This window comes from Salmo salar, chromosome ssa19 (genome assembly GCF_905237065.1).
Source record: "Salmo salar chromosome ssa19, Ssal_v3.1, whole genome shotgun sequence".
NCBI classification, from domain to species: domain Eukaryota; kingdom Metazoa; phylum Chordata; class Actinopteri; order Salmoniformes; family Salmonidae; genus Salmo; species Salmo salar.
The window spans coordinates 44,325,723-44,397,811 of NC_059460.1; the positions used below are offsets into that span (position 1 = coordinate 44,325,723).

At 41.2% G+C, this 72,089-nt stretch overlaps 1 protein-coding gene and 2 long non-coding RNA genes across 4 annotated transcripts in view; 2 read left to right on the forward strand and 1 right to left on the reverse strand.

The window, feature by feature from the left end:
• Positions 1 to 2,710: 2,710 nt before the first annotated feature.
• Positions 2,711 to 9,655, reverse strand: LOC106578878 (uncharacterized). Its single transcript, XR_001322536.2, has 4 exons — positions 9,441 to 9,655; positions 8,477 to 8,550; positions 4,609 to 4,905; positions 2,711 to 3,809 (listed from the first exon to the last, which is right to left on the reverse strand). It is a non-coding gene; the product is annotated as an uncharacterized lncRNA (long non-coding RNA).
• Positions 9,656 to 22,039: 12,384 nt separating this feature from the next.
• LOC106578879 (uncharacterized) lies at positions 22,040 to 30,114 on the forward strand. Its single transcript, XR_001322537.2, has 4 exons — positions 22,040 to 22,166; positions 22,676 to 22,749; positions 25,870 to 25,984; positions 26,916 to 30,114. It is a non-coding gene; the product is annotated as an uncharacterized lncRNA (long non-coding RNA).
• An 18,937-nt stretch (positions 30,115 to 49,051) lies between these two features.
• The window catches only part of mmp25b (matrix metallopeptidase 25b), a 27,094-nt gene continuing 4,056 nt past the window's right edge, over positions 49,052 to 72,089 (forward strand). The window contains 8 exon segments of one of the 2 annotated variants that reach the window (NM_001165402.1): positions 49,052 to 49,073; positions 49,222 to 49,351; positions 53,113 to 53,245; positions 53,680 to 53,824; positions 54,104 to 54,414; positions 54,548 to 54,727; positions 57,952 to 58,051; positions 59,137 to 59,219. In NM_001165402.1, coding sequence (NP_001158874.1) covers positions 49,241 to 49,351; positions 53,113 to 53,245; positions 53,680 to 53,824; positions 54,104 to 54,414; positions 54,548 to 54,727; positions 57,952 to 58,051; positions 59,137 to 59,219 — 1,063 coding nt within the window. In that variant the 5' untranslated portion in view covers positions 49,052 to 49,073; positions 49,222 to 49,240. 2 annotated transcript variants of the gene reach the window in all.

Here is a 72,089-nt window from a genome sequence, read left to right on the forward strand (position 1 = left end):
TCGAAGATGGATACTTAGCAATTTCGACGCACGCCTCAGAGCATGTTATGAAACGTAACATTACTATTGGCCTGACACTGATGATTTACAGGCCACGTCAGGCCCGTAAATAGGGTTGAAAAATTCCCAGATTAAAAAAAACGAATTCTGTTTGTAGGTTTTCCAGGGATCTTCCAAATGGGATTTCTGGAAAACTTGGAAAGTGAATAAAGATTTTGCAGCTCTACCTCAAGTATTTGTTTTTATTTGTCACATGCGCCGAATACAACAGGTTTAGACCTTACAGTGAAATGCTTACTTACTTACATGCAAGTCACATTATGCAGGCTTACAAAGTGATGTGTTATTCTTATTGGAATCCAGCCAGAGATAGGATATCCAACAGTTGGAAATTCTATTCACCCTCAACTTGCATTCATAATGACTGCCACGGCTCAGAACAGTGTGAGGAGACTACCTAAGTCATTTAAACTGGAACAACCATTTCAGTAAGGGTGCAAAAAAACCTAAATGATTAGTTTAAACATGTTTTATTTATCTTTGCGCAGCATAAGATGAATCAATAAATCACTTGATGTACTTGCAAAAACACAGATATTAAAAACAGTTCACAAACATGGACATGCAGTAGAGCATGCATAATGTTGTTGATTTGACTTCTCATTTAGTTTGGAGTCAGTTTAAGTAATAATTACTTTTCATTGAACTTACTAGAAGTATTTGAGTTAAAATTGCAGATGGTCTTACAGTGTTAAACCAACACTCCCCCAAAATACTGTGTTTGGGAATAAAACTAAAAAGTGTAGCAGCGTCATCTCTAATAGTGTTAAAGTCTGAATTTACAACACCCATGGTGTTAGGGAACCAATGCTCTAGGGGTGTTAGTTTGTCAACACTTTGAACAGTGTTTGTTTAATAACACTATTTTGATGGGTCACATATACACATTAAGTGTTACATTTAACACTGTAGATGTAAAAATAATATTGATCTCAAAAATGCTATGTAGGGTTAAAGTTAGGGTTAGGTTTTGTGACTTTGTTGTTGTGCCAGCTAGTGACCACTCTGCAGAGCTTCCTCCAGTACATGAGTCATCCAAATAAATGTCTACCTGCGAGCTACTGTATGTACTGTGATGTCTGAAATATACATGATTGGTGTAGATAATAATTAAATACAAGATAATTAGCTCTATATGATAGAAGTAACATTATAATAAGACTGGTTATTTCCAAAAGTGTATTTGTACATAAATCAATAGCGATATTCATAACAAAATTCCCATGCAGAATATTACATGAATTTTACAAAACAAGCTTAGTGGTAAATCACTGCTTTTGTGAGTTTTGCAGAATAATACAACACATCAAATGATACCGTGCCTTCAGAAAGTATTCACACCCCTTGACTTTGTCCACATTTTGTTGTGTTAAAGCCTGAAATAAATTCAACTGAGATGTTTGGGTCACTGGTCTACACACAATAGCCCATAATGTCAAAGTGGAATTATGTTTTTCAAAAGATTTACAAATGAATTAAAAATGAAAATCTGAAATGTCTTGAGTGAAAAAGTATTCAACCCCTTTGATATGGCAAGTCTAAATAAGTTCTGGCGTAAACATTTGTTTAACAAGTCACATAATAAATTGCATGGACTCACTCTGTGTGCAATAATAGTGTTTTAACATGATTTTATAAATGACTACTTTATCTCTGTACCCCACACATACAATTATTGGTAAGGTCCTTTGGACGAGCAGGGAATTTCAAACACAGATTCAAGCACAAAGACCAGGGAGGTTTTCCAAATGCCTTGTAAAGGGAACCTATTGGTAGATGGGTAAAACAAAGCAAAAAGCAGACATTGAATATCCCTTTGAACATGGTGGAGTTACTAATTTCACTTTGAGTGGTGTATCAAAACATCCAGTCACTACAAAGATACAGGCGTCCTTCCTAACTCAGTTGTCAGACAGGAAGGAAACTGCTCATGGATTTCACAATGAAGCTAATGGTGACTTTAAAACAGTTACAGAGTTTAATGGCTGTGATAGGAGAACACTGAGGATGGATCAAACACATTGTAGTTACTCTACAATACTAAGCTTGACTAGTTTGATGGGGCGGCAGGAAGCCTAGTGGTTAGAGTGTTGGGCCATTAACCAAAAGGTTCTTGGATTGAATCCCCGAGCTGACAAGGTAAAAATCTGTCGTTCTGCACCTGAACAAGGCAGTTAACCCACTGTTCCCGAGTAGGCTGTCATTGTAAATAAGAATTTGTTCTTAACTGACCTGCCTAGTTAAATAAAGGTAAATAAATAATAGTTGACAGAATGAAAAGGAAGCCTGTACAGAATAAAACATATTCCAAAACATGCATCATGTTGAAACAAGGCACTATAGTAGTACTGAAAAAAAACATGTCAAAGCAATTACGTTTTTTGTCCTGAATACAAAGTGTTAATTTTTTAGGCAAATCCAATACACCAGACACTGGGAGATGAATTCACCTTTCAGCTGGACAATAACACAAGGCCAAATCTACACTGGAGTTGCTTACTAAGAAGACAGTGAATCTATGGCAAGACCTGAAAATGGTTCTCTAGCAATGATCAACAGCAAATTTGGCAGAGCTTGAAGAATTTTGAAGAGAATAATGGGAAAATGTTGAACAGTCCAGGTGTGGAAAGCTCTTAGAGACTTACCCAGACAGAGTCACAGCTGTAATCACTGTCAAAGGTGCTTCTACAACGTATTGACTTAGGGGTGTGACTACTTATGTAAATGACATATTTCTGTATTTCATTTGCAGTAAATTAGTAAACATTTCTGAAAACATGTTTTCGCTTTGTCATTATGGGGTATAGTGTGTAAATGGGTGAGAAAATAAATCGATTTAATCCATTTTGAATTCAGTAAGTTAAGGGGTATGAATACTTTCTGAAGGCACTGTGCAGACCAAAACCAACTGCCTTTTTAAACAAGCTTAGTAAAGGTTATGACAATGCAGTTTAGGCAGACCGACCTGTTATCTTCCAGCTTTGGTGTTGAATATAAAGATGAATATTGTCCTTTAAGGCTTTTTAATATTTGTGTAGCATTATTTATATTGATTAATTCACATTCTCAGTTATTGTATGGTAGTGAACAGGCTATGTGTAACAATGCATTAGTCACTATAAATGTACATTGTTCTGTAGTGGTATTTACACTAGTCAAGTCAGTGAATAACTCTTATTAGTGATTTGAAACAGAAACTAATTCCACTAACTTTGGTGCAAAAAATATTTTTGAAAACAACTACTAACAAGCCACACACACGTTATTTTATCCTTGTGGGGAACTAACATTTATTTACATTCAAAGTCATATTTTCCCTAACCCTTACCCTAACCCAAACCTAACTCCTAACCCTAATTGTAACCCTAAACCTAAGCTTAAAATAGCCTGTGTCTTCATGGGGATGTGGGAAATTTCCCCACAAGGATAGAATAATTAACACGCACATACACACACACACACACACACACACACACACACACACACACACACACACACACACACGCTCACACACCCACGGCTCCTCCATGAACTGAAATGTTATGCAGGCTCCAGGTTTAGGACCTCTCTGGTAGCTTCAGGGCTCTTGTCAATGTTGTCATTTTTCTCAAGGATCTTAAGTCGACCCATCAATCTTCTGCCGTAACCAGAAGCGATGAGAAACAGTAGAAGACCCAGAACAGTGATGATAATGACGATTATGTGACCTGATGGTCCCTGTTTTAACAGCTCTGCTTTCTCATTTCCCACTGAGAAAATAAAGAGAAGTTAGCGCAAATGTTAAAGTATCAAGCCCCATATGGAATTCATACACGGAGTCTACAAAACATTAGGAACACATTACATTACATTACATTACATTACATTAGGAATATTATTATTATTATTACATTACAATACATTAGGAACACCTTCCTAATATTGAGTTGCACCCTCTTTTGCCCTCAGAACTGCCTACATTTGTCGGGGCTTGGACTCTACATGGTGTCGAAAGGGTTCCACAGGGATGCTGGCCCATCTTGACTCCAATGCTTCCCACAGTTGTGTCAAATTGGCTGGATGTCCTTTGGGTGGTGGACCATTCTTGATACATACGGGAAACTTTTGAGCGTGAAAATCCCAGAAGCTTTGCAGTTCTTGACACACTCAAACCGGTGCTCCTGGCAGTTACTACCATACCTCGTTCAAATGCACAGACATTTTTTGTCTTGCCCATTCATCCTCTGAATGGTACATATACACATGCCATGTCTCATTTATCTCAAGGTTAAATAAATAAAAATCCTTTAACCTGTCTCCTCCCCTTCATCTACACTGATTGAAGTGGATTTAACAAGTGACATCAACAAGGGATCATAGCTTTCACCTGGATTTCCCTGGTCAGTCTGTCATGGAAAGAGCAGGTGTTCCTAATGTTTTGTACACTCAGTGTATATGAATACTGTATTATCACATTTAATTTGAATTACTGGACCTTTTCCTGGTCATATCACATGAACCCATTTAACCTATGTAACACTGGTCACTGTATTTTAACATTGTACTCACATGTAACTGTAACATTCAATGTGCCTTTTCCTGCGCCACAGTTTGTGTTAATGAAAAAAGTGTAGTTTCCCTCATCAGCTTTGGAAACATTTTTGATCTCAAAAAAGTAGGTTTTGGTTGTTGTCGTAATGTTACAATCTGTTGTACAAATTTGTGTTTTTGATTTATGCTTCCATAAATAGAGTTCAGTTTTACATCCCGTCTTATTCTGATCTGCATCACGGTAATCCACTCTACATGTCAGGTTGTGGTTCCGTCCTGCTACAACCGATTGACTTTCACACGTTACGTTAACCCCTGGAAAACAAACAAGGACATGAATGAATGGACAAGCAACATAATATCAGATATCAATGAATGAAAGGATATCAATAGATAGTATTGGGTATCAAACTATATCAAGGAATGAACATGCAACATAATATCATAGCATTGGTCCACTACAATTTTACAATATGATAAACGTGTTAATATACTGTACATACAATGACAAACGTGTGCATTCACATTCATATGTACATTATCATTCAGTGGTGTCCTGAAATGATTAACACCCTTCATAAAGATGAGCAATAATGACTGTACACTCTTAGAAGTAAAGCTGCCTGGAAGAACCTTTTGGTTTGCCACACCAGCGGAACCTTTGCAGGTCCTTGAGTTACCCCTCTGAAAAGGGTCTCAGAAGAACCTCTGTGTAAAAGTTCAAACCCGAAACTTTTTGTAATGTGAGGGGTTAAGGGGTTTGGGGGGGATTTCAACCTTTTTATTAATGTATTGTAGAGGTGAGAGACTGTCAGATTAGAGGTGTGGCTTATTGGAGGCATGTCTTTTAGCTAGTTCTTTATGGCCACCCGTTAGCGTAAATGTCATTCCGGTTCATCATTTTCATAATATTGAGTAGTGATGGACATTCCGGCTCTTTTCAATGTGCCGGCTATTTTGGCTCCCAATCGGCTCTTTAAAAACACTATGTTTTGTATTTTTTTTCAAGTCAAACAGGTAGCGATATTTTGACTATGATCTGTGTTAAAACAATTTTAATTAAGTTATTAAATGAAAGCATACTCTACTTTAACCTCAATGTATTTAAAAATGCATTGGTTTGTTATGAAAAAGAATGCTATTAAACATTTGTATTTAATAGTATAACTTTTTAAAGTATATTAACATTGTGCATATAAATCTAACCATTCAAAAAGAATACAATCTGAACAGCATAATAGAATATTGCACCATATCAAAGAAAAATAAAGAACAATGTGCAAAACTGCAGCATCCCACTTAAAACATTAAACTGGTCCCTCTTTTCTCTCTCTTCTTTATTGCCATGTTATAACCAGCAGCACACAGTGACGCTGACGATATTTTGCTTTTGTGAGAGATTTGCATTCAGAAATGCAAGCTGACTCACTTGAGGGGCTGATGCGGTTTCTTCTCTCAGTAATTATTTGTCCCTATTTTCGAGAAGACCCTCTCAGTGGTAACGTATGTGGTCACTATGCAGAGTCTCTCTGTCATGACTTCAGTAAGCCGTGGGTAGACAGAGGCCTTGTTCTTCCACCAGCTCAGAGGATCTGCAGATCTTTGGAGGGGTTCCTCCAAATATGATCGGACCTCCATTATGGCATCTGCTGAGGGATTCCTTCGTGCTGCATCCCCAGTTGCTCTCTCGTCAAACAGCATCCAAACAGCAGACGTTTGTGGCACTACTGCTGGTGCTTCTGCTCCATCTGATCCCTTTTCTTCCTGTTGCCTGAGCCAGCTGACTACTGGGGCTGTCCCTTCCTGCTGCTGAGGTTATTCTTTGAAGAGCCTCATCATTCGCTCTGGCATCACTGAAGGCTAACTTCTTAAACCTGGGGTCAAGTGCAGCGGTTTCTGATCGCACGTGATTATATTCCATTCTGTGGAACTTTCTGTCCATTGATGAACATAGAGTGTCCATCAACTCTGTCACATGTCCTGTGGTTACATTTGCTTCTCTCTGGCGGCTGGCTGTGATTTGCTGCAGACCCTTATACAGGAGTATCATTTTTGAGGCTGTCACATAGCTGAAAAGAGAGAACAGTAACTTATTAGTTCAGGTTCATGTTTTGTCTACTGATACTACATTCTCATCTACTGCTCATATACATGTAATACTGGATTAAATGATGTAGTAATAACTGCTTACTGTACCTCTCTCCTGATGTCCACAGTGACCTGCTCAAAGGGTTCCAGGACTCTGCACACCTCCTCCACCACCTCCCATTCCTCTTGGGTCAGAGCATCAACAGGTGCATTGACAATGGCCAGGGTAGAGATGATGGCATCCTTAGACTCAAGAAACCACTTCAACATATAAAATGTTGAATTCCACCTTGTAGTGCAGTCTTGTTTAGGCCTCAGCTCAGGCATCCCCATCTGGCATTGTGTAGACTTTAGTTTTTCAGCACCTACTGTGCTCCTGTGGAAGTATTCCACAGCTGCTTTCACTTTGTCCACAGTGGGCTTCATCACCTTCAGAGCATCTCTTACAATCAGGTTGATTGTGTGGGGAAGACATGGATGATGGGTCCATTTAAAAATGTTCATAGCTTTGGTTATGTTAGCTGCATTGTCACTAACACAACAGACCACTTTTATTTTGTAACTATCACCCGTGATAAACCTGAGTGCACAATGGTAAATAGCATCCAGTGGTTTTAATGTGTTTGCCGATGCATGCATATAGATAATATCACCATAATGTAAAACGGACATAAAAGTAGCCTGCACAATTTGTTTTCTATTTACGGAGGACAGACAAGCCCTGTTTCTGTAAAGGAACCCTATCTTGAATTTGAGCTTTTTTTCCCAATTCAGTAACATGTTTTTTAAAAGAAAGCCTATCATCTAACCATACCCCTAAGTACTTGTTGAGAGTGGCCATTCTCAAACTTCTGCCATTAAGAATAATGGAGGCCACTGTGTTCTTGGGGACCTTCAATACTGCAGAAATGTTTTAGTACCCTTCCCCAGATCTGTACCTTGACAAAATCCTGTCTCAGAGCTCTATGGACAATTCCTTCGACCTCATGGCTTGATTTTTGCTCAGACATGCACTGTCAACTGTGGGACTTTATATAGACAGGTGTGCGCCTTTCCAAATCATGTCAAATCAATTGAATTTACCACAGGTGCATTCCATTCAAATCTCAAGGATGATCAATGGAAACAGGATGCACCTGAGCTTAATTTCAAGTCTCATAGCAAAGGGTCTGAGTACTTATGTAAATAAGGTATTTCTGATATTATTTTTAATACATTTGCAAAAATGTCTATAAAAACCTGTCTTTGCTTTGTTGTTATGTGGTATTGTGTGTAGATTGCTGAGTATTTTTTATTTATTTAAGTCATTTTAGAATAAGGTTAAAACGTGACAATGTGGAAAAAGTGAAGGGGTCTGAATACTTTCTGAATGCACTGTAGCTTAGTAACCCCCCCCCCACACACACACCTTATTCAATGCACAAAAATGTAAGAGGGGAATCCTACCCCAATGCATACGCTGAGTGTTAATAATAATACAAAATCGTGTCATCTGGTTTGCTTAAATAAGGAATGTGAAATGATTTAAACTTTTACTTTTGATACTGAAGTATATTTTAAACCAAATACTTTTAATCAAGTAGTATTTTACTATGTGACATTCACTTTTACTTAGTCATTTTCTATTAAAAGGCATCTTTACTTGTATGACAATTGGGTACGCAAAGATCCTACCCTCAAGACATGCTAACCCCTCACCAATACCAATAACAGGGGAGGTCTTGGAGCTATGATCTTTGACCCTCTATAACTATCTCACTCATAACAACCATAATAATGTATAAAGTGTGCAGTTTACCTTGTATTATTGACTGGACATTAGAAGTGACCAAACCGAGACACAGAAACAGCAGAAGCATTTTGCCAGGTGTCCTAAAGCACAAAGAACAAATACCACAAAACATGAATAGCTTTTACATTAACCTACATTAACCTACATCAGATAAACCCTGAACTGTGTGAGTGTGTTTGTCTCATAAAGCATATTGCTTCAATCAATTCATTCCAGTTCAGAATAAATAGGATTATTTGTATTTTAACAGCAACAGTTCCAACCTAGACATCAACAAGAAAGGAGGACCAAGGTGCTCTAAATATAATTAATTGAAATGCCTTTATTTGTATGGCATGTTCAATGGAAACAAAGTTTTAAAAATCCAACGCGTTTTCACTGCACGGCCTTCGTCAGTGGGTACAAAGAAATAATAATACAATGTCCTCTTTTGAACAGCTTTTTCCAGTCAGTCCTAACTTGAAGAGGGAGTGGTCACAAAATGTATTGGACAACACCTAGTAAGCAATACCATACACATTAAAAAGTGAAAAACTGTAGATATGTTCTCAAAATTAAACTCCAAGCTATAAGCTTCAGAACACCTTGAAATAGTTTGGCGGTTTAAAATGGGTATGAGAGGTTCTGATTTGCAACCTGGGGCTCCCCCCGCCCCGAAACCCCTCTCCCCTACACGCAACCTGCAAAGACTTAACTTTTACACACTACACCAAAAGGATTTTCACATTTATGCATTTCTCTCTCCACAGCCATAGTAGGCCTACCGAAGAAACACCCAGAGTTCAGCTGAATTCACCATCTAACACAGACTGTCATCAGCGCTGAGGAAAACAAAATAACCTTCTGAGATTGAGACCCTGAGAGTAATCATGAAATGTCCATCAAGGTGATGTGACTAACAAATCCTGACGCACACGCGTCTTAAGGGCAGACACACAATGATCTAAGTAGGTAAGTATACTGTACTTACAAGCTTACAGCCTCTGAATGTTCTGCCATCAAATAAAGTTGTATAGTGCAGAGTCCCAGAAAATAACTGGGAGAAGAGTGGGTGGAGACAGTGGATATCCCCTTTCAAAACCTCTAACCTACTTGATGCAATCTGTGGAGAAGGCGTGCAACACTTTCTCTCTGTTCTGGAGAGATCCCCACAGTCCTAATGTGGGCACTAAGGGAGTACAAAGCCGAAATAGATTTTACTTTCACCAAGGTCTTTTTTCCCTGGACTTTTTCTTAGGCTAAGCTAGATTTTCCTGACAGGAAAGAACCCCAGACTACACTACTAGAATGCAATGTTTACATTTGTAACGGTCATCGTACGTAGTGGACCAACGCGCAGCGGGTTGAGTGCTCATAGTGACTTTATTGAACACTAGACAGACAGACCAACCGAAAGAACCCCCTACACACACAGCTATGCAACAACAACTTCCCACAAAGGGACAGGTGAAAACAGGACTACTTAAGTAGACCCTGAGAGTAATCATGAGATGTCCGTCAAGGTGACATGACTAACAAATCCTGACACACACGTGTCTTAAGGGCAGACACACACACACACACACTGATCTAAGTAGGTAAGTATACTGTACTTACAAGCTTACAGCCTCTGAATGTTCTGCCATCAAATAAAGTTGTGTTGCGAGCGAGCGAGCGAGCGAGCGAGATTGCAGGCTACACACACAGCTATGCAACAACAACTTCCCACAAAGGGATAGGTGAAAACAGGGCTACTTAAGTATGACTCTCAATCAGCAACAACGATGTACAGCTGTTCCTGATTGAGAGCCATACCAGGCCAACAAAGAAATACACAACATAGACAGAGCATAGAAATATGAAATATAGAACATAACCCAAAAACCCCAGAATACTCTAACCAAACACCCCTCTACATAAACACATATACTAACACACCCCGAACCACATAAAACAAATACCCCCCTGCCACGTCCTGACCAAACTACAATAACAAATAACCCCTTTACTGGTCAGAACGTGACAACATTGCTTTACTTTTGTCATATCAGAGGTGTATGATTTGATGTGGAGGATTTTCCACACATTTTCTCAATTCTCGATTCTATAGCATTCGAGAGAGAGTGAGATATTCCCAGTCTGATTTCAGATTGAATTCAAATCAGACTCAAAACATGGTTAAAACTATAATTGTTGTATCATGAGTGGTCAGCCCTTATATCCATAGTTGATCTAGGATTTTGAGAGTGGTTCAATTTCTCCATCCCCATTCCTCAGCTGTTTACCAAATCAGTGGCTGCTTTGTTATTGTCCGAACTACAGATTACCCCTTTTAAAAAACAACTTGGTCTTCCTTGTTTGAACATGAACAAAACACAACACAACTTAAATGTGTTTTGTACCACTTTGAAGAGCTAGCTACACTAAATAGCCTGAATCAGGAGTTGTTCCTGTACAGGTATAACTCATGGCCATGATTATACACTCACCAGACAGTTTATTAGGTACACCCATCTAGTACCTGATCGGACCCCTCTTTGCCTCCAGAACAGCCTGAATTCTTTGGGGCATGGATACTACAAGTCAAAAACGTTCCTCAGGGATATTGGTTCATCTGTTGCAGATTGGGTGGCAGTGAAACCATGCCCCCAATAATTCAGACAGTTCTGGAGGCAAAGAGGGGTCCAATCCAGTACTAGATAGGTGTACCGTTGACACCAGGCAGGTTGGGTCCATGGATTCATGCTGTTTATGCCAATTCCTGATTGCCATTAGCATGACACAAGAGGAACCTGGATTCGTTAAACCAGGCAATGTTTTTCCACTCCTAAATTGTTTAGTGTTGATTGTGTGCCCATTGGTGCCACTTCTTCTTGTTTTTAGCTGATAGAAGTGGAACCCATTGTGGTCATCTGCTGCAATAGCCCATCTGTGACAACGGTCGATGAATTGTGCGTAGCACACAATTGGTACGCTCTGCACACCACTGTTGTACTGTGCCGTTATTTGTCTGTTTGTGGGCCGCCTGTTAGCTTGCACGATTCTTGCCATTCTCCTTCGGCCTCTCATCAACTAACTGTTTTCACCCACAGGACTGCTGCTGACTGGATGTTTTTTGTTTGTAGCACCATTCTCGGGAAACCCTAGACCAGGGGACTCCAACCTTTCCTAGCATGACACCCTAGACCAGGGCTCTCCAACCTTTTTTAGCAAGACACTCTAGACCAGGGCTCTCCAACCTTTTTTAGCATGAGAGCTCCTTGAAAAAAATGAAACATGTTGCTAGTTACTTATTTTTTTCTACATTTCAAATAGGAACATTGTTCTCTTTTCCTCTCCCCTGCAACTCTTCCCTGGGTCCTTACTGTACAAGAGAAAGTAGCGCACTGTTTTCTGTCAATATACCTGGTCAAATATTGGTTAATAAACAACTAAGGGGGACCTATTAAATATGTTTTTTCTCTCCCCCCGCCCAATTATATTTTCTCAGTTTTATTCTTCCTGGTTTTAGATTTTGTTTTGTTTTGCACTCTCAAAATTACAATTGTTCATTGAGAAACAACATAATTAGATGCTCTGAGTCTATGTAAATGCTTAAATCACATCAGAACACAATTTATTTCGGTCTGGAATTGTCATTTGTGAGTGTAATTCCCCTTTAATTGTGCATCTGTCCCTTTAATTGCGTGTCCAGCGAGTGAGGAATGGGCCGTCTAATGTGCTGCTCTAGAAGGTTCTGTACTGCTGCTGCTCATTTCATGGCAAAGTTTCTCATTTACTCATCAATTACTCATTTATATCTCCTGATTAGGATGCAAGGACTGTCCTGTTGACCTTGAATTTTGTATTGTTGTTATTATTTCTTTATTCATGTTCAAAATCCCATGTGCAGCCTGAGCCATTCTCTGCTGTAATACTAGTGTGGATGCTTTGGAACTGAAAGTAGCCGATTCTCTTGTTATGGTTGTTATGTACATTACATCAGTCGGGATACAAGTGCAGGTTACACGTCGATTTTGTTAATGTAAACCAGGGGTTCTTAAACTTTTTCAGCCTGGGACCCAAATTATAAAATTGTGTGTTTTCCTAGGACCCAATCTCATGATATGTATATATTGGTACTTTTCATTATTCTTATGCCTAAAACAAATGCATCATAGACAAATAACTGTCATGCCCACACCTGCTCCCCATCGTTATACACACCTGGACTTCATCCTCACCCTCTTTACTCTCCCTTTATTTAGCCCTCAGTAGTATCAGTCATTAGGTAGTATTGTTTTCACTCACATTTTGAACGCGGCTCATGTTTGTTCATCTGTATCGGTTCATTATTAAACTCACCTTCTTCTACCTGACTTCCGGCGTAAACGTTACAATGAAATACCCACGTAAACAGCAATTCGTGTTTAATTTTCCCCATAAAAACACAATTCCATTTCCGTCTAGGTTGGAACTGCTGCAGTTAAAATAGAATAAATCATTTTCATTCTGAACTGGAATAAACTGACTGATCACATCACAAAGATGTAGCCCAGAAAACACACATCCAGTCCTAATGAGAGGCGTGTGACTGGTTGAAGTTCTCAACAAGCAGGTCTATTCTGTGATAAGTTGTTAACAGCGCAAACCTGAGGTAATGCTCAGCATTGAGTCTCTGTTTTTTAAGTACGCCAGAGTTGAGAACCCTGACTCATATAGGTATGTGGTGCCAACCTGGAACAGAACATTTATTGCTTTCTCAGCCAGGCAGGAGAACACTTCCAGCTGCAGATAAACCCATAACTGTGTGAGTGTGTTTGTCTCATAAAGCATATTGCTTCAATCAATTCATTCCAGTTCAGAATAAATAGGATTATTTGTATTTTAACAGCAACAGTTCCAACCTAGACATCAACAAGAAAGGAGGACCAAGGTGCTCTAAATATAATTAATTGAAATGCCTTTATTTGTATGGCATGTTCAATGGAAACAAAGTTTTAAAAATCCAACGCGTTTTCACTGCACGGCCTTCGTCAGTGGGTACAAAGAAATAATAATACAATGTCCTCTTTTGAACAGCTTTTTCCAGTCAGTCCTAACTTGAAGAGGGAGTGGTCACAAAATGTATTGGACAACACCTAGTAAGCAATACCATACACATTAAAAAGTGAAAAACTGTAGATATGTTCTCAAAAAATTAAACTCCAAGCTATAAGCTTCAGAACACCTTGAAAGGTAGTTCTAACCTTAAATGTGACTGGGCAAAGAGCCAAGAATAGGAAAGCAATCTATTCCATAGTACACTAGAACACAGCAAACATAGACAACAACAGTCTAAACATAGCTGAGGGCAATAGAGCAAAATGTCCATTAGATGACAGCAAATGGACCTATCACGACCCTACAGGAAAGGTGAGAAATCCATGTCTTCATTTAAACCAGAGTACTTAGTGGCCTGTAGTTTGTAAATCCCAAAACTTTCCCTTTGGTTTAGCTGTTTAAGACGGTCCCCTTTTCTAATTGAGGCCAGAACATGATCAATACCCATAGCTTGTAGGGAGGCAGTGTTGGCATGATGTAAGGACTTGTAGTGCCTTGCCATGGGGTAGTCTTCATTGCCTACTCGTATGGTGTACTTGTGTTCCGCTAAGCGGTCTTGAAGCCATCTCTTTGTCCGCCAATGTAGAACACCTTGCACTGTGGACATTCCAATCTGTAGATGACATGAGTGGTTTTGTAGTTAATGACATGCTTGACGAAATATTCCATTTTAGAAGCTGTGTAAACAAAATACTTTTTCTGTGCAATGTTTCTGCAATGGTTGCACTGGTTGCATTTAAGAGAGCTGTTTTTAACAATAATTTCTGTTTTTTTGTCATGCTGTGGATGTTTGGTCAGGACGTGTCATTTTAATTTGTTCGTTTTGAGACACTCATTAATAAGCACATCCCCGCCCAAAACACATTGTGATGCTCCTCGTTATTTTTCAAAGTTTTGTATTTAACCAAGAGAGAGAAACTCTACGCTGTTTTTGCATTTCATGACAATTGAGCTCAGACAGAACATGTGGCTAGCTTGAGTCCATTCAATGACAGCGGTGTGTGTTGGCGAGTGGGAATGACAAGTCAATGGCTGACAGGGCATCATCTACCGCTGAACGACAGCACTGCAGCGTGTGGGTCGCGGAATGATCAAGAAAGTTGCAGAAAAAATATATCTGGTAAACCGCGTAGCAAACGGGCATCTCCCACCCACTCACTACGCTGCCATACGGAGCAGAGACACTACTGCTACATGCCCCAAAGAGCTCACTGAACAGAGAGTGCAGGTGCACTTGGCCAAATCAATTTCAGTTATTCATGAAATAATTATACATTTACTCTGATACTTCAATAAAAGGATGATTTAAACACTAAACAGTACTGGACCCAGAAATGATCCTTGCTGGACACCTTTGGTAATATCCAGGAAACCTGATTTAACACCATTAGTAGATACACATTGAGTTCTGTCAATTAATTTTAAAACCAGTTCCATGCTGCCTGGTCTAGGCTAATTGAGGAAAGGCTATGAATTAGCAGTGAGGGATCAACCGTATTGAAAGCCTCTGACTGGTCAATGAAGATGGCTGCACAATGTTGCCTTTTATCCATACAATTAACCACATCATTTATAATTAGGGATGCAGCAGAGATAGTGCTATGGCCTGGTCTATAACCCGACTGATGTACATTTAGCATACATTTCAAAGATAAGGAAGATCTTAGCTGAGAATGAATCAATCACATTTTTTGGCTAGGCAAGATTATTTAGGTCACAAGGGTCACCACCTCTGTGAAGGGGGAGAACATGGGCCTCCTCCAAACCTTGGGGAGAGTACCAGATATAATCGTCAGGTTAAGAATATGGGTTAATGATTCAGGGGGACAGAGAGCTGAAGCAAAAATGGATCAAGGATATTAGCCCCAGTGGTCAATTAAACCACTGTTTCTCTCAAATAAAAACCTGCCGAAATAAAATTGTGATTTAAAAGCATCACTTAGACAATTCTTCTCAGTTATGATGCCAGAGTGAGACATAACTTGCGTGGCAGGGAAGAAGAGGAATTTGTCCTCATTGCATTTACTGTTTTCAAAAATGTAGATGGATCGTCAGCAGAGTCAAAGATAGAGATTAAAAGGTAGATTGAAGAAACCTAAATCGAGATAGTGTCTATATTTTCATAAAGATTGCCAGTCCACTACAGTAATTTTTTCTTGCTTTTGCCCCAGCCCCAATTTCTCATTTGAATGAGGTCAGATAGCTCTGAAGAAAACCAAGGTTAATATCGTGCTCTGATTCTGAATTGTTTAAAAGGGCCTGTTTATCTGCCAGAGGAATAAGTATGGTGGACACATTTCTATCGGTTAAATCAGAGTAGAACATGTCAAGCTCCCTGTTGCTCTAAAATTATTTATGGGTATTCAAAGTCAAAAAATATTCTACAGTTTTCCCATCAAGAAAATATTTTTTTTGTAGCTTATTATGTATAATAGCTTAGATGTCATCAGGCTTTTGGCAAGTCATGATGAGGTTAAATCATGTCCTCTGTTTATCTCGCTCCTCTGTCTCTTTCCTCTCCTGTGTCACCTCTCCTCTGTCTCTCCTCTAAAGCACATGGACATTGCGACCCTCCTGATTGAGTTCAACATGTGTGAACAACACAGTCACAGACAAGTGGCCCTTCACCCCTCTCCACAAGGGACAGACCACACTTGACCTGGCCACGCACACATCCTTCGTCTGCTAGTGTTAATTGACAGTAGATAGCAGGAAGATTTCAGAGGAAGTGTTACCATCAGGATTGCCTGATTCTCAAAATAAACAAGAGACCTCATGTTTTAGGCTCAAAATGTTAGACATGGTGAATGTAGACATGCATTTTATTTTTCTAGTTGTTTCTGACTTACAATGACATACTCTGCTCGCTATAATTCCCATTCAATATATTTTTACACACATGCCGGTGGAAACCCCTTATCACCCAGTACCCCTCCCTCTGACCATATCCTCCTCCTTCCTGGTATCCATGCCCTGTTGATGGACTCTATGCCTCCAGGCACAGAGAACAGGAACCACCAGCATAGATGGTCAAACTGATTAAGTTGTTTTATCTATTTTTTTTATACCATGATGTCATTGTCACACATGTTGAGCATTAAAACAATTTTATCCTGGAAATCAGTATGATTTGAATTCATTCTGAAATCCGACGGGAATATCTCGCTCTCTCTCGAATGCTATAGATTCTAGATCCTAGAAATGAGAAAATGTATGGAAAATCATCCACATCAAATCATACACCTCTGTTCTGACAAAAGTAAAGTGATATAAACATTGCATTTTACTAGTGTAGATTGGGGCTCTTTCACCTCTGGAAACTCTACAGTACTTGAGTCTGGTTTTCTTTCACCTCTGGGAATCTAGCTTAGCGTAAGGAAAATTTGCCTAAAATCAATGTAGGCTTTGTCCTCCCTCAGTGCTGATATTAGGACTGCCAGGGATCTGTCCAGAACAGACAGACAGACAGAGAGAGAGAAAGAGAGAGAGAGAGAGAGAGAGAGAGAGAGAGAGAGAGAGAGAGAGAGAGAGAGAGAGAGAGAGAGAGAGAGAGAGTGACAGAGAGACAGAGAGAGAGAGACAGAGAGACAGAGACAGAGAGAGAGAGGGAGACAGAGAGAGGGGGGGAGAGAGAGAGTGAGGGAGAGAGAGAGGGAGAGAGAGAGGGAGAGAGAGACAGAGAGAGAGACAGAGACAGAGAGAGAGAGAGAACAGTCAGATGATATGTGATGTTTTGTGTGGAAAGTTGTTTTGTCTTGTTATGTCTGTAGATTTATATTGAAAAACAATAAAAATGTAACTGAATATAATTTATTGATTCAAATAAGTAGCTAGGGAATTTGAGAGTTGGTGAGCTAAGTGCAAGACAGTATCATTTTGTCATTTTGTTATAATTGTAATGCATGACTTGATGTCAGGTCGTCTACCCAACACTTAACATTCCCACGATCACCTCAACACACAAATTGTTTCCCGCTGGAAAAATAATTTATTTCATCCAATTAATGAGACATTGCCTTATTGTCCTGGACTTGGTTCCTAAGGGGTGCGTGGGTTATCTAAAATTCACTCATTTGAGAAATTGAATGACTCTGTACTTCTAGGACAATGAGGATGATTTATATCACTTATTTTCCTCTTTTCCAATACTGCATCAGAATAAAAATCACCTCCTCCGTTGAGGCCTGTCCTGAGCTCGGACACACAAAGCATCCATTCAATAATCTATTGTTCCACATTAGTAATCCAATTACACAATCTGGCAGCTGCCGTGAACATAGATGACCCTTTATTTTATTACTTAGCCACATTTAACACATTCACTGCTTTTTTAATTAAACAACCCAGATATTTGGGATTAAGTAAGACGCAAGGTTGGTATTTGTTATCGATAAGTGAAAAATCATTTCAGTCAGGGATTTGACAAATCCCTGACTGACATGGCCCATTGTTTAGCTCCGGTATGTATATGAGTAGTCAAAGGATCAAATCGCCCTCTAGTGGCCTCATGGGTGGAATGTGATTCACGATTTTTCATAATTTAATAATTAATCAACATATATTTTTTTAAACAGACGAAAATGCGGTGTTTCTATGTCAAAAAGTTTTGTTATATTTCAGTCTTCTGTGATGTATAAAAAGTGTAATATTGGGACGCAAACTCAAAATGGAATACATTTCAACTCTATATCTGACATGGTACAGGCTTAGTTTTACCAAGAAACACTATGTGTGACTAGGGCTGTGGTGGTCACAGTCTTTCGTCAGCCGTTGATTGTCAAGAAAAAACTGTCGGTCTCACGGAAATTGACCATTAATTATCATAAACACATTTAGCATCTCCTGGCTTCCACACACAGCCTACAAGCCTTTTTAAAAAGTCTATTAATCGATATAATATAGCCTACACCTCCACAATAAATCCATTATTTATTTTAGACATGTCTAAAGAAGTATGATATGAAGAAAATGTAGTCTATTTCAGAAGAAAATAATAGCATACTCTAAGTTGTCCTTATGTTAGGTCCTGATGTGGCTATGCCATATGGCTGTGGGCTACACTAGTTCATTTAGCAGAACAGATTTGCTTATAATTCCGTGGCATTATTTTATATAATTTTATAGTATGAAGAATAAAATTTGACAAAGCTTAATAAAATATTTCTATTTTCTCCAAATGATTTCAGGGAGTGCGCACATGGGGCTATTCTGTGTTGAGCGGTTAACAAAGAAATAGTTACTCCTATATGCTTAATTTAGAGTTATTAATGTAACTTTAGTTGTTCTACAAATGTTGGGCTACATGGTTAGATTTTAATACATTGTAAGGCTGCATGAGGAGACTCTAATGACGAGGAGCCCATCAGCTTTCTATAGGTTAGGCCTACTATATTTATTTCTCAACCTTCCTAATATTAAGTACGTTGCTTCTCTCTAAAACAGGAGTATAGCCTACCTGGCTGCATGAAAATTAACCATGGGGGAAAAGCGTCCTCCACTCACTATTTAAGTGCATAGATGATACAGTTGAACTCGGAAGTTTACATACACATTAGCCAAATACATTTAAACTACATTTTTCACAATCCCTGGCATTTAATCCTAGTAAAAATTCTGTCTTAAGTCAGTTAGGATCACCACTTTATTTTAAGAATGTGAAATGTCAGAATAATAGTAGAGAGAAAGATTTATTTAATCTTTTATTTCTTTCATCACATTCTCAGTGGGTCAGAAGTTTACATACACTCAATTAGTATTTGGTAGCATTGCCTTTAAATTGTTTAACTTGGGTCAAACGTTTCGGGTAGCCTTCCACAAGCTTCCCACAATAAGTTGGGTGAATTTTGGCCCATTCCTCCTGACAGAGCTGGTGTAACTGAGTCAGGTTGGTAGGCCTCCTTGCTCGCACATGCTTTTTCAGATCTGCCCACAAAATGTCTATAGGCTTGAGGTCAGGGCTTTGTGATGGCCACTCCAATACCTTGACTTTGTTGTCCTTAAGCCATTTTGCAACAACTTTGGAAGTATGCTTGGGGTCATTGTCCATTTGGAAGACCCATTTGTGACCAAGCTTTAACTTCCTGACTGATGTCTTGAGATGTTGCTTCAATATATCCACATCATTTTCGTTCCTCATGATGCCATCTATTTTGTGAAGTGCACCAATCCCTCCTGCAGCAAAGTACCCCCACAACATGATGCTGCCACCCCTGTGCTTCACGGTTGGGATGGTGTTCTTCGGCTTGCAAGCCTCCCCCTTTTTCCTCCAAACATAATGATGGTCATTATGGCCAAACAGTTCTATTTCTATTTCATCAGACCAGAGGACATTTCTCCAAAAAGTATGATCTTTGTCCCCATGTGCCGTTGCAAACCGTAGTCTGGCTTTTTTATGACGGTTTTGGAGCAGTGGCTTCTTCCTTGCTGAGCGGCCTTTCAGGTTATGTCGATATAGGACTCGTTTTACTGTGGATATAGATACTTTTGTACCGGTTTCCTCCAGCAGCTTCACAAGGTCCTTTGCTGTTGTTCTGGGATTGATTTCCACTTTTTGCACCACGGAACACGTCTCCTTCCTGAGCGGTATGATGGCTGTGTGGTCCCATGGTGTGTATACTTGCGTACTATTGTATGTAGACATGAACGTGGTACCTTCAGGCATTTGGAAATTGCTCCCAAGGATGAACCAGACTTGTGGAGGTCTACAATTTTTTTCTGAGGTCTTGGCTGATTTCTTTTGATTTTCCCATGATGTCAAGCAAAGAGGCAGTGAGTTTGAAGGTTGGCCTTGAAATACATCCACAGGTACATCTCCAATTGACTCAAATGATGTCAATTAGCCTATCAGAAGCTTCTAAAGCCATGACATCATTTTCTGGAATTTTCCAAGCTGTTTAAAGGCACAGTCAACTTAGTGTATGTAAACTTCCGACCCACTGGAATTGTGATACATTGAATTATAAGTGAAATAATTTGTCTGTAAACAATTGTTGGAAAAATGACTTGTGTCATGCACAAAGTAGATGTCCTAACTGACTTGCCAAAACTATAGTGTGTTAACAAGACATTTGTGGAGTGGTTGAAAAATGAGTTTTAATGACTCCAACCTAAGTGTATGTAAACTCCCGACTTCAACTGTATGTATTTTTTCCGCTGCCTGTTTTGATAGAGGTGCATGATCATGGTCCGTTCTAAATCGAAACAAATGTCACACATATTTTATTTAGATTAAATCAAGAATAGTCTGATGGGTGACAATATTAGCCTATCACTTGTGAATTATTTATCACTTGTGAATAATGCCCAGCATAAGAAACAATGCCTTTTTTTTGTGACTTGTTCGAATCATAATCGCACACCTTACATTTACATTTACATTTACGTCATTTAGCAGACGCTCTTATCCAGAGCGACTTACAAATTGGTGCATTCACCTTATGATATCCAGTGGAACAACCACTTTACAATAGTACATCTATATATTTTTATTTTATTTTTTTGGGGGGGGTTAGAAGGATTACTTTATCCAACCTCATGTAGCCTAGCCCATAGGCCTATATTAAGACATCACAACTAATAACTTCTTAAAATTAGGCACATTTATTCGCTTTACAAGGGCTATAGAGCCTAACTGGCATATATAAGCAGTGCTTGATTTTCAAGTTTGGGGAAGATCATTTTCACCATAATAATAAACCTTTATAATAAAGCATTACATGCATAATCGCATTTGCGGGATAATGGTGTTTTCCACTAATGGAACATTCCTGCTTATAATGTGAAGAAATAGCCTAATAGTTTATCAACATTTTAAGCTAAATGTTCTGATCTGAAACGTTTTTTTGATGCTTGTGGTTGTATTCATTTGGGATCTAACGCATCCCACAACTGTTCCAGACTATGTTTGGGGTATTTATTGCTCGCATAGAATAGAATAGGTCGACTTTCGTACTATGGGGGATAGTAGATTGACATAGGCTAGTGATTTTGCTGTTCGTTAGGCCTACTCATCTTGTTGCCTGACTAAAAGTAAATGTGGATAGTTTTTCCAATATCTTCAATACGCACCTCGGAATTGGATAAGGACGCGTGCATTTAGGTCCAGAACAGACAGACAGACAGACAGAGAGAGAGAGAGAGAGAGAGAGAGAGAGAGAGACAGAGAGAGAGAGATATGAATATAGTAGGGTAGTAAACTCTTTAGTAATATTTTGGACACTTGGATTCTCTGCCTCTGACCTTATTACAGGGGCTGGGTCATTGGCTTACTAGTGCTCTTCCATGCCATCCCTAGGAGGGGTGCGTCATGTCTTGCCAGGCTTTTCTTGCTATACTCGACTTGAGTGGGTTGAGTCACTGACGTGATCGTCCTGTCCTGTTTTGCCTTGGTGAAAGTAAAATCTATTTCGGCTTTGTACTCCCTTAGTGCCCATATTAGGACTGTGGGGATCTGTCCAGAACAGAGAGAGAAAGAGAAAGTGTTGCATGCCTTCTCAACAGTTGGCATCAGGTAGGTTAGAGGTTGTGAAAGGGGGTATTCACTGTCTCCACCCAATCTCTTCTCCCACAGTTATTTTCTGGGACTCTGCACTATACAACTTTATTTGATGGCAGAACATTCAGAGGCTGTAAGCTTGTAAGTACAGTATACTTACCTACTTAGATCAGTGTGTGTGTGTGTGTGTGTGTGTGTGTGTGTGTGTGTGTGTGTGTGTGTGTGTGTGTGTGTGTGTGTGTGTGTGTGTGTGTGTGTGTGTGTGTGTGTGTGTGTGTGTGTGTGTCAGAGTGTATGTGTGCCCTTAAGATGCCCTATTTTCCTCAATGTCTATTTTAATGCTTAAGTGTGTACATTACTGTATTTATACTTTGGATATTGTCTTTCAACAGGAAAAGTAATAAAAAAACAGCTTGAATGGGACTTTAAAACTATTCAGATTCACCCAGAATTTATCCTGACCTGTTCTTAAATATCACTACAACTCCACAGTTGCCATGACTACAGATCAGGGCTGGAGTTAATTCCAGTCCCTTCAAGACATAGACTGTATGATTCAAGCACTAGGCCTATGTCCAATCTGATGTAGGTTAATGTAGGTTAATGTAAAAGCTATTCATGTTTTGTGGTATTTGTTCTTTGTGCTTTAGGACACATGGCAAAATGCTTCTGCTGTTACTGTGTCTCGGTTTGGTAACTTCTAATGTCCAGTCAGGAATGAAAGGTACATTTAAACTGCACACTTTATACAATGTTATGGTTGTTATGAGTGAGAAAGTTACAGAGGGTCAAAGATCATAGCCCCAAGACATGCTAACCTCCCCTGTTATTGGTGTTGCTGAGGGGTTCATCATCGTGGTAGCAAACACATTATTGTAGAAGTGTTTAGAAACATATGCTGTTGTTATTTATAATAAAAGTGTCTCCAAAATGACACAACACAATATTTACCATTCATTTCTATGAGCAAAAAATGACTGAAACACAACCAAAACTAACAACAGATGCATCCAACAAGTTTGTAGAGTCACAAGCTTGATGTAGTCATTGCGTGCAAGGAATATGGGACCAACCACTAAACTTCACATTCCTTAAATAAGCAAACGGCACGATTTTGTATTATATATATTTTTTACTGCAAGCCAGGGTCACACTCCAACACTCAGCATATGCATTGGGTAGAATTACCCTCTTACATTTTTGTGCATTAAACAAGGGGGGGGGGGGGTTCTACTAAGCTACAGTGCATTCGGTAAGTATTTGCTATGAGACTCAAAATTAAGCTCAGGTGCATCCTGATTCCATTGATCATCCTTGAGATGTTTCTACAACTTGATTGGAGTGCACCTGTGGTAAATTCTATTGATTGGACATGATTTGGAAAGGCACACACCTGTCTATATAAAGTCCCACAGTTAACAGTGCATGTCAGAGCAAAAACCAAGCCATGAGGTCGAAGGAATTGTCCATAGAGCTCAGAGACAGAATTGTATCAAGGCACAGATATGGGGAAGGGTACCAAAAAATGTCTGCAGTATTGAAGGTCCCCAAGAAAACAGTGGCCTCCATCATTCTTAATTGGAAGAATTTTGAACCAGCCTTCATTCTTCATAGAGCTGGCTGCCCGGCCAAACTGAGCAATCGGGGGAGAAGGGCCTTGGTCAGGGAGGTGACCAAGAAACTGATGGTCACTCTTACATAGCTCTAGAGTTCCTCTGTGGAGATGGGAGAATCTCCAGAAGGACAACCATCTCTGCCGCACTCCATCAATGAGGACTTTATGGTAGAGTGGCCAGATGGAAGCCACTCCTCAGTAAAAGGCACATGACAGCCCGTTTGGAGTTTTCCAAAAGGCACCAGAAGGACTCCAAGACCATGAGATACAAGATTCCCTGGTCTGATGAAACCAAGATTGAACTCTTGGCCTGAATGCCAAGCATCACATCTGGAGGAAACCTAGCACCATCCCTATGGTGAAGCATGATGGTGGCAGCAACATGCTGTGGGGATGTTTTTCAGCTAGTCAGGATCAAGGGAAAGATGAATGGTGCAAAGTACAGACAGATCCTTGATGAACACCTGCTCCAGAGTGTTCAGGATCTCAGACTGGGGTGAAGGTTCACCTTCCAACAAGACAATGACCCTACACACACAGTCAAGACAACACAGGAAGGGCTTCGGGTCAAGTCTCTAAATGTGGCCCAGCAAGAGCCTGGACTTGAACCTGATTGAAAATCTGTGGAGAGACCTGAAAATGGCTGTGCAGCGACAAAACCCCATCCAACCTGACAGAGCTTGAGAGGACCTGCAGAATGGGAGAAACTCCCAAATACAGGTGTGCCAAGCTTGTAGCATCATACTCAAGACTGTAATCGCTGCCAAAGGTGTTTCAACAAAGTACTGAGTAAAGGGTCTGAATACTTATGCAAATGTGATATTTCAGTTTTTGATGTTTAATACATTTGCACAATTGGATTAATATTCTGAAAAACTCACAAGCAGTGTTTTACCACTAAGCTTTTTTTGTAATATTGATGTAATATTCTGCATGGTAATTCTGTTATGAATAATGATGGGCAAAGCTCATAGAAACTTACCCAGAAAGACACAGCTGTAATCACTGCCCAAGGGGCTTCTACAAAGTATTGACTCAGGGGTGTGAATACTTATGTAAATTCAATATTTCTGTATAAAATCTTCAATACATTTATTGAAATGTCTAATAACATGTGTTCTATTTATCGTTATGAGCTATTATGTGTAAAAAATATAGTTAATAAATTTTCCTTTTAGAGTAACACAAAAAAATGTGGAATAAGTCAAGGGGTATGAATAGTTTTTGGAAGGCACTGTACATGTTAATTGTTTGCTCAAGTATGATCACAAGCCTTACAACACTTGTCTGAAGGTAGCCCAGTACCACTGCTTGTCACGACTTCCACCAAAGTTGGTCCCTCTCTTTGTTCGGGCTGCGTGCGGCGATCGAAGTCACCAACCTTCTAGCCATCGCTGATCCTGTTTTCATTTTCTTTTGGTTTTGTCTTGTATCACACCTGATTCCAATCCCATTCATTACATGTTGTGTATTTAACCCTCTGTTCCCCCTCATTGTCCGTGATTGTTTGTTTGTAAGCTATGTGCAAGATATGTTCTGGTGTGCGACGGGTTTTCTGAGTTTTTGAGCACTTACTAAACTGCTCCGTTTTATACCAAGTTCGATCTCCTGCGCCTGACTTCCCTGCCACCAGCACACACCCTTACACTGCTCTAATATCCATAAACACTCAATATTATAAAATGATGAACCGGAATTACATTTACGCTAACGGGTGGCCATAAAGAACTAACTAAAAGCCACGCCTCCAATAAGCCACGCCTCTAATCTGACAGTCTGTCACCTCTACAATACATTAATAAAAAGTTTCAAAATTGAACCCCTCACATTACAAAAAGTTTCCAGTTTAAACTTTTACACAGAGGTTCTTATGAGACCCTTTTCAGAGGGGTAACTCAAGGACCTGCAAAGGTTCCGTTGGTGTGGCAAACCAAAAGGTTCTTCCAGGCAGCTTTACTTCTAAGAGTGTACAGTCATTATTGCTCATCTTTATGAAGGGTGTTAATCATACATATGAATGTGAATGTACACGTTTGTCATTGTATGTACAGTATATGAACACGTTTATCATAATGTAAAATTGTAGTGGACCAATGCTATGATATTATGTTGCATGTTGATTCCTTGATATAGTTTGATACCCAATATTATCCATTGATATCCTTTCATTCATTGGTATCTGATATTATGTTGCTTGTTTATTTATTCATGTCCTTGTTTGTTTTCCAGGGATTGACGTAACGTGTGAAAGTCAATCGGTTGTAGCAGGACGGAACCACAACCTGACATGTAGAGTGGATTGCCGTGATGCAGATCAGAATAAGACGGGATGTAAAACTGAACGGTATTTCTGGAAGCATAAATCAAAAATTCCAATATGAATTTGTACAACAGATTGTAAGATTACAATAACAACCAAAACCTACTTTTTTGAGATCAAAATTTTTTCCAAAGCTGATGAGGGAAACTACACTTTTTTCATTAACACAAACTGTGGCGCAGGAAAAGGCAAATTGAATGTTAAAGTTACATGTGAGTACAATGTTAAAATACAGTGACCAGTGTTACATAGGTTAAATGGGTTCATGTGATATGACCAGGAAAAGGTCCAGTAATTCAAATTAAATGTGATAATACAGTATTCATATACACTGAGTGTACAAAACATTAGGAACACCTGCTCTTTCCATGACAGACTGACCAGGTGAATCCAGGTGAAAGCTATGATCCCTTGTTGATGTCACTTGTTAAATCCACTTCAATTAGCGTAGATGAAGGGGAGGAGACAGGTTAAAGAAGGAGTTTTATTTATTTAGCCTTGTGATAAATGAGACATGGCTTGTGTATGTGTACCATTCAGCGGGTGAATGGGCAAGACACAAGATTTAAGTGCATTTGAACGAGGTATGGTAGTAGGTGCCAGGTGCACAGGTTTGAGTGTGTCAAGAACTGCAACGCAGCTGGGTCTTTCACGCTCAACAGATTCCTCTGGGTATCAGGAATGGTCCACCACCCAAAGGACAACCAGCCAACTTGACACAACTGTGGAAAGCATTGGAGTCAAGATGGGCCATTATCACTGTGGAATGCTTTCAAAACCTTGTAGGATCCATGCCCCGATGAATTAAGGCTGTTCTGAGGGCAAAAGGGGGTGCAACTCAATATTTGGGAGATGTTCCTAATGTGTTGTACACTCAGTGTATAAATCCCATATGGGGCTTGATACTGCAACGTTTGTGAGTATTCAGAGTGCTAACCTCTCTTTATTTTCTCAGTGAGAAATGAAAAACAAGCGTTTCTGGGATCGTCAGGTCACCTATCGTCATTATCATCACTGTTCTGGGTCTTCTACTGTTTCTCATCTCTTCTGGCTATGGCAGAAGATTGATGGGTCGACTTAAGTTCCTTGAGAAAAATGACAACATTGACAAGAGCCCTGAAGCTACCAGAGAGGCCCTAAACCTGGAGCCTGCATAACATTCAGTTCATGGAGGAGCCGTGTGTGTGAGAGCGTGTGTGTGTGCGTGTTAAGTATTCTATCCTTGTGGGGACATATCCCACGTCCCCATGAAGACACAGGCTATTTTAAGCTTAGGTTTAGGGTTACAATTAGGGTTAGGAGTTAGGTTTGGGTTAGTGTTAGGGTAAGGGTTAGGGAAAATATGACTTTGAATGTAAATAAATGTTAGTTCCCCACAAGGATAAAATAACGTGTGTGTGGCTTGTTAATAGTTGTTTTCAAAAATATTTTTTGCACCAAAGTTAGTGGAATTAGTTTCTGTTTCAAATCACTAATAAGAGTTATTCACTGACTTGACTAGTGTAAATACCACTACAGTACAATGTACATTTATAGTGACTAATGCATTGTTACACATAGCCTGTTCACTACCATACAATAACTGAGAATGTGAATTAATCAATATAAATAATGCTACACAAATATTAAAAAGCCTTAAAGGACAATATTCATCTTTATATTCAACACCAAAGTTGGAAGATAACAGGTCGGTCTGCCTAAACTGCATTGTCATAACCTTTACTAAGCTTGTTTAAAAAGGCAGTTGGTTTTGGTCTGCACAGTGCCTTCAGAAAGTATTCATACCCCTTAACTTACTGAATTCAAAATGGATTAAATCGATTTATTTTCTCACCCATCTACACACTATACCCCATAATGACAAAGTGAAAACATGTTTTCAGAAATGTTTACTAATTTACTGCAAATGAAAAACAGAAATATGTCATTTACATAAGTAGTCACACCCCTAAGTCAATACTTTGTAGAAGCACCTTTGACAGTGATTACAGCTGTGACTCTGTCTGGGTAAGTCTCTAAGAGCTTTCCACACCTGGACTGTTCAACATTTGCCCATTATTCTCTTCAAAATTCTTCAAGCTCTGCCAAATTTGCTGTTGATCATTGCTAGAGAACCATTTTCAGGTCTTGCCATAGATTCACTGTCTTCTTGGTAAGCAACTCCAGTGTAGATTTGGCCTTGTGTTATTGTCCAGCTGAAAGGTGAATTCATCTCCCAGTGTCTGGTGTATTGGATTAGCCTAAAAAATAACACTTTCTATTCAGGACAAAAGCTTAACTGCTTTGCCATATAACTATAGTTCCTTGTTTCAAACATGATGCATGTTTTGGAATATGTTTTATTCTGTACAGGCTTCCTTCTTTTCACTCTGTCAATTATTATTATTTATTTACCTTTATATAACTAGGCAGGTCAGTTAAGAACAAATTCTTATTTACAATGACAGCCTACTCGGGAACAGTGGGTTAACTGCCTTGTTCAGGTGCAGAACGACAGATTTTTACCTTGTCAGCTCGGTGATTCGATCCACAAACCTTTTGGTTAATGGCCCAACACTCTAACCACTAGGCAACATGCCGCCCCATCAAACTAGTCAATTAGGTTAGTATTGTGTAGTAATTACAATGTGTTTGATCCATCCTCAATGTTTTCCTATCACAACCATTAAACTCTGTAACTGTTTTAAAGTCACCAGTAGCTTCATTGTGAAATCCATGAGTGGTTTCCTTCCTGTCTAACAACTGAGTTAGGAAGGACGCCTGTATCTTTGTAGTGACTGGATGTATTGATACACCACCCAAAGTGAAATTAGTAACTCCACCATGCTCAAAGGGATATTCAATGTCTGCTTTTTGCTTTGTTTTACCCATCTACCAATAGGTGCCCTTTACAAGGCATTTGGAAAACCTCCCTGGTCTTTGTGCTTGAATCTGTGTTTGAAATTCCCTGCTCGTCCAAAGGACCTTACCAATAATTGTATGTGTGGGGTACAGAGATAAAGTAGTCATTTATAAAATCATGTTAAAACACTATTATTGCACACAGAGTGAGTCCATGCAATGTATTATGTGATTTGTTAAGCAAATGTTTACTCCTGAACTTATTTAGACTTGCCATATCAAAGGGGTTGAATACTTTTTCACTCAAGACATTTCAGATTTTCATTTTTAATTCATTTGTAAATCTTTTGAAAAACATAATTCCACTTTGACATTATGGGCTATTGTGTGTAGACCAGTGACCCAAACATCTCAGTTGAATTTATTTCAGGCTTTACCACAACAAAATGTGGACAAAGTCAAGGGGTGTGAATACTTTCTGAAGGCACGGTATCATTTGATGTGTTGTATTATTCTGCAAAACTCACACAAGCAGTGATTTACCACTAAGCTTGTTTTGTAATATAGATGTAATATTCTGCATGGGAATTTTGTTATGAATATGGCTATTGATTTATGTACAAATACACTTTAGGAAATAACCAGTCTTATTATAATGTTACTTCTATCATATAGAGCTAATTATCTTGTATTTAATTATTATCTACACCAATCATGTATATTTCAGACATCACAGTACATACAGTAACTCGCAGGTAGACATTTATTTGGATGACTCATGTACTGGAGGCAGCTCTACAGAGTGGTCACTAGCTGGCACAACAACAAAGTCATAAAACCTAACCCTAACTTTAACCCTACATAGCATTTTTGAGATCAATATTATTTTTACATCTACAGTGTTAAATGTAACACTTAATGTGTATATGCGACCCATCAAAATAGTGTTATTAAACAAACACTGTTCAAAGTGTTGACAAACTAACACCCCTAGAGCGTTGGTTCCCTAACTCCATGGGTGTTGCAAATTCAGACTTTAACACTATTAGAGATGACGCTGCTACACTTTTTAGTTTTATTCCCAAACACAGTATTTTGGGGGAGTGTTGGTTTAACACTGTATGACCATCTGCATTTTTAACTCAAATACTTCTAGTAAGTTCAATGAAAAGTAATTATTACTAAAACTGACTCCAAACTAAATGAGAAGTCAAATCAACGACATTATGCATGCTCTACTGCATGTCCATGTTTGTGAATTGTTTTTAATATCTGTGTTTTTGCAAGAACATCAAGTGATTTATTGATTAATCTTATGCTGCACAAAGATAAATAAAAAATGTCTAATCATTTAGTTTTTTTGCACCCTTGGTTGGTTGTTCCAGTTTAAATGGCTTAGGTAGTCTCCTCACACTGTTCTGAACCGTGCCAGTCGTTATTTATTCACCTTTATTTAACTAGGCAAGTCAGTTAAGAAAAACATATTATTTTCAATGACTGCCTAGGAACAGTGGGTTAACTGCCTTGCTCAGAAGGACATTTGTACCTTGTCAGCTCAGGAATTTGAACTTGCAACCTTTCGGTTACTAGCCCAACACTCTAACCACTAGGCTACCCTGCCGCCCCAATGCAGGTTGCGGGTGAATATAAATTCCAACTGTTGGATATCCTACCTCTGGCTGGATTCCAATAGGAATAACACATCACTTTGTGAGCCTGCATAATGTGACTTGCAGGTAAGTAAGTAAGGTCTAAACCTCTTGTATTCGGTGCATGTGACAAATAAAACATGTATTTGAGGTAGGGTTGCAAAATCTTGATACATTTTCCAAGTTTCCCAGAAATCCCATTTGGAATATTCCTGAAAACCCTACAAACAGAATTCGTTTTTTTATCTGGAAATTTTTCAACCCTATTTACGGGCCTGACGTGGCCTGTAAATCATCAGTGTCAGGCCAATAGTAATGTTACGTTTCATAACATGCTCTGAGGCGTGCGTCGAAATTGCTAAGTATCCATCTTCGAAGCAGTTTGCCGATGCGTGTTTCACTTTATCAGAAGCTTCGTTTGATCACATGCTTTTTCAAACTGTGTGTTACAAAATGCGATATCTCACATAAAACTGGGCTTCACTGAGTTCGTTTAATGCAGGACTACCATTTTATGACTATGTTTCACACACACACACACACACACACACACACACACACACACACACACACACACACACACACACACACACACACACACACACAACATATATCCTATTTAAACCTTTACAGTTAAAATCCTTTATTTTCATCCCCTCATCTTTACAGTCAGGACCAGTGTACGGAGTCATAGTGACAGAGAAATGTCAGTGTGGAGGCAGCAACAGAACAGATGCTATGGCCCTGAGGTCATTTCCTGTCTTGTTGTGTGTAAGGTAGTTGTTGTGAAATTGTTAGATTACTTGTTAGATATTACTGCACGGTCGGAACTAGAAGCACAAGCATTTCGCTATGGTCACATTAACATCTGCTAACCATGTGTATGTGACCAATACAATTTGATTTGGTTAGGATAAGGAACGGGGCAGGTTAGGATAATTACATTTAGGTAAAAGGCTTAGCTGCAATGATTTTTAAAAAACTGACTTGCCTAGTTAATTAAATAAAGGTTTAAAAAAAAGTTCTATAATATTTTTAATAACCTTGCTTGCCCATGCTGTAGGTCATGTAACTCTTTGTTACATGCAAAACGTTTTGTGGATTTCACCAGAGAGATGTTGCTCTCCGGTTTTATAATGAAACAAATGTGTGGTTGAATTTATTCTGTGTCTGTGTCTTCTTATTGTCTCGGCCTTAAGCCTATATATCACGGTGTCAAGGCCTATGAACTAATTATGGAGTAAACAACGCAATCAAAACACATAAGGTGCATTCGGAAAGTATTCAGACCACTTGACCTTTTCTACATTTTGTGACGTTACAGCCTAATTCTAAAATTGATTAAATCATTCCCCCCCCTCATCAATCTACACATAATTACAAAGCGAAAACAGGTTTTTCGAAATTGTTGCACATTTTTTCCTAAATAAAAAAACTGAAATATCACATTTACATAAGTATCCAAACCCTTTAAGTCAACTTGGAACATGGGTATTATTTGACTGGCATTCCACCCGCAAATTGATTTTGTGTGTGTGTGTGTGTGTGTGTGTGTGTGTGTGTGTGTGTGTACCGAGGACAGACAAGTTGGTGGCCTGTATCCAGCTTAAATAATGGGGTTGGACCAGAGTTGTGTGTGGTCAGTGGTTCTTCTTCACTTCTTGGTTGTGGAGTCCTCTGGTCCCTACGCCCTGTGTGTGTGTCAGGTGGGACCAGGTGTGTCCCTATGCCCGGGCCACCTGCAGCATGTCAGAATGACACTGGCTTTAGTCCTACAGTCACACACAGGAAAGGTAGATATGGTAATATAGTTATGGTAATATAGTTATGGTAATATAGTTATGGTACTATAGTTATGGTAATATAGGTATGGTACTATAGTTATGGTAATATAGTTATGGTACTATAGTTATGGTATTATAGTTATGTTACTGTAGTTATGGTAATATAGTTATGGTACCATAGTTATGGTAATATAGTTATGTTACTGTAGTTATGGTAATATAGTTATGGTACCATAGTTATGGTAATATAGTTATGGTACCATAGTTATGGTAATATAGTTATGGTAATATAGTTATGGTACTATAGTTATGGTACTATAGTTATGGTAATATAGTTATGGTACTATAGTTATGGTACTATAGTTACGGTAATATAGTTATGGTAATATAGTTATAGTCATATTGTTATGGTACTGTAGTTATGGTACTATAGTTATGGTAATATAGTTATGGTACTATAGTTACGGTACTATAGTTACAGTAATATAGTTATGGTAATATAGTTACAGTAATATAGTTATGGTAATATAGTTACGGTAATATAGTTGGACACTTTTGTTAGCTGATACTTTTTCCTCAACATAAATAATAAACAAACAAAAAAACATAAAACTGGGCTTCACTGAGTTCGTTTAATGCAGGACGACCATTTTATGACTGTTTCACAAACACACACACACACACACACACACACACACACACACACACACACACACACACACACACACACACACACACACCACGTATCCTATTTAAACCTTTACAGTTCAAATCTTTTATTTGTATCCCCTCATCTTTACAGTTTACTTACGGGGCGGAAGGTAGCTTAGTGGTTAGAGCGTTGGGCCAGTATCCAAAAGGTTGCTAGATCAATTCCCTGAGCTGAAAAGGTAAATATCTCTCGTTCTGCCCCTGAACAAGGCAGTTAACCCACTCTTCCTAGGCCATCGTTGTAAATAAGAATTTCTTTGTAACTGACTTGCCTAGTTAAATAAAGGTAAAATAAAAAATAAAAAAATAGTCAGGACCAGTGTATGGAGTCATAGTGACAGAGAAATGTCAGTGTGGAGGCTGCAACAGAACAGATGCTGTGACCCTGAGGTCATTTCCTATCTGAGGGGACAAATCATCAGTGTCCTAACACACCTGCAGCTGTATTGGTTAAATTGCATCGATACATAGAGATGGCTGAATGTTATGGTACAATTGATTGCATACAAGGCTCATAGTTTGTGTTTTGCGATAACACCCAGGATGAAAATGAGGGAGAGGGCATGGAGACCAGCATAAACGGTCCACGCGGAGACCCCCATCGGGGACCTTCAACACGTAATTACATCATTATATTCTGACCCATAAGATCTGAGGTTCGGGGCAAGGTTAGGGTTAAAATAAGCATAGCTGACAAATGCACCCAAATGTATATTTCTCTTGTGTATTTTCTATTTGTCTCTCTCTTTTAAATCCCCATTTTGGGTAACACGTGTCATAGTAATAATCAACTAGATTGGTGTGGTACAGACTCATTGGTGGGACTCGGGTTTGTGCAGATTCCCAGATTATGCGACGTTCAGAATGAGACTGCAGAGGAAATTGATTAATTAGCGACTGTTGTAAAATTGATATTCTGATATTCTTTGAGTTAATTTGGGAAATAGAAACTCAATAAAACCAACTTTCCCATGGTGCCCCAGGTTAATGAGTTTATAATTGCCTGATTCATTTAATCACGCAATTGTAAACCGTTAATCATTCGATGAGCAGCAGTCGTCACATTAACCTGTCAAGGTATAGGGGGCAGTATTTTCGATTTTGGATGAAAAATGTGCCCAGAGTAAACTGCCTAATACTCGGGCCCAGAGTCAAATATTTGCGTATTATTAGTAGATTTGGATAGAAAACACTCTGAAGTTTCTAAAACTGTTTGAATGATGTCTGTGAGTATAACAGAACTCATATGGCAGGCAAAAACCTGAGAGAAATCCAACCAGGAAGTGGGAAATCTGATGCTTGTAGTCTTTTCAAGTCATTGCCTATCCAACACACAGTGACTTAGGGTTAATTTTCCACTAGATCTAGCTTCCACTAGATGTCAACAATCTTTAGAACCTAGTTTCAGGCTTTTGCGGTGAACACAGAGTGAACAAGAAGGCCGGGAAGTTGGTGACTCAGAAAATGACATGAGTTTTGTGGTGCGCGTTCACGTGAGGGGTAGCTGTGTTCCATAACATTTTTCAAGACATTGGAATCATCCGGTTGGAATATTATTTATCCAGAGCGACTTACAAATTGGTGCATTCACCTTATGATATCCAGTGGAACAACCACTTTACAATAGTACATCTAAATATTTTTTTTTGTTGGGGGGGGTAGGGGGGGTAGAAGGATTACTTTATCCTATCCCAGGTATTCCTTAAAGAGGTGGGGTTTCAGGTGTCTCCGGAAGGTGGTGATTGATTCCGCTGTCCTGGCGTCGTGAGGGAGCTTGTTCCACCATTGGGGTGCCAGAGCAGCGAACAGTTTTGACTGGGCTGAGCGGGAACTGTGCTTCCGCAGAGGTAGGGAGGCGAGCAGGCCAGAGGTGGATGAACGCAGTGCCCTTCTTTGGGTGTAGGGACTGATCAGAGCCTGAAGGTACGGAGGTGCCGTTTCCCTCACAGCTCTGTAGGCAAGCACCATGGTCTTGTAGCAGATGCGAGCTTCAACTGGAAGCCAGTGGAGTGTGCGGAGGAGCGGGGTGATGTGAGAGAACTTGGGAAGGTTGAACACCAGACGGGCTGCGGCGTTCTGGATGAGTTGTAGGGGTTTAATGGCACAGGCAGGGAGCCCTGCCAGCAGCGAGTTGCAATAATCCAGACGGGAGATGACAAGTGCCTGGATTAGGACCTGCGCCGCTTCCTGTGTAAGGCAGGGTCGTACTCTGCGAATGTTGTAGAGCGTGAACCTACAGGATCGGGCCACCGCCTTGATGTTAGCGGAGAACGACAGGGTGTTGTCCAGGGTCACGCCAAGGCTCTTAGCACTCTGGGAGGAGGACACAATGGAGTTGTCAACCGTGATGGCGAGATCATGGAACGGGCAGTCCTTCCCCGGGAGGAAGAGCAGCTCCGTCTTGCTGAGGTTCAGCTTGAGGTGGTGATCTGTCATCCACACTGATATGTCTGCCAGACATGCAGAGATGCAATTCGCCACCTGGTTATCAGAAGGGGGAAAGGAGAAGATTAATTGTGTATTGTCTGCGTAGCAATGATAGGAGAGACCATGTGAGGATATGACAGAGCCAAGTGACTTGGTGTATAGCGAGAATAGGAGAGGGCCTAGAACTGAGCCCTGGGGGACACCAGTGGTGAGAGCACATGGTGCGGAGATGGATTCTCGCCACGCCACCTGGTAGGAGCGACCTGTCAGGTAGGACGCAATCCAAGAGTGAGCCGCGCCGGAGATGCCCAACTCGGAGAGGGTGGAGAGGAGGATCTGATGGTTCATAGTATCATAGGCAGCAGATAGGTCTAGAAGGATGAGAGCAGAGGAGCGAGAGTTAGCTTTAGCAGTGCGGAGAGCCTCCGTGACACAGAGAAGAGCAGTCTCAGTTGAATGACCAGTCTTGAAACCTGACTGATTTGGATCAAGATGGTCATTCTGAGAGAGATAGCAAGAGAGCTGGCCAAGGACGGCACGCTCAAGAGTTTTGGAGAGAAAAGAAAGAAGGGATACTGGTCTGTAGTTGTTGACATCGGAGGGATCGAGTGTAGGTTTTTTGAGAAGGAGTGCAACTCTCGCTCTCTTGAAGACGGAAGGGACATAGCCAGCGGTCAAGGATGAGTTGATGAGCGAGGTGAGGTATGGGAGAAGGTCTTTGGAAATGGTCTGGAGAAGAGAGGAGGGGACGGGGTCAAGCGGGCAGTTTGTTGGGCGGCCGGCACAAGTCGCAAGATTTCATCTGGAGAGAGAGGGGAGAAAGAGGTCAAAGCATAGGGTGGGGCAATGTGAGCAGGACCAGCGGTGTCGTTTGACTTAACAAACGAGGATCGGATGTCGTCAACCTTCTTTTCAAAATGGTTGGCGAAGTCATTCGCAGAGAGGGAGGAGGGGGGGAGGGGGAGGAGGATTCAGGAGGGAGGAGAAGGTGGCAAAGAGCTTCCTAGGGTTAGAGGCAGATGCTTGGAATTTAGAGTGGTAGAAAGTGGCTTTAGCAGCAGAAACAGAGGAAGAAATGTAGAGAGGAGGGAGTGAAAAGATGCCAGGTCCGCAGGAGGCTAGTTTTCCTCCATTTCCGCTCGGCTGCCCGGAGCCCTGTTCTGTGAGCTCGCAATGAGTCTTCAAGCCACGGAGCAGGAGGGGAGGACCGAGCCGGCCGGGAGGATAGGGGACATAGAGAGTCAAAGGATGCAGAAAGGGAGGAGAGGAGGATTGAGGAAGCAGAATCAGGAGATTGGTTGGAGAAGAATTGAGCAGAGGGAAGAGATGATAGGATGGAAGAGGAGAGAGTAGCAGGAGAGAGAGAGCGAAGGTTGCGACGGCGCAATACCATCTGAGTAGGGGCAGAGTGAGTAGTGTTGGAGGAGAGCGAGAGGGAAAAGGATACAAGGTAGTGGTCGGGGACTTGGAGGGGAGTTGCAGTGAGATTAGTATAATAACAGCATCTAGTAAAGATGAGGTCAAGCGTATTGCCTGCCTTGTGAGTAGGGGGGGGGACGGTGAGAGGGTGAGGTCAAAAGAGGAGAGGAGTGGAAAGAAGGAGGCAGAGAGAAATGAGTCAAAGGTAGACGTAGGGAGGTTAAAGTCACCCAGAACTGTGAGGGGTGAGCCATCCTCAGGAAAGGAACTTATCAAGGCATCAAGCTCATTGATGAACTCTCCAAGGGAACCTGGAGGGTGATAAATGATAAGGATGTTAAGCTTGAATGGGCTAGTGACTGTGACAGCATGGAATTCAAAGGAGGAGATAGACAGATGGGTCAGGGGAGACAGAGGGAATGTCCACTTGGGAGAGATGAGGATTCCAGTGCCACCACCCCACTGACCAGATGCTCTCGGGGTATGCGAGAACACGTGGTCAGACGAGGAGAGAGCAGTAGGAGTAGCAGTGTTTTCTGTGGTAATCCATGTTTCTGTCAGCGCCAAGAAGTCGAGGGACTGGAGGGTAGCATAGGCTGAGATGAACTCTGCCTTGTTGGCCGTAGACCGGCAGTTCCAGAGGCTGCCGGAGACCTGGAACTCCACGTGGGTCGTGCGCGCTGGGAACACCACGTTAGAGTGGCAGCGGCCACGAGGTGGGAAGCGTTTGTGTGGCCTGTGCAGAGAAGAGAGCAACAGGGATAGACAGACACATAGTTGACAGGCTACAGGAGAGGCTACGCTAATGCAAAGGAGATTGGAATGAAAATTAACTAAACAACTGGGGAAGCGAGAGAGCAGGGCCTCCCTCACTAACCATTCACTGAAACACTCACTCACTGAAACACTCAAATATAACTTTTCCAACTTCCACTTTAGAAATTATAATTGATGTAAACTACAGTGGTTCAATGTTTCCAGGAATAGGCTCAAACTTAGTTTATTCAGCTAGATAACTTGGTACAGTATTCTTCCGTGAAACCCACCCAGTGCACCGTATCCTATGACGCTGTAGCTAACTAGCATGCTAGCATCCAATAACACACGGTTAGCACCAATACTTGGTTACAACAAACTACCAATGGATCATTCGTGTCCGTGTCTAGTTCCTTTCATAAAGCAGAAGTAATTAAACGTTGGCTAGCTAACACAACGTCAGTCCTGCTAGCTACACAAGTGGACTACACATCTCGAAAGTTCAGAAAGTTAAGCTTACTTTGCCAAAATCTTATTGACTAAAAATGATACAGTACTGCTAGCTGGTAGAGTTGGCTAGCTAGCAATGGCTGCGTTTACCTTTATCTTTGATACAAAGACAACTATGTAGCTAGCTAACATTACACTAATCAAAACAGTTCTGTTGTAATGTATTTAGTTTCTACAGTACTGCTAGTTGGTAAAGTTGGCTAGCTAGCAGTGGCAGTGGCTGTGGTGGCTGTGGTGTTGTGGTGTTGACGCCGTTTGGAAAACGGCATTGCTGCGTCGCTGCGAACGAATACAGCTGGCTAGCTAACTTTGTTAGTTTCTCAAAGCTACACCTTTATCCTTGATACAAAGACAGAAAAGACAACTATGTAGCTAGCTAGCTAGCTAATCAAATCAAATCGTTCCATTGTAATGTAATGAAATATTACCGCGGAGCGAAGTACAGCACTACTACTCACTCCAGCATCCGGAATGCTTACTGAACGTGGAGCGAAGTACAGCACTACTACTCACTCCAGCATCCGGAATGCTTACTGAACGCGCAAACAACAAGGAGGTATTAGGACATAAATTATGGACTTTACCGAACAAAACTACATTTATTGTGGACCTGGGATTCCTGGAAGTGCCTTCTGATGAAGATCATGAAAGGTAAGTGAATATTTATAATGCTATTTACGATTTTAGATGACTCCAAAATGGCGGGTATCTGTATTGCTTGATGTATTTTTCTGAGCTCAGATTATTGCAAAGTGTGCTTTCCCTGTGAAGCTTTTTTGAAATCTGTCACATCGGTTGCATAAAGGAGATGTTCATCTATAATTCTTTGAATAACAGTTTAATATTTTATCAACGTTTATGATGAGTATTTTTGTAAATTGTTGTGCTGATTCACCGGCAGTATTGGAGGCAAAATCACGCGGCAATGTAAAATGCTGTTTTTGGATATAAATATGAACTTTATCGAACAAAGCATACATGTATTGTCTAGCATTGAGTCCTAGGAGTGTCATCTGATGAAGATCGTCAAAGGTTAGTGCTTAATTTTAGCTGAATTTATGGTGTTTGTGACCCCTCTCCTGCTTGGAAAATGGCTGTGTGGTTTTTCTTGTGTTGTAGCTGTCCTAACATAATCTAACTTTATGCTTTCGCCGTAAAGCCTTTTTGAAATAGGACAATGTGGTTGGATTAAGGAGAGGTTTATCTTTAAAATGGTGTAAAATAGTTGTATGTTTGAGAACTTTTGAATTATGACATTTTGTTGTTTTGAATTTGGCGCTCTGATTTTTCACTGGCTGTTGAATAGTGTGAACCGTGGGTGGGACGATAGCATCCCACCCAGCCCTGAGAAGTTAACCGATACGTCACGACAATGGGTATAGAACGTAACGTCTGGATGGTTCTGTCCCTAGTTTTAGTCACATCAATTGGTGGTGAGAAGTTATTAAACATGTACTTTTTTTCTCTTTCCTTTTCAAGTCAATATGTTTTTAGGTTTTGTGTTACATAAGAGTGTTCATTGTTCCAGAGGAGGGACCGATGTATATTGACTAATTGATTTGAGAATGTTTTAGTATGTTTAGAACTGAAGAAGGGCATTAGGAGTAGTGACTAGTGTGTTATGGGTTAGATGGAATGATATAGGTGCAAATGTATCTGTAGCAGGAGGTAAGGTGTTTGAGACAGAATCTTTACATAGGCCTGTTAACTTCTTCGGGATAGCCCCCTTTTTTTCAATTTTTGCCTAAAATGACATACCCAAATCTAACAGCCTGTAGTGACTAGTGTGTTGTGGGTTAGATGGAATGATATAGGTGCAAATGTATCTGTAGCAGGAAGCGAGGTGTTTGAGACAGAATGTTTACATAGGGCTGTTAAGTGGGATAGAACGTGACTGCAGTGGAGATCTGTGGGGGCTCATAAATTAAGGTTATGGTGATAGAGGAGTATCATTCCCATAGACTATGTATATTGTTACAGGAGATAGCTCATAGGAGAGGGAGGACAGCTTACTGAGCACAGTATAGGGACTATTACGACGTTAAATTGAACATTATACATACCCAGATCATGGTGAGAGTAGAAGAGATAGTGGTGGCATTTCAGACACTATGGTAAACTTTCAATAAACTTGTGACTCAGAGTTTTGTTGCGTTGGATATTCTTCCAACTCATTAATCTCTTTCCCAATTTCTAACAGCCAGCGAACACTTGACATATTACATGCAGGAGTTATTCTCACGGCAGTCGCTGTAGGGACCGTAATTGAAGGAGGCTATAGTCATGGGCCATGTTAGTAGTAGCAGGGGTTACGTTAGTAGCATTGTTGGGATATCAGGTTATGAGGACTCGTCCCACATGGATTGGTATCTGGTAACTGGGAGACCGATGGGAGTACAGGGGAGGCTGTTATTCAAATTCCACAAATTAGTGATCTTGCCATAACAGGAGAGTCTAGGTTGTCAGGAAATGACCCATGTGTTGCAGTGTGTATATCCTCAGGGGAAAGCAGAGATAACCAAGGGCACAGGCTGAATTCTGGAGATTGTGTGTACATCAAGATGCACCAGGCGGGGATGTTGGGACAGCGTTGGTCTGGTCCACACACAGTACTCCTTACAGCACCTGCAGCGGTAAAGATTGTCATGTCTCTCCTCGGTGGGTGCATAGTTCTCACGTGAAGTGAGGTCCAGCTGCATAATGGGTGAGCTTGAAGACACCATGACAGAGGAAATGGAGCGAAAGAGAGAGAGAGACTAGATTCCACTGTGAGACATGCAGATGGGTTGGGTCTGGGAGCTACTTTAAACATCATAGTTGGATTGGGGTTAGCGGCTTTATTGGGAAATGCATCATATGAAAGAGGATAGATTTTGGGGTAATTGTACTCTTAACGACATGCTGAAGGCGTTGATGTGAAAGCATATACAGTGCTGAGTTACCTCAAGAGGATGTAGGGTTGTGGCAATGGAGGAGATGGGGAACAAAGTGAAAATGACATGACTTGGGAACACCTCTCGGAACCTGGGGCAGGAAGGGGAAGACTGGGCGAAAGCATGAGGAGGCTTTTTAGAGCTTTCATTTTTGTGGAATCCAGCAGAAAATTATCCTGGAGGCATAGTCAGGTGAAGAGAAAGTGGGAATTTTCATGCATATATAATTATGCATAGCTTATCACATTGTTCATACTGTTACAATATGTTTTGTGTGTCTTTTTGTTGCTTTTCAAGTATTTTCAGGTCTTTCAAGCTAGTACTCTCTTAGGAACCAGAAGGAGAAAGTGGAGAAACAAAAAGCCGCTCCAGCTGACATGGAACAAGACAGCAAGACTCAGCAGGAATGGCATTTTGTTGTGTTATGAGAGATGGAAATAAGATTGCGTATGGTGTGATCATAGAACAGAGGCCATAAGTCTCTGAGTTTGTAATCCTCACGGTGAATGTTTTGTTATCATTGTTTTTTCATTTATAATCAAGTTTTATCTTTTAGTTTTTTTAAATTCATGTTTGTTATCATTGTTTGTTCATTTATAAGTAATTTCCAAGTTTATGTAAATTGAACATTAGGAAGCTATTGTTCCAGACGGGGGACTGTTAGATTCGGGGTGAAACTTGGAACATTGTTATACTCAGAAGCATAGTATATAAAGGAGTGAAAGAGACTGGTTTTAACATCAGAAGTTAATAGTTATCCGTAGGAGCCAGATGGCTTTGGAATGTGTTGGATGGACGGGATGAAGTCACAGGATTGCTCTAGGGGAAGCAGATGGACATCTGTGGATTAGGCGAAGGAGGGGTTGAGGTCAGGTCAGATCCCCTGAAGGAATAAATTATGGTTTATTACCCTATTACTCTCTTCCTGTCGAACAATAAAATGTAAGGATTGGAGAGAAGGACGAGTGCCTAAATGGGAGTATATATACTTGTGATGGTTGAAACATGTTTTTGTCTGAATCCAGCTGTATTGACCCTTTGGGAAGAATTAAACTTGTTGGGGATAGGGTCTAGTTTCCTGAATTTCTGCCTGACTGACATGCCCAAAGTAAACTGCCTGTTACTCAGCCAGGATATGCAAATAATTGGTAGAATTGGATAGAAAACACTTTGAAGTTTCTAAAACGGTTAAAATAATGTCTGAGATTATAACAGAATTGATATGGCAGGCAAAAATTCGAAGAAAAAACAACCGGAAAATGCATTTTCTTTTTAGGTCCCAGGCTCTTACAATGGAAAACTATGGGTCCTATGTAATTCCGTCTCCCAGATTGCAATTCCTATGGCTTCCACTAGATGTCAACAGTTAAAACCCTGTGGATTGATGAGGAATTAAAAAATGGTATGGTTGAGAGGGATGAGGCCAAAAGAATTGCAAATAAGTTTGGCTGCACAACCGACTGGCAAACATATTACAATTTGAGAAATAAACGGACTAAACTGAAATTACACTATGAAACAAGGATAAATTACATAAAGAACGATAGTAAAAAGCTTTGAAGCACCTTAAATGAAATTTTGGGAAAAAATGCAAACTCAGCTCCATCATTCATTGAATCAGATGGCTCATCACAAAACCAACTGTTATTGCCAACTACTTTAATGAATTTTTTGATTGGCAAGATTAACAAATTTAGGCATGACATGCCAACAACAAACGCTGACATTACACATCCAAGTATATCTGACCAATTTATGAAAGACAGGCATTGTAATTTTGAATTCCATGTGAGTGTGGAAGAGGTGAAAAAATGATTGTTGTCTATCAACAATGACAATGTCAAAGATAATGCGGTGTTGAAGGGAGGACCAATACGCAACAGGAATGTGGATGCTCATCTTTTAATTAGATATAAAGCAGCATACACAAAAGAACAACGAAGGACAATTTCACAGTCTAAATCAATAAAGCTTTAGCAGTGCAAAATATAACTACCCACAAAACACAAAGACAAACACACCCTATTATATAGGACTCCCAATCAAAGGTAACTCAACACACCTGCCTTCAATTGGGAGTCCAACCCCAATTAACTATACATAGAAAAACTAAACTAGACAGAACGTAGAAAACATACAAAACACAAACCCTCTGCCACGTCCTGACCAAAACTAATACAATTACTCCCTCTGTTGGTCAGGACGTGACAGACAAGCCACCGGGGTCTGACAACTTGGATGGAAAATTACTGAGGATAATAGCGGATGATACTGCCACTCCTATTTGACATATTTTCAGTTTAAGCCTACTAGAAAGATTGTGCTTGGAGGGAAGCAAAAGTCATTCCGCTACCTAAAAATAGGAAAGCCCCCTTTACTGGCTCAAATAGCCGACCAATCAGCCTGTCACCAACCCTTAGTAAACTTTTGGAAAAAATGTTGTTTGACCAGATACGGTGCTATTTTAGAGTAAACAAATTGACAACAAACTTTCAGCACACTTATAGGGAAGGACATTCAACAAGCACAGCAATTACAAAAATGACTGATGATTGGCTGAGAGAAATTGATGATATAACGATTGTGGGGGCTGTTTTGTTAGTCTTCCGTGCGGCTTTTGACGTTATCGATCATAGTCTGCTGTTGGAAAACGTTATGGCTTTACACCCCTGCTTGATTGTGGATAAAGAGCTACCTGTCTAACAGAACACAGAGGGCAAAGCCAGTGTGTCTATGTATGCGGATGACTCAACACTATACATGTCAGTTACTACAGCGACTGAAATGACTTCAACATTTAACAAAGAGCTGCAATTAGTTTCAGAGTGGGTGGCAAGGAATAAGTTAGTCCTAAATATTTCTAAAACTAAAAGTATTGTATTTGGGACAAATCATTCACTAAACCCTGAACCTCAACTAAACCATGTAATAAATAATGTGGAAATTGAACAAGTTGAAGTGACTAAACTGCTTGGAGTAACTCTGGAATGCAAACTCTCACGGCCAAAACATATTGATTCAACAGTAGCTAAGATGGCGAGAAGCCTGTCCGTAATTAAGCGTTACACTACCTTAACAGCAATATCAACAAGACAGGTCCTAGAGGCCCTAGTTTTGTCGCACCTGGACTACTGTTCAGTCGACATGACACAGGATGTCTCTTCACAGTCCCCAAGTCCAGAACAGGCATTGGGAGGTGCAAGGTCATGACTACATGACACTTTACTCCACAACAAGCAACTGATGCAAGCAGTAAAACTTGATTTAAAAACAGATAAAAATACACCTTATGGAACAGCGGGGACTGTGAAGCAACACAAACATAGACACATGCATACGCACATACCATAACATACGCACTATACACACATGTACACATGAGTTTTGCATATACACTGTAGATATGTGGTAGTGGTGGAGTAGGGGCCTGAGGGCACAGAGTGTGTTGTGAAATTTGGGAATGAATTTGTCATGTTTTTCAAATTGTAGAAACTGCCTACATTTTGCGGGACCCTTTGGCAGCAGCTGATGGTGATCCATAATAAATACAAATACAACTTGATTGGAGTCCACCTCTGGTAAATTCATTTTGTTAGACATCATTTGGAAAGGTAAACACCTGTCTATATAATGTCCCACAGTGCATGTCAGAGCAAAAACTAAGCCATGAGGTTGAAGGAATTGTCCGTAGAGTTCCGAGACAAGATTGTGTTGAGGCACATATCTGGGAAATGGTATCAAAACATTTCTGCATCATTGAAGGTCCCCAAGAACACAGTGGCCTACGTCATTCTTAAATGGAAGAAGTTTGGAACCCCCAAGACTCTTCCTAGAGCTGGCCGCCCGGCCAAACTGAGCAATCGGGGGAGAAGGGGCTTGGTCAGGGAGGTGACCAAGAACCTGATGGTCCCTCTGACAGAGCTCTAGAGTTCCTCTGTGGAGATGAGAAAATCTTCCAGAAGGACAACCATCTCTGCAGCACTCCTCCAATCAGGCCTTTATGGTAGAGAGGTCAGACGGAAGACACTCCTCAGTAAAAGGCACATGACAGCCCGCATGGAGTTTGCCAAAATGCACCTTAAAACTCTCAGACCATAAGAAACAAGATTCTCTGGTCTGATGAAACCAAGACTGAACTCTTTGGCCTGAATGCAAAGCGTCATGTCTGGAGGAAACCTGGCACCATCCCTATGGTAAAGCATGGTGTGGGGATATTTTTCAGCGGTAGGGACTGGCAGACTAGTCAGGATCGAGGCAAAGATGAACGGAGCAAAGTACAGAGAGATCGTTGATGAAAACCTGCTCCAGAGTGTTCAGGACCTCAGACTGGGGCGGAGGTTTACCTTCCAACAGGACAATGACCTGGAGGTTTGTTGGGTTATGCTGTGTTAGCCATGCTACTTAAGTGTGCCTTGAATTCTAAATAAATCACAGACTGTGTCACCAGGAAAGCACCCCCACACCATCACACCTCCTCCTCCGTGCTTCACGGTGTGAACTACACATGTAGAGATCATCCGTTCACCTACTCTGCCTCTCTCAAAGACACGGCGGTTGGAACCAAAAATCTCAAATTTGGACTCTTCAGACCAAAGGACAGATTTCCACCGGTCTAATGTCCATTGCACGTGTTTCTTGGCCCAAGCAAGTCTCTTCTTCTTATTGGTGTCCTTTAGTAGTGGTTTCTTTGCAGCAATTCAACCATAAAGGCATGATTCACGCAGTCTCCTCTGAACAGTTGATGTTGAGATGTGTCTGTTACTTGAACTCTGTGAAGCATTTATTTGGGCTGCAATTTCTTTGGCTGGTAACTCTAATGAACTTATCCTCTGCAGCAGAGGTAACTCTGGATCTTCCTCTCCTGTGGTTGTGGTTGTCCTCAACCACAGGAAAGGAAGACCCAGTTACCTCTGCTGCAGAGGATAAGTTCATTAGAGTTACCAGCCAAAGAAATTGCATCCCAAATAAATGCACACCTGTTAATTGAATATATATATATATATATTGAATATATATATACACTGCTCAAAAAAATAAAGGGAACACTTAAACAACACAATGTAACTCCAAGTCAATCACACTTCTGTGAAATCAAACTGTCCACTTAGGAAGAAACACTGATTGACAATACATTTCACATGCTGTTGTGCAAATGGAATAGACAACAGGTGGAAATTATAGGCAATTAGCAAGACACCCCCAATAAAGGAGTGGTTCTGCAGGTGGGGACCACAGACCACTTCTCAGTTCCTATGCTTCCTGGCTGATGTTTTGGTCACTTTTGAATGCTGGCGGTGCTTTCTCTCTAGTGGTAGCATGAGACGGAGTCTACAACCCACACAAGTGGCTCAGGTAGTGCAGCTCATCCAGGATGGCACATCAATGCGAGCTGTGGCAAGAAGGTTTGCTGTGTCTGTCAGCGTAGTGTCCAGAGCATGGAGGCACTACCAGGAGACAGGCCAGTACATCAGGAGATGTGGAGGAGGCCGTAGGAGGGCAACAACCCAGCAGCAGGACCGCTACCTCCGCCTTTGTGCAAGGAGGAGCAGGAGGAGCACTGCCAGAGCCCTGCAAAATGACCTCCAGCAGGCCACAAATGTGCATGTGTCTGCTCAAACGGTCAGAAACAGACTCCATGAGGGTGGTATGAGGGCCCGACGTCCACAGGTGGGGGTTGTGCTTACAGCCCAACCCCATGCAGGACGTTTGGCATTTGCCAGAGAACACCAAGATTGGCAAATTCGCCACTGGCGCCCTGTGCTCTTCACAGATGAAAGCAGGTTCACACTGAGCACGTGACAGACGTGACAGAGTCTGGAGACGCCGTGGAGAACGTTCTGCTGCCTGCAACATCCTCCAGCATGACCGGTTTGGCAGTGGGTCAGTCATGGTGTGGGGTGGCATTTCTTTGGGGGGCCGCACAGCCCTCCATGTGCTCGCCAGAGGTAGCCTGACTGCCATTAGGTACCGAGATGAGATCCTCAGACCCCTTGTGAGACCATATGCTGGTGTTGTTGGCCCTGGGTTCATCCTAATGCAAGACAATGCTAGACCTCATGTGGCTGGAGTGTGTCAGCAGTTCCTGCAAGAGGAAGGCATTGATGCTATGGACTGGCCCGCCCGTTCCCCAGACCTGAATCCAATTGAGCACATCTGGGACATCATGTCTCGCTCCATCCACCAATGCCACGTTGCACCACAGACTGTCTAGGAGTTGGCGGATGCTTTAGTCCAGGTCTGGGAGGAGATCCCTCAGGAGACCATCCGCCACCTCATCAGGAGCATGCCCAGGCGTTGTAGGGAGGTCATACAGGCACGTGGAGGCCACACACACTACTGAGCCTCATTTTGACTTGTTTTAAGGACATTACGTCAAAGTTGGATCAGCCTGTAGTGTGGTTTTCCACTTTAATTTTGAGTGTGACTCCAAATCCAGACCCCCATGTGTTGATAAATTGGATTTCCATTGATTATTTTTGTGTGATTTTGTTGTCAGCACATTCAACTATGTAAAGAAAAAAGTATTTAATAACATTATTTCTTTCATTCAGATCTAGGATGTGTTGTTTAAGTGTTCCCTTTATGTTTTGAGCAGTATATATATATATTCAATTAACAGGTGTGCCTTGTTGAAAGTTAATTTGAGGAATTTCTTTCCTTCTTAGTGCGTTTGAGCCAATCAGTTGTGTTGTGACAAGGTAGGGGAGGTATACAGACCCACAGGGAAGGGGTGGTATGGGGAGGGTTTTCTTTGATCGCCGGGAGTGGGCGTGAGGATCTGTGTACTTTTTGAATATTATTGCCTGTCTGTGATCTGAACCCCTCACAAAAACTGGTCAAATGTGTTGAAAGTATGTTAGTTTATTGGTATCAATGTTTAATTGAGTTTACCAGTATTCAAGATGATAATTATGATTACAGGGTATATAAATTTAGGCCATTGCAATAGTGCCCTTTTGGTTTTCAGTTGTTTTCATGTGTTTGGAGGGGCTTTGCTGACTTTTAGGTCCAAGCGGTTTATTGAACATGCACTCTCTTAAGGTGATGTTTTTTATATTGTGCATTTATATTTACATTAATATGTACTGTTTATTTGTAATGCTGTGAAAAACGTCCTTTCTATTCTTTCTGCATTGATGTTTTTTGTCACTGTTTTTGATGGGTTTTGTGAACTTGGTATGTTGTCTCTGTGAAGGCACTGGGTAGGCCTACTATAGGGAGCGATAGAGCCATACAGAAAGTAACTAAGAACTGAAAAGCCATTTGTGTAATCGTATCGATGTGTTTCATTGTAAATCCGTTTTTAAACAAACAAACCTACACCTGAATTATATAATCAACGTTGCTTGTTTGTTATATCTGTCTCAGACTGTTTCCCTAAATGGGCCTCGAGAACCTGTGACTTTGATTAGATAGATGTTATCCTAATACAGTGTATTTCCTTATGGTGAATATCTTCTCAGGTTGAACTGGAGTTAGCTAATTGCTCATTTCTAGCTATTATCATCCATGCAGCATTATTTATGGGATACAAAATTCTCCCATTGCACGGTTGACAAAATCACAATGGTGTAAGTAGCAAAGTTTCACAATGCGGAAAAGGCAAATGTGATTTATTGCTTCTTTCGCTTTTGATGCAATCTCTCACCTCCAAACCCTTTTGAGCAGCAATAGACATGCAAGTGCTATACTTCAAAACAATGGACAAAGGCACATATGTTGCCAGATTGTGATGATACAGATACAAGATCTTTAAAACATCCTAAAACATTGGCATTTCTGTCTGAAGTATAGATACATAGTATCTAGTTCTTAATGATGATGATACCAAAACAAAAATTACTGATCATATTGTAACTTAATCTCATGCAAATACGTTCTTTAAGCATGTTTAACTGACTTTCTACAGAATGTGGTATGAAATACTTTGAACAAACGTAGATGTTTTTGGCAGTTTTATTGTGTGTGTGTGTGCAATGACAAAGAGGAAGTGAGGGTGGAGAACCACTAACCACATTGATCAATTCCTTTATGCCCTGCCTAGTCCTTAGAAGAAACTAACACAGCAGGAGATAAAGAAACGGTATAGTACAGTGATTCACAAAATATCATCAGAAGCAACATAACAGTAAAGTGAAAAGGCATGGTTGTTTTAAGTTTCTATAGGATGCCAACCTGTGCTGAGTTTGGAAATGTTTGGACAGATTTCTAACGGTAAATGTGTGATGCAGGGTTGATATTCACAGGAAAATGTTTGGCACTGTGTATGGATTGATATGGATGACCGTTACCGCGAGCTTGTTGATCTCAACGGGACATCCCTCACCCGCACCGATGCCTGACCAGTATGCCAGAGGACTGGTGAGTGGTCCTAAGGTGTCTTCATTTTTTGTCTTGTCATAACTGCTTTACTTAGTATAAAATAAATGTGCTCTATCGAAACCATTCTGATATTTTTGTTTATAGACTTTTTTTTGTTTCGCTTATAACCTATGTAAGTAAATCATTGTTTGGAATTTCAGACGTAGCCACAACGATATTTAGAAAATGTATAGCCTGTATTTTTTGGGGGGGGAAATAAACATATATTAATACCACCCACAGTGTTTGAAATCTAAAATGTAACCAACCGTTACACGTTATTGACTTTAGGAACATTGTGTGGTAAACCACTATGGGGCACACCCTCTTTTGACAGTTGACAAACCAAAATTTCTTATGACTGATAAACAGTCCTGAGATTTAACTCCCTCAGTGCTATAGTGCACTTACCAAGAATCGCTACAATACACAGTAGGCCTCTGCATTAACTCGCTCTGCTCCAGCGAGTTAGTGCACATAGATTAGAGCAGTGGTTCCCAAATTTGTTATAGTCCTGTACCCCTTCAAACATTTAACCTCCAGCTGCGTCCTCTAGCACCGGGGTCAGCTCACTCTGTAATGTTGTTTTTTGCCATCATTGTAAGCCTGCCACACACACACTATACGATACATTTATTAAACATAAGAATGAGTGTGAGTTTTTGTCACAACCCGGTTCATGGGAAGTGTCAAAGAGCTCTGATAGGACCAAGGCACAAATAATAATATAATAATAATCAATAATTTTGCTCTTTATTTAACCATCTTACATATAAAACCTTATTTGTTAATCGAAAATTGTGAATAACTCATCACAGGTTAATGAGAAGCGTGTGCTTGAAAGGATGCACATAACTCTGCAATATTGGGTTGTATTGGAGAGAGTCTCAGTCTTAAATCATTTTCCACACACAGTCTGTGACTGTATTTCGTTTTCATGCTAGTGAGGGCCGAGAATCCACTCTCACATAGGTACTGTACATGGTTGCAAAGGGCATCAGTGTCTAAACAGCGCGATGTGCCAAGGCAGGATACTCTGAACGCAGCCTAATCCAGAAATCTGGCAGTGGCTTCTGATTAAATTAAATTTTCACAGAACCTCTTGTTGCAATTTGATGAGGCTCTCTTGTTCAGATATCAGTAAGTGAACTGGAGGCAGAGGAGGAAAGGGATAACGAATCCAGTTGTTTGTGTCATCCGTTTGGGAAAGTACCTGCGTAATTGCGCACCCAACTCACTCAGGTGCTTTGCTATATCACATTTGACATTGTCAATCATACAATGATGGAAAGACCTGTGTGTTGTCCTTGTTAATGCAGACAGAGAGGAGATCAAATTTGTCCTGCACATTGAATATAGTTGCGGAGAGTCCCTGTAATCCCAGATTCAGACTATTCATGCGACAAAAAACATCACCCAGATAGGCCAGTCGTGTGAGAAACTTGTCATCATGCAAGCGGTCAAACAAGTTTACATTATGGTCAGTGAAGAAAACTTTAAGCTCGTCTCTCAATTCAAAAAAACGTGTCAATACTTTGCCCCTTGATAACCAGCGCACTACTGTATGTTGTAAAAGCGTTACATGCTCGCTGCCCATATCATTGCAAAGTGCAGAAAATACAAGAGAGTTCAGGGGCCTTGCTTTAGCAAAGTTAACCATTTTCACTGTAGTGTCCAAAATGTCTTTCCAGCTGTCAGGCATTCCCTTGGCAGCAAGAGCCTCTCGGTGGATACTGCAGTGTACCCAAGTGGCGTCAGGAGCAACTGCTTGCACGCACGTTACCACTCCATTATGTCTCCCTGTCATGGCTTTTGTGCCATCAGTACAGATACAAACATGAGCAGCAGCTACATTTGGCTACGTACGGACCGTTAGTGGAATTCCCGCGAGAGAGTAACGGTTAATGTGATTGGATGTTAATTGTTTGACTAGGCTACCTGTATTTGACATTGTATTGTTATTTCGCTGAACACTAGATGGTTTAATTTTATTTTTGGCTGTGAAACGAGGTTACTCAGGCGACAAAAAAACTCACCCAAATGTATAGCTGTTACATCTGCCCCCGCCACACCCTCTACTCCTCACCCTGTGTCTCCCTAAACCTGCCGCCACTCCCCCAGTGATCTCTCCCTCTCTCTCTCTATGTGGGTGTATTTGATTGTGTGAGTAGAGACATGTGTGCTGGAGGCAGAGCAGATCCCCAACATCTGCAACCTGTTCCATAATCAAGACATCTACAAATACTCAGCCCTGCCACCTCCACGCTGCCAGATCGTAGCTTCTGCTCAGTCAGTCTGCATTTCAAGCCATTTGTTCCTGCGTTGATCTTGTTATCCCGTTGTGCATGTTTTCCCTAGGCTGAGGCTGCTTTTCTCTCCGCTACAGTGCCGTCAGTTCTGACTCTGGACCCTGTCTCCCTTGTCTTGTCAGTCCTGCTTCCCTGCCCTGGATCCCCGTTCTACTGCTTCTTTGAATTCCGCTCCCGACCTGCTTACCTGGCTCCTACTCCCCTTGCCCCAGCCTTAGCCTCAGTTCCCTGCTACCTACCCAAGCTTCCACTGGTCTGCACCCCCCCCCACCCCCACCTAAGAATAGCCCCATTGGAAAATATAAATGGACTGTTTGAAAATGTGAGAAAAAAAAAGTTAAATAAAAAATTATACATTTAGAAAATGTGAATCACATTTTTATTTGGCGTACCCCCAACGGCATTGCGCAGGAATACCTGGGAATACCTGGACTAGAGGAACGGAACGTGCAATATAACGCCCTGGATCAGAGCTAGCATTAACCCTGCATAACCTCATTAACCCTCTCTCTGACAGATTCTTCATCACTTAATAGCCACACAAAACAAGAAAAATACCCCTTGTATCACCGCCGTTGTGTCTAATGCGTTGAAGCTACGTCAGTTATGTGTGTAAGCCTACAGGGCTAGGCCTAGCTAGTTGGCTATCCTGAGCGCGATCAGCTAGCTAGTTGGCTATCCTGAGCACGATCAGCTAGCTAGTTGGCTATCCTATCCTGAGCGCGATCAGCTAGCTAGTTGGCTATCCTGAGCGCGATCAGCTAGCTAGTTGGCTATTCTGAGCGCGATCAGCTAGCTAGTTGGCTATCCTATCCTGAGCGCGATCAGCTAGCTAGCTGGCTATCCTATCCTGAGCGCGATCAGCTAGCTAGTTGGCTATCCTATCCTGAGCGCGATCGGCTAGCTAGTTGGCTATCCTATCCTGAGCACGATCAGCTAGCTAGCTGGCTATCCTGAGCGTGATCAGCTTCAGTGATCAGGGATTCACAGTCTGGTTTCACTCAGGATTCACTGAATTACAGCAAGACCTGAAGAGAGAAACACTATGTTGATGGTAATTGTGTGGTGCTAGAACATCTGGGGGCTGAACACATACCATATGACCTTGACAAAGGTTCAAGGGTTTTTATTAGTCATATTTAAAAACATGAAATGACAGGAATTTAAGACAGGAACAAAAAAAAACCATCAAAATACATCAAATATAAAAGTCCTTCAAGTATCAAAGTGCAGTTTATTATTGAGATATTGTCTCAGGCCATATTGTCTGTTTTAAGTGATACCGGGAATGTCTCTGGTTAAAATGGTGTATAACACTGGGAAGGAAAAAGTCCCTGGGCTGGTTTGTCCCTGGAGTGCTGTGTGCAGGGGGTGGCTTTCATCAGCTGTGATGCTCCTTAGTATCACAACAACTGACATCAAAGTCTGCTCTCCTCCTCTGCTCTCTGTTAGGATTGGTTGAGCCGGTATGGTTACCTCCCTCCTCCTGACCCTCGCACGAACAAGCTGCAGACGAAGGATGGGGTTGAGCGGGCGATTCGGGAGATGCAGAGATTCGGAGGGCTCGAGGAAACGGGCAGACTGGGTAACCCACTGTCAACTTACAGTAAAGCTTCGTCACTTGACCCTTTAAGCCAACTGTAAAGTCTTTCATTGCGACTTGTGTGTGCACAAACACTGGTGATATTCTGTGAAGGGCCTTGAAGACAAAAAAAGGGTTTTCAATGAACATTAAGATGCTTGAAACCATTGCTAACACTTTAACCATTTTTAAGTCATTAAACCTGCAGTGGTAAGCATGTATAGGCTTATGAATGTTGTGTCTCTATGCATAAAGTGTTCCACCGTCTCAAACTGACTGTTTGGATCATTATAAGATGCTTATAAAACATTATAAATGGGTCATACATGCTCATGATGAGTCTTATAATGTGTTATAACAGTATTATTATGCATCATACCTGGATGCTTTAACGTCACTGGGTGTCATGTGTGAGTGTCTTGCCTCTGTATTTTCAGATAAAGACACTCTCAATCTCATGCAGACGCCTAGATGCTCTCTCCCTGACATTGTGGGATCGGAGGACATGTTGAAAAGGAAGAGGAGGAGGAAGAGATACGCCCTGTCAGGCCTTCGCTGGGATAGGACCGACCTAACATGGAGGTGTGCAAAATTTGTCATTGGGACAAACAGATTCACACATTTGAGTATTCTTCTGTGTAGTGTAGTACTGCGCAGACCTGGGTTCAAATAGTATTTGTCATCTTTCAAATACTTTGAGCATTTGATTGAGCCTGCCTGGAGTGTCAAATGGCCTTTTTTTTTACATTTGGGAATATTCCATTGGTTCCTTTGCACCAGGTACTGTGCCATACCTGGTAAGCAGTATAATAGTGTATTTTATTTATTTGTTTGTACTACTGATGTCCTTCCTGTATCCAGTGTCCACAGTTACCCAAACCCATCCCGCTCGACCTCTGTCTTCCACCCGGACATGGTGGAGGGAATCCTGACTCTGGCCTTCAAGGCCTGGAGTGACGTGACCCCCCTCAGCTTCCGACAGCTCTCTGGGAGCGACAGAGAAGATAAGGGGCCCGGAGGGGACATCCGAGTGTCTTTTACCCGCTCGCTCCATGACGACGGGTACCCTTTCGACGGTAGAGGGGGCACCCTTGCCCACGCCTTCTTCCCGGGGAGGGATGACGTCGCCGGGGACACGCACTTCGATGACGATGAGTACTGGAGCTATGGAGGTATTTAAAGATAGTCAAATGGATGGATGCATGGATGGGTGGAAGGATGGATCTTCAATTCCCACAATAAATACAGACAGAGAGAGAGATGATATTGACCGACTGATTAACACAGCACCTGCTGGTTTCTCAGGGGACAGCAGTAGCATAGACCTCTTCACAGTGGCAGTGCATGAGTTTGGCCACGCCCTGGGTCTGTCCCACTCCTCCTCAGATCCCTCCATTATGAGGCCCTACTACCAGGGAGCTGTGGAAGACATCTCATCCTACAACCTCCCTCTGGATGACAGGATGGCCATTCAAGAGCTCTACGGTAGGGTGTCTTATTTAATGGTTTAAAGGGTCCTAGATGTAGCTGGTGTAGAGAGTCAGGCGCAGGACAGCAGATATGAGGAATCAACATACTTTTACTCAAAATGTCAAATATACAAAGTAACAAATACACGCACACCATGACAGACTGAAAATACAACAAACAATCACTCACAACCAAACATGGGGAACAGAGGGTTAAATAATAAACAGGTAATTGGGTGAGTGAAACCAGGTGTGTAAGACTAAGACAAAACAAATGGAAAATGAAAAGTGGATCGGTGGTGGCTAGAAGGCTGGTGACGTCGACCGCGGAACGCCGCCCGAACAAGGAGAGGGACCAACTTCGGCGGAAGTCGTGACAAATGGACTCTTTAAAAAAAAGATATGTTCTTTAAGGATTCTATATTATGTTGAGAGTTGTGGGAAAGATAGACAGAAAACGTGTCACAAAGGCAGTGGGCTGGATTCAAAACCCACGCTAAATCCGACAAACATGTGTGGAGTATGCAGCGGCACTAACCGCTAGACCACCCAGGCCACACCAACCCATAACTCTAACCCTAAACCCAACCCAACTCTAATTCTAACCCTAACCCAGCACCTAAACCAACATAACCTAACCATAAAAATTGGGAAATTCAATGTAGGTTTCTTGGTCAGTCATGTCCCCTAGTTTTTCCCCTTGGTGCCACATCTGTCCACGGCTTTTACGGCACCTCTATTTGCATAACCCAAACCGCCCTCTTTCCTCAACCCTTTTGCTTCCTCTTTCTGGCTTAACAGTCGGGGGGTTATTTCCTGCCCTTACACAACTACTGTTGTTGTTTACACACTCGCTTTAGTTATAAAATACGATATTACAGTGTTAGGATTTCACAATGCAATTCAGGGAAACAGATCCTAATTTTGGTACACATAGAAAGGAGTCCTGAGTGCATTCAGGTGTGTGTGCCGCAACAAATGTTGTTCACAATAGACAAACATAGACTGATTATGTTCAGAAAAATCCAAAGTATGACACCATGTTATCTTGTAAGTGTACATCAAACATAGTGATCGTAAACGTTGACACTGAGGGAAATGCCGTAAATTAAGACGACTCTATGCAGTTTGAAAGATGAGACGTTGAGTATTATAAGAAACACCGCTTTGATGTCATACAAGCAAGTCAAACATTCCAAATGTGCACTTCACATTTTCATAGCATAAAACTCATGACAAATTAAGTCAAATCTAATTTTATTTGTCATATGCTCAGAATACAACACCTTACTGTAAGTAAGCATTTCACAGTAAGGTCTACACCTGTTGTATTTGGAGCATGTGACAAATAAAATTTGATTTAATTTGACATGAGTTTTATGATATGAAAATGTGAAGTGCACATTCGGAACGTTTGAGCCAGAGCTCTGACGTCATATATATCATGTTACTGTACACTCACTGCATTCCAATTTAGCCGTTTATCTGTGCCCAAATCTGCCATTTTCAACCCATATACGGGTATGTGTCTTCACTGACATTTTCAACCTGTCCCTGACTGAGTCTGTAATACCAACATGTTTCAAGCAGACCTCAATAGTCCCTGTGCCCAAGAACACCAAGGTAACTTGCCTAAATGACTACCGACCCGTAGCACTCACGTCTGTAGCCCTGAAGTTCTTTGAAAGGCTGGTCATGGCTCACATTAACAGCATTATACCAGAAACCCTAGACCCACTCCAGTTTGCATACCGCCCTAACAGATCCACAGATGATGCAATCTCTATTGCACTCAACACTGCCCTTTCACACCTGGACAAAAGGAACACCTATGTGAGAATGCTATTCATTGACTACAGCTCAGCGTTCAACACCATAGTACCTTCAAAGCTCATCACTAAGCTAAGGACCCTGGGACTAAACACCTCCCTCTGCAAATGGATCCTGGACATCCTGACTGGCCGCCCCCAGGTGGTGAGGGTAGGTAACAACACAACCGCCACGCTGATCCTCAAAATGGGAGCCCCTCAGGGGTGCCTGGTCAGAGTACTCCACTCATGACTGCATGGCCAGGCACGACTCCAACACCATCATCAAGTTTGCCGATGACACAACAGTGGTATGCCTGATCATCGACAACGATGAGACAGCCCATATGGAGAAGGTCAGAGACCTGGTCATGTGGTGCCAGGACAACAACCTCTCCCTCAACGTCATCAAGACAAAGGAGATGATTGTGGACTGCAGGAAAAAGAGGACCAAGCACTCCCTCATTTTCTTCGACTGGGCTGCAGTGGAACAGGTTGAGAGCTTGAAGTTCCTTGGTGTCCACATCACCAACAAACTATTATGGTCCAAACACACCAAGACAGTCGTGAAGAGGGCACGACAAAGCCTATTCCCCCTCAGGAGACTGAAAAGATTTGGCATGGGTCCTCAGATCCTCAAAAGCTTTTACAGCTGCACCATTGAGAGCATACTGACTGGTTGCATCACTGAATGGTATGGCAACTGCACGGCCTCCAAACACAAGGCCCAAACAGAGGGTAGTGTGTATGGCCCAGTACATCACTGGGCCAAGCTTCCTGTCATCCAGGACCTCTATATCAGGCGGTGTCAGAGGAAGGCCCTAACAATTGTCAAAGACTCCAGCCACCCTAGTCACAGACTGTTCTCTCAACTACTGCACGGCAAGCGGTACAGAAGCGACAAGTTGAGGTCCAAAAGGCTTCTTAACAGATTCTACCCCTAAGCTATAAGACTGCTGAACAGCTTATCAAAGGGCTACCCAGACCCCTCTTTTACGCTGCTGCTACTCTCTGTTTATAATCTATGCATAGTCACTTTAACTCTACCTACATGTACATATTACCTCAGTTACCTCGACTAACCGGTGCCCCCGCACATTGACTCTGTACCGGTCCCCCCTGTATATAACCTTGCTTGTTATTTTACTGCTGCTGTTTAATTATTTGTTACTTTTATTTTCAGTGTTTACTTTTTTCTTAACTTCCTAAAGCATTGTTGGTTAAGGGCTTGTAAGTAAGCATTTCACTGTAAGGTCTACAGCTGTTGTATTCGGCGCATGTGACAAATAACATTTGATTTGATATGAGTGTAAAGGGTTAAGTCACAACGCATTGGAGAAGATCCAAGGTTCCTCCCTTGTGACCTTTTCCGCCAATGCGTTTTGAGAAGGAGGCGAGGAGAGAGTAAAATTCACCCTTTCTCTCTCCCCAGGGAGGAAGAAGAGCAAGCCTACAGTCCACCATGGTGACAGTGGTTCAACTCCCAGTCACCCTCGCCTGGCCAGTCCTCCACCTCCAAGGCCAACAAAACAGTGAGTGGAGCCAGAGAGAGTCAGGTCTCAGACATTTCTATGCCTGATTCACACTATAGACCAGACTGGAACCATACTGTGCTGGCCGGAATGGTTTCTTTTCACATTGTCCTTTCCAGCACGGTTCCAGCAACTATGTTAACCAGGCCATCCCAGTATAGCTTGGCTTGGCTCAGCTCGGTTTGACTGAGTACTGTGAAATGGGTATAATATTTCTTATCTGTCCAAACAGGATTAAGCAAATTGTTTCTCCATGGTTCTCATATGCTGATGTGTGATGGACACGAAGGACAGACATCAAACATTTTTGTCCATAATCTTTCACGTGCATCATAAATCCAAAATGTTACCTAGCTAGATACATAGATGATACTGTAGCTGCTGAGATTTAACCTGATAAGAAAATCGTTATTAGATATTTCATAAGTTTAGCTGATGTTGTCATTATGACACAACACATTCGTAATATTGAGTTGCACCCCCCCTTGCCCTCAGAACAGCTTCAATTCATTGGGGCATGGACTCTACAAGGTGTCGAAGGCGGTCCACAGGGATGCTGACCCATGTTGATTCCAATGCTTCCCACAGTTGTGTTGGCTGGATGTCCTTTGTGTGCTAGTCCATTCTTGATACACACAGAGAAATGTTGAGTGTGAAAAACCCAGCAGCGTTGCAGTTCTTGACACAAACCGGTGCACCTGGCACCTACTACCCTACCCCATTCAAAGGCACTTAAATCCTTTGTCTTGCCCATTCACCCTCTGAATGGAACAGATACACAACACATGTCTCAATTGTCTCAAGGCTTAAAAATCTTTGTTAATAGCCTGTCTCCTCCCCTTCATCAACTCTGATAGAAGTGGATTTAACAAGTGGCATCAATAATGGATCCTAGCCTTCACCTGGATTCACCTGGTCAGTCAATGTCATGGAAAGAGCAGCTGTTCTTCATGTTTTGTATACTCAGGGTATACAGTAACTATGTCCTTAATCAATCACTAAAGTCACTCACAGTATTGAGTGTCAGGTTGCCACTGAAGTCCAGTGTCTTTACTTATGCTTCACTGTCTTTCTTCCATGACCAGTTCGGACCACTCTTTCCAAAATCGTTGTGAGGGCGGATTTGATGCTGTGGCAAATATCAGAGGAGAGGTCTTCTTTTTTAAGGGTAAGAGAAATACAACAGTAGTGACAACAGCAGTGACAATGTGTTTACACAATTACACAAACAGAAATGCTTTGTTGAATGGCGTATTTTGTATGCAGAATTACCATTGTCACAAAATAAATCTTCAGAGGGGAGGGTTTTAATTAACAGTAAAGAGTTTTTAAACGGAAGTGCTCTTCAGCTAAAAGGGATCCCCTACATTGACAGAAATATTGCCCAGAAATCACTTAATTGAACAGAAAGGGGCACACATACCCATGGCCATGATAACTAGCCTAATAACTAAGGATTGTGTGGTTTCATGATTTAAAACATTGATAAATGTCATATCTTATGTGTATGGGATGTTGTTGCAGTGGCATTTGCGTCTCTCACCTTTACATCCATGAAAAACACTTTAAAATGACAAAATAGTTACCAGGGGTGGAAGTAACAAATTGCAAATACTCTCATTACTGTAATTGAGATATTTTTTGAGTGCTTGTACTTTTTATAGGATTTTTCTAAGTCAGTAATTTAACTTTCACTTAAGTACGTTTTGAATGAAGTACTTCGCTACCTTTTTAAAACCATCAGTTACAGAATGCAATTTTGTACGCTATCCATAATAGTACAGTAGATCCCTCGGAGCCAGAAAAAAACTGCTCATCGTTGTTTAGTCAGTGACCAATCAAATCAAATTTCACACATCGCACCAGTACAGGCCAATCAAATCAAGCTATGCATACAATATGAGTGATGGTGGTTGGAAGGTTTTCAAAAAGGCTAAAATAACTTAGTTTAGTTCGAGATGCATCGTGAAAAAGAGGAAACGTTTTTATCAAAGTGATATGTGTGAAACCGATGGAGATGGAGGAGACTTTGTATTTTAAAGTATAAAAATATATTTGCAAGTAGCTGGCCCGAACAGAAACAACATTCTCACTAACAGTTACAAAAAAAAAAATATTGTTGTGACTGTGATATGTTGTTGTTTATCTACTTTAAAAAGAGTGGATAAGAGTGTCTGCAAAATGACCAAAAAGTAAATGTGTGTGTGAAAATGAACATTCCAAAATTACCTACAAAGCACACTGGGTATTATTATTGGCCTTATTTCGGGGCGGAGCTCATTTCAATAATACTCAGCGTGCTTTGCAATTGTTAATTTTTACATTACATTAACATTGTATTCATTTAGCTGATGCTCTTATCAAGGGCAACTTACAATTAGTGCATTGATTTTTGCTAGGTGAGATAACAACATATCACAATCGGATCAATTACATTTTCCCTCAACAATAAACATTTATATTTTGTTCATTTCCCAGATGCTCTTATCACACCATAGTGCTATCAGACTTCTGATACTAATGGATGGGTAAAAGGGTGGGCCACAAAATTTGAATGCTTTAAAAAAATGGTCTGGAATAGTATTTTGTATTTTGAAAATACAAATGACAGTATTTTGAAAATACAATACACAAAATACGTTGGAGTGTAGTTCATCCCAGTGTAATTCAAATTTCAAAATGGCGTGGAAATTCAAATCAAAAGGAAGAGACTGTAGATTCTTCAAACTTTATTATAAGATTTGCAAATCTGGAGCTGTGAACAATCCACTCAACAGTGCAGAGTTAAGAGCCCAACGAACAAGAGTTGGGTCACAGCTTTTATAACCTTTGTCTACGTGGCAGTTTAGCAGGTGTGTGAGATCATGATGTGAACATAGCGTACAAACAAGTGATAGTGCCAGTTTTGTTAACCCTTTCTGCTGATAGAATTGCCACTTCTACTCAAACTAGCCTCTGTTCTTTTCATATCTCCACACAGCTGTGCCCTTGAAAGATATAAAAAGAACAGGAGGGACCAAAAACTGGTGACTCTCAAATGACCCTTTGTCTTTGGCCGCCTGACTAAGTTACTCAGAAACAAGAGTGGAAAAACACTGGCTTCTTCTTACATGAGAGAAACAAACAGTGGAAATGTACAGGTTTAAGATATTGCACATACAGTGCATGTGCATAACAAAGTTTGTAATTTTTCCACCATAAAAATACTCAGAAGTAATTAAAATACATATTTCAAATACATCTCTGCTTGCAGCTAAGTTAGCTAGTTAGCTAAATGGTTAACTATCACCTGATGATGATAGCCATTGTGGCTAGGACGTGTGGTGTGGTGATGGCGGTGTGTGGTGATGGCTAGCTAGCTATCGATGGAGGTTATCTGGGCTGGCTAACAACATTAAACTAAAGTCAGCAAGTGAGCTAGCTAGTTAAGTGAAATAGCTAGCTAGCTAGCTAGCTAATGCATTTAGAGAGACCTAGGATTTAGAGAGACCTAGCATTTTTAGCTATGTATTGTGCTTTGTGTGTGTAAATTAGGATAATGTTAATCTAAAAGACAGAGAATCAGTAAGTCTAACTGTACATGCAACTGTGTGAGTCCACACAATAGGTACAGCTAGATATGGACTCGTCTCAACATTAGACTACTTTTTAGGTTTGAGAACATCTGACAAACTTACTTCAGTCTCAATATCTGAGAATAAGTATGAAAAGTGTATGTTTGGGCTATTGCAATGTCAGTGATATGACGATATAAATTACCACATAAAGCAGAATTTGCTGAAATATTCAATATGTGTATGTTGTGCATTTGCCACTATGAAGGTTTAGTCTACCTGAAGCATCATTTGACACATTGACAGGTGACGAGACAGAGCAACGGATGCAACATTAATCCGATGAAGATGATTTCTTATCATCACTGATGCCCAAAAGGTCATAAGGTACAGGGGAGCTGGATGGGTACCTTGCCTTTGTGTCAGTCAAGGTGGATTTGCTTCATTTCTTTCCATACCTCTGGTATTTTGGTATTTTATTAGGATCCCCATTAGCTGTTGCAAAAGCAGCAGCTACTCTTCCTGGGGTCCACACAAAACATGAAATGTGAAATAATACAGAATATTAATAGACAACAGTTCAAGGACAGAACTACATGAATGTAAAATAATCACAAAAAGCACACGTAGCCTACATATCAATACATACACACAAACTATCTAGGTCAAATAGGGAAGAGAAGTTGTGCCATGAGGTGTCGCTTTATCTGTTTTTAAACCAGATTTGCTGTTCAATTGAGCAATATGAGATGGAACGGAGTTCCATGCAATAATGGCTCTATATAATACTGTACTCTTTCTTCAATTTGTTCTGAATTTGGGGACTGTAAAAGAAAAAGACCCCGGGGGCATGTCTGGTGGGGTAAGTGTGTGTGTCAGAGTAAGTTGACTATGCAAACAATTTGGGATTTCCAACACTTTAATATTTCTTATAAAAAGAAGAAGTGATGCAATCAGTCTCTCCTCAACTCTTAACCAAGAGAGACTGGCATGAATAGTATTTATATCAGCCATCGGATTACAATGAAGATCAAGACATACTGCTCTGTTTTGGGCCAGCTGCAGCTTAACTAGGTATTTCCTTGCAGCACTCAACCACACAGCTGGACAATAATCAAGATTTTGGAGTCTGGTGTCAAAAAAGCAGAGCATCTCTTTATTCCTGACAGACCTCTCCCCATCTTTACAACCATTGAATCTATATGTTTTGACCATGACAGTTTACAATCTAAGGTAACGCCAAGTAATTCTGTCTCCTCAACTTGTTCAAAAGCCACAACATTCATTAACGGATTCCGCCGAGGTCTAGAACTTCGGGAATGATTTGTACCAAATACAAAGCTCTTAGTTTTAGAGATGTTCAGGACCAGTTTATTACTGGCCACCCATTCCAAAACAGACTGCAGCTATTTGTTAAGGGTTTCAGTGACTTCATTAGCTGTGGTTGCTGATGCGTATATGGTTGAATCATCAGCATACATGGACACACATGCTTTGCTTAATGCCAGTGGCAGGTCATTGGTAAAAATAGGAAAGAGTAGAGGGCCTAGAGTGCTTTGGCTTCCCTTCCGGCCTCAGGACAAAGACTTTCCTCTAGGCTCAGATTAAAGATATAACAGATAGGAGTGGCTATAGAGTCATCTCAAATCAAATCAAATGTATTTATAAAGCCCTTCTTACATCAGCTGAAATCTCAAAGTGCTGTACAGAAACCCAGCCTAAAACCACAAACAGCACACAATGCAGGTGTAGAAACACGGTGGCTAGGAAAAACTCCCTAGAAAGGCCAGAACCTAGAAAGAAACCTAGAGAGGAACCAAGCTATGAGGGGTGGCCAGTCCTCTTCTGGCTGTTTCGGGTGGAGATTATAACAGAACATGGCCAAGATGTTCAAATGTTCATAGATGACCAGCAGGGTCAAATAATATTAACCACTGTGGTTGTCGAGGGCGCAACAGGTCAGCACTTCAGGAGTAAATGTCAGTTGGCTTTTCATAGCCGATCATTGAGAGTATCTCCACCGCTCCTGCTGTCTCTAGAGAGTTGAAAACAGCAGGTCTGGGACAGGTAGCACGTCCAGTGAACAGGTTAGGGTTCCATAGCCGCAGGCAGAACAGTTGAAACTGGAGCAGCAGCAGGCCAGGCCAGGCCAGGTTGTCCTGAGGCATGGTCCTAGGGCTCAGGTCCTCCGAGAGAGAGAAAGAAAGAAAGAAAGAAAGAAAGAAAGAAAGAAAGAGAAAGAAAGAAAGAATGAGAGAAAGAAAAAAGAGAGAGAATTAGAGAGAGCATACTTAAATTCACACAGGACACCGGATAAGACAGGAGAAATACTCCAGATATAACAGACTGACCCTAGCCCCCCGACACATAAACTACTAAACTCATAAACCCATCTACCAGGAAGGTAGAGCAGCACTAGCTTTCCATCTAAGTTGTCAATGCCAGGAGGTTTGTCATTATTGATCGATAACAATACTTTTTACACCTCTCCCATACTAACTTTACAAAATTCAAATTTGCAATGCTTGTCTTTCGTTATTCATTTTTTTGTACATGAATACGATGGCTCACTGTTCATTGTTGGCATTTGTTGCCTAAATTTGCCCACTTTGCCCATGAAGTAATTATTAATATAATTGGCAACATCAAATGGTTTTGTGATGAATAAGCCACATGATTTGATGAAAGATGAGGTTGAATTTGTCTTTCTGCCCATTATTTCAAGTACTCCAGAGTATTTCTCCATCATTATTTCCATAATTGATCTGGGCTTCTTCTTCTTTTTGTTGAGTTTAGTCACATAATTTCCCAATTTGCAGTTAAGTCAGCCAGTCAGATGTGCAACCACTTATTAGCCACTCCTTTTGCCCCATCTCTTTCAACCATACAGTTTTGAAATTCCTCATCAATCCATGGAGACTTCACGGTACTAACAATCAGTTTCTTAACAGGTGCATGTTTATCAAAAATTCAAAGAAGCAATTTCATAAATTCATTAAGTGCAGCATCTGGATGCTCCTTATTAATCACAGCAGACTAACAGATATTTTTAACATCATCTACATAAGAGTCACATGACTGTATGATCTCTTGTACGCTATTTTAGGCCCAGCTTTTAGAATTTTGGCTTTCCTGGATATAGCCACTATATTGTGATCACTGCATCCGATGGGTACGGATACAGCTTTAGCACAGCATTCTTAATAAAGATGTGATCGATACATGTGGATGATCTTGCTCCTGTATTGTTAGTAAACATCCTGGTAGGTTGATTAATAACCTGAACCAGATTACAGGCACTGGTTACAGTGAGAAGCTTCCTCTTGAGCGGAAAGCTTGTCACGTCCACTCCCGCTCCTCCTCTCCCGTACGACAAAACTAAAGCCTGTAGGACCTGCCTTGTTCATAGTGCTGTTAAGAAGGTAGAGCAGCACCTTATTATGGGCAGACTTTTCCCCATCTTAGCAACTGTTGTATCAATATGTTTCGACCATGACAGTTTACAATCCAGGATTACTGCAAGCAGTTTAGTCACCTCAACTTGTTTCAATTTCCACATTATTTTTTAAAATATTTATTTGAGGTTTAGGATTTTAGTGAATGATTTGTCCCAAATAAAATACTTCTAGTTTTAGAAATATTTACAACTAATTTATTCTTTGCCATCCACTCTGAAACTAACTGCAACTCTTTGTTAAGTGTTGCAGTCATTTCAGTCACTGTAGTAGCTGACATGTATAGTGTTGAGTCATCCGCATACATAGACACTGGCTTTACTCAAAGCCATGTCATTAGTAAAGATTGAAAAAAGTAACAGGCCTAGACAGCTGCCCTGAGGAATTCCTGATTCTACCTGGATTATGTTGGAGAGGCTTCTGATGGGGTTCACCTTGGGGTCATGATAGGGGCTGTACCAAATTTTTGATGTATTATAATAATTGAATATGCTTATGTTGTATTAATAGAAGGGGAAGGGTTATATTTATAGGGTCCTAGACTACAGATTAACAATATATAATCATTATATGGTTTAATATTGCTTCACAGTTCTTTTCTAGTCTCTGCCTCTTATAAAGAAACGCTCTGAGAGATGTGTGAGTTATTGCAGTCAAAACAGGGTGTCTGTGACAAAGCGCCTTAAAGACAAAAGAGATTCATAAGACACAGAACCCTGCAGGGGAGTGAAAGAAATAAGAGACTAGTCAGACATACCACTATAAATCAACATGGAGAGTGGACATTTTCTGTTGAGCCTTTAGATAACACTGGAACTAGTGTTTGTATAGCTGTGTAGGCATGGGCTTGGTCTCATGAGTAGAAGGTAATGACATAGGCAGTGACATCACTAGGGGTTGACTGCAAGCATAATAAAACAACTTGGACCATTTGCTATTTTGCAGAACTTACTCGGAAACATGCGTGCTATGTTCCCGTTGTCAACTTCTGTCTGCAATTGCATTAATAAAGGTTTGATTCATTTACATAAAGATATTGTCTAATTGCTGATTTCACCAATGAGCCTATGATTGACAAGGAACAAGGAATGAACCCCAACACTTCCATTAAAGAACACCCTCTGTGTTCTGTTAGATAGGTAACACTTTATCCACAATATAGCAGGGCGTGTAAAGCCATAACACATACGTTTTTCCAGCAGCAGACTATGATCGATAATGTCAAAAGCAGCAATGAAGTCTAAAAAAACAGCCCCCACAATCTTTTTATTAAAAATTGTTGAATGTCCTTCCCTATAAGCATGCTGAAAGTTTGTTGTCAATTTGTTTACAATAAAATAGCATTGCATCTGGTCAAACAACATTTTTTCCAAAAGTTTACTAAGTGTTGGTAACAGGCTGATCGGTCGGCTATTTGAGCCAGTAAAGGCCGGCTTTACTATTCTTAGGTAGCGGAATGACTTTTGCTTCCCTCCAAGCCTGGGGGCACAATCTTTCTAGTAGGCTTAAATTGAAAATATGTCAAATAGGAGTGGCAGTATCATCCGCTATTATCCTCAGTAATTTTACATCCAAGTTGTCAGACCCCGGTGGCTTGTCATTGTTGTTAGACAACAATAATTGTTTAACCTCTTCCACACTCACATGGAATTCAAAATTGCAATGATTTTCTTTCATAATTTGGTCAGAAATACTTGGATGTGTAGTGTCAATGTTTGTTACTGGCATGTCATGCCTGTTTGCAAATATTGCCAATTTTTATTTAACCTTTATTTAACAAGGCAAGTCAGTTTAGAACAAATTCATATTTAAAATGACGGCCTACCAGGAAACAGTGGGTTAATTGCCTTGATCAGGGGCAGAACGACAGATTTTAACTTGTCAGGTCGGGGATTCAATCCAGCAGCCTTTCAGTTACTGGCCCAGTGCTCTAACCACTAGACTACCTGCCACCCCAAATGAAAAAAATAATTAAAGTAGTTGACAATATCAGTTAGTTTTGTGATGAATGAGCCATCTGATTCAATGAATGATGGAGCTGAGTTAGCTTTTTTCCCCAACATTTCATTTAAGCTGCTCCAAATCTTTTTACTATCATTCTTTTTGTAATTTATCTTTGTTTCATAGTTTCTTCTTCTTTTCATTCAGTTTAGTCACATGATTTCTCAATTTGCAATACATTTGCCAATCGGTTGTGCAGCCAGACTTATTCAAAGTAATTTTCTTTATAGGTGCATGCAGAATGCTGTGGTAGCCATGCTGGTTCAGTGTGCCTTGAATTCTAAATAAATCACTGAGAGTTTCACCAGCAATGCACCCCCAAACCATCACACCTCCTCCTCCATGCTTTACGGTGGGAACCACACATGCGGAGAGCATCCGTTCACTTACTCTGCGTCTCACAAAGACACGGCGGTTGGAACCAAAAAATCTCAAATTTGGACTCATCAGATTTCCACCGGTCTAATGTCCATTGCTCTTGTTTCTTGGCCCAAGCAAGTCTCTCCTTATTTGTGTCCTTTAGTAGTGGATTCTCTGCAGCAATTTGACCATGAAGAGGTGATTCACACAGTTTCCTCTGAACAGTTGATGTTGAGATGTGTCTGTTACTTGAACTCTGTGAAGCATTTATTTGGGCTGCAATCTGAGATGCAGTTAACTCTAATGAATTTATCCTCTGCAGCAGAGGTAACTCTGGGTCTTCCTTTCCTTTGGCGGTCCTCATGAGAGCCCATTTCATCATAGCGCTTGATGGTTTTTGGACTACACCTGAAGAAACTTTTAACCTGTTGAGGACCCCTTCGAGATAGGATCCCGTTAACGGGATCATTTGACAAAATAGCATGGCGCGAAATTCAAAACAACAAAAATCAAATAATTTCAATTTCTCAAACATACGACTATTTTACACCATTTTAAAGATACACTTCTCGTTAATGCAACCACATTGTCCGATTTCAAAAAGGCTTTACAGTGAAAGTAAAACATTACATTATGTTAGGACACCACCTAAACAAGAAAAGCCAAACAGCCATGTTCCTAGCAAGGAGAGGCGTCACAAAAACCCGAAATACAGCTAAAATTAAGCACTAACCTCTGACGATCTTCATCAGATGACACTCCTAGGACATCATGTTACACAATACATGTATGTTTTGTTCGATCAAGATCATATTTATATCCAAAAACAGCATTTTACATTGGCGCGTGATGTTCAGAAAATGTTCAGAAAATGTTTAGCCTCCAAAACTCCCGGTGAATGAGCACAATGAGCACACATATTACAGAAATACTCATCATAAACGTTGACAAATTATATCATAATTATTTAAAGAATTATAGATATACTACTTTTTAATGCAACCGCTGTGTCAGATTTCAAAATAACTTTACGGAGAAAGCACATTGTTCAATATTTTGAGTACATAGCTCAACCATCAATGCAAGCTATACAGTTAGCCACGAAGTCACGGCGTCAACAAAACTCTAAAATAGTGTTATAAATCTTTTCTTACCTTTGCTGATCTTCGGCGGAATGCACTCGCAGGATTCCCACTTCCACAAGAAATGTTCCTTTGTTCGATAATGTCCATCATTTATGTCCAAATACCTCCGTTTTGTTGGCGCATCCAGAACACTATTCCAAAGGCACGAGGCGGGGGCGCAAATAAATAGACGAAAAGCTCAAAAGTTCCATTATCGTTTGTAGAAACATGTCAAACGATGTTTACAATCTTTAGGGTATTTTTAACGTAGAAATGCGATTATTTTCCAACCGGACAATAGCGTATTCATTCCAGAAGAAAAAGAAGGAACGGCGCACTCACGGGCTCGCACATCACCAAGTCCCTTGTCCTCAGACAGGCCACTGATTGACTGAGCTCCTATTTTCTGCGCAGTAACAGGAGAAGGATGAAAAAAGTTTCTAAAGGCTGTTGACAGCCAATGGAAGCCTTAGGAAGTGCAACGTGACCCCTTAGACACTGTAGTTTTGATAGGGATTCAAAAGAACTACAATTCTCAGATTTCCCACTTCCTGGTTGGATTTTTCTCAGGTTTTTGCCTGCATATGAGTTCGTTATACTCACAGACATCATTCAAACAGTTTTAGAAACTTCAGAGTGTTTTCTATCGAAATCTACTAATAATATGCATATCCTACCTTCTGAGTCTGAGTAGGAGGCAGTTTAATATGGGCACGTTTTTCATCCGAACGTGAAAATACTGCCCCCAATCCCTAAGAGGTTTTAAAGTTCTTTAAATTTTTCAGATTGACTGACTTAAAGTAATGATGGACTGTCGTTTCTCTTTGCTTATTTGAGCTGTTCTTGCCATAATATGGACTTGGTATTTTTCCAAATATGGCTATCTTCTGTAAACCACCCCTACTATGTCATAACACAACTGATTGGCTCAAACGCGTTAAGGAAAGACATTCCACAAATGAACGTTTAACAAGGCACACCAGTTAATTGCAATGCATTCCAGGTGACTACCTCATGAAGCTGGTTGAGAGAATGACAAGAGTGTGCAAAGCTGTCATCAAGGCAAGGGTAGCTACTTTGAAGAATTTCAAATATAAAATATATTTTGATTTGTTTAACACTTTTTTTGGTTACTACATGATTTCATATGTAGTATGTCTTCACTCTTATTCTACAATGTTGAAAATAGTAAACATTATGAAAAACCCTTGAATGACTAGGTGTGTCCAAACTTTTGACTTGTGTGTATATATATAAATATATACATACATATATATTTTTTGTATACATATTATTTTAAATGCTTTAAAGTAAAGCAAATTATTTTATGTTGTTTAGATCAATCAAAAAAAAGACTATTAATATACCTTTTATAAAATGTGTCTCTAAGTTTCATGTAATTGGCGTTACTGTCTTGAAAATCACCAATTACAAAGATATACAAGGACCTTGAGCATTCTATCTCCAATGTCAAAGTGTTATCAGGGGAAGGGTTTCAATATAAGAAAAATTATTAGCTAATCACACCCTTTTTAGTTTGTCATAAATTTGAGGATTCCATTGATAATTTGGTGTGTCTATTTTATGAGCGTAATTGGTGTTACTCAATTTAAATGGGAAATTACCTTGTGATCAAAATGATTAATCATATCACTTTAGTAAATGCTTTTAAAGGGGTTATTAATGACCATAGATTTAAGAATTAAGAAAATCCTGAATTACCAAAAATGTGTCATTGGTGTGACCATCATTGCTGTTACTACTCTTTCTGGTGGCACAATGTTATTGTCACGCCTTTCTTCGTCGGAGGACGATATAGCGAAATCGTCGTCTGAAAAGGTGGACCAATATGCAGCAGAGTTGACGTTCATTTTCTTAATTTTATTAAAGAACGTTTGAACACGAAAAACAAGAAAACAATAAGCATGACAAATGACAGTTTTTCAGGCTCACAAAAACACGCAATGCAAAAACAATCTCCCACAAATACAAGACAAACACACCCAACTAATATAGGACTTCCAATCAAAGGCAACACCAAACAGCTGCCTTCAATTGGAAGTCCACCCCAATTAACTCAACATAGAAACACACTCACTAGACTACACATAGAAATACATAAACATAGACCATAACTCAAAACCCGGAAATAATAAATCAAACGCCCTCCTAACTAACACACCACCCTGAACCACATAAAACAAATACCCTCTGCCATGTCCTGACCAAACTACAATAACAATTAACCCTTATACTGGCCAGGACGTGACAGTACCCCCCCTTTAAAGGTGCTAACCCCGGAAGCACCTTAAAAATTAAAAAATAAAATAAAATAAACCACAACCCCAAACAACAAAACAAAAATTCCCCTCTACTAAAAGGGAGGGAAGGGAGGGTGGCTGCCGTCAACGACGGCACTGTGCTACACCCCCCCTCCCCAACCCATCTATATCAGGAGGTGGCTCCGGTTCTGGCCGTTCCAGGCAGTCGGGCCACTCTGGCAGCTCGGGGCAGTCTGGCCAGTCTGGCAGCTCGGGGCAGTCTGGCAGCTCGGGGCAGTCTGGGCAGTCTGGCAGCTCGGGACAGTCTGGGCAGTCTGGCAGCTCGGGACAGTCTGGGCAGTCTGGCAGCTCGGGGCAGTCTGGCAGCTCGGGGCAGTCTGGCCAGTCTGGCAGCTCGGGGCAGTCTGGCCAGTCTGGCAGCTCGGGGCAGTCTGGCCAGTCTGGCAGCTCGGGGCAGTCTGGCCAGTCTGGCAGCTCGGGGCAGTCTGGCAGCTCGGGACAGTCTGGGCAGTCTGCCAGCTCGGGACAGTCTGGGCAGTCTGGCAGCTCGGGGCAGTCTGGGAAGTCTGGCAGCTCTGGGCAGTCTGGCAGTTCGGGACAGTCTGGGCAGTCTGGCAGCTCGGGACAGTCTGGCAGCTCGGGACAGTCTGGGCAGTCTGGCAGCTCGGGACAGTCTGGCCAGTCTGGCAGCTCGGGGCAGTCTGGCCAGTCTGGCAGCTCGGGGCAGTCTGGCCAGTCTGGCAGCTCGGGGCAGTCTGGCCAGTCTGGCAGCTCGGGGCAGTCTGGCCAGTCTGGCAGCTCGGGGCAGTCTGGCGGCTCGGGACAGTCTGGGCAGTCTGGCGGCTCGGGGCAGTCTGGCCAGTCTGGCGGCTCGGGGCAGTCTGGCCAGTCTGGCGGCTCGGGGCAGTCTGGCCACTCCGGCGGTTCGGGGCAGTCTGGCCACTCCGGCGGTTCGGGGCAGTCTGGCCACTCCGGCGGTTCGGGGCAGTCTGGCCACTCCGGCGGTTCGGGGCAGTCTGGCCACTCCGGCGGTTCGGGGCAGTCTGGCCACTCCGGCGGTTCGGGGCAGTCTGGCCACTCCGGCGGTTCGGGGCAGTCTGGCCACTCCGGCGGTTCAGGGCAGTCTGGCCACTCCGGCGGTTCAGGGCAGTCTGGCCACTCCGGCGGTTCAGGGCAGCTCTGGTGACTGTTGACTGGCGAGCAGCTCTGGTGACTGTTGACTGGCGGGCAGCTCTGGTGACTGTTGACTGGCGGGCAGCTCT